At 38.9% G+C, this 71,669-nt stretch overlaps 2 protein-coding genes across 5 annotated transcripts; one reads left to right on the top strand and one right to left on the bottom strand.

Moving 5' to 3' along the window:
• Nucleotides 1-7,079: 7,079 nt before the first annotated feature.
• TIMM21 (translocase of inner mitochondrial membrane 21) lies at nucleotides 7,080-12,647 on the bottom strand. 2 transcript variants are annotated; one of them, XM_021530899.3, is made up of 6 exons: nucleotides 12,227-12,639; nucleotides 10,972-11,034; nucleotides 10,775-10,872; nucleotides 9,431-9,504; nucleotides 7,548-7,653; nucleotides 7,080-7,455 (listed from the first exon to the last, which is right to left on the bottom strand). In XM_021530899.3, exons 1-6 carry the CDS (start codon nucleotides 12,501-12,503, stop codon nucleotides 7,363-7,365), a joined length of 711 nt encoding a protein of 236 aa, XP_021386574.3. In that variant the 5' UTR covers nucleotides 12,504-12,639; the 3' UTR covers nucleotides 7,080-7,362. The 2 variants fall into 2 exon arrangements, with proteins under 2 accessions (XP_021386574.3, XP_085427989.1); XM_085571863.1 differs by lacking the exon at nucleotides 7,548-7,653 and having other exon boundaries at nucleotides 12,227-12,647.
• A 192-nt stretch (nucleotides 12,648-12,839) lies between these two features.
• FBXO15 (F-box protein 15) lies at nucleotides 12,840-47,275 on the top strand. Of its 3 annotated transcripts, none has more exons than XM_085571861.1 (10): nucleotides 12,840-13,087; nucleotides 25,642-25,755; nucleotides 27,654-27,758; nucleotides 31,252-31,494; nucleotides 31,753-31,962; nucleotides 33,776-33,905; nucleotides 36,153-36,235; nucleotides 37,390-37,535; nucleotides 42,954-43,078; nucleotides 46,228-47,275. In XM_085571861.1, exons 1-10 carry the CDS (start codon nucleotides 13,008-13,010, stop codon nucleotides 46,495-46,497), a joined length of 1,506 nt encoding a protein of 501 aa, XP_085427987.1. In that variant the 5' UTR covers nucleotides 12,840-13,007; the 3' UTR covers nucleotides 46,498-47,275. The 3 variants fall into 3 exon arrangements, with proteins under 3 accessions (XP_085427987.1, XP_021386576.2, XP_085427988.1); XM_021530901.3 differs by lacking the exon at nucleotides 12,840-13,087 and adding an exon at nucleotides 22,085-22,240; XM_085571862.1 differs by lacking the exon at nucleotides 12,840-13,087 and adding an exon at nucleotides 22,289-22,536.
• Nucleotides 47,276-71,669: the final 24,394 nt, after the last annotated feature.

The following is a 71,669-nucleotide window of genomic DNA, read 5'->3' on the forward strand; positions in this document are numbered from 1 at the left end:
GATTGCTCACTGGTTACAGCTTTGCCTGGTAATGTTCATAGAAGTCTGCTAAATCTAAAAACATTGATTTCAGTCCACTTCAATTTTCACAGAAGTCTGCTAAATCTAAAAACATTGATTTCAGTCCACAGAATACATATAGTTTTCTTGATGTTTCATTTTTTAGAGTGTTAGTTTTCCCTTGATTTTAGGTATGCATTGATATTTATGTTGTGGTGGATAGTTATTTTGGAGACATTATGCAGGAGCACTGTGTTTAGGAATTATGGAGCTTGGCCTCCATGAAAAGGAAGTCCCTATGTCACATCCGTTGTGTGAGTAGTACAGCATGATAGCTATAGCCTGTAGGTAGATGGGGCTGACTGTGACATTGATGGTTGCTTTAGGACTAATACTTCCTACATGAAAAATGCATGTTTTCACAAAAGTACAAAAGCCATGTTCACATATTTTCACTTCCAATTCCATCCCAAATGCTGGCAACCACCAGCAAAGCAGGACTATTTTACTGGCCTTTACCATTATAATGCAGGATAGCTTATCAAGAAGGAGCTGCCATCGTGATTCACTCAGTACAGACGAGATTATAATTGACTGGTTCTAATCTTGGCACAAGTCACATCCTTTTGCTTATCTGATTTCTTCATAATTCACCTTGAAGTATCTGCCACTGAGAGATGTCTGGAGCTTCTTACCTGTCAGTCATGGAAGGTTTGGATGGAGTGGTGGGTATCAGTTAAAAATGAAGGTGTCAATCAGACTCATCACCCAGAATTCAAGACTTGTTTGTTCCATGTGGCTTACGAGGATCACAGTGCTCTCAGGAACATCCCTGGAGACCAGCTCTGCAACATGACTTGGACAGTAATGGGAGGTGTCTGTTTTGGAATGGCCCTAGAAGCCAGTTTATTTTGATGTTACCTGAAAAGCTTTCAAGATGAAGACAAGAACACGAATATATACATATATGTAGATAGGCATTATTTTGTCTACATAATATATATTCCATAAAATATATGCTACACATTATATATTTATAATGGTTTTTAGGTCTATATATGTATAAGGACAATGAAGCTGGTGAAGGGTCTAGAAAACGTCTTATGATGAGAAGCTGAGAGAGATTATCTTTTATTCTGCTAAATTAACCACAGGTAAAGACATACATACAGAGAAGTTAAGCACAGTATTTTGAAGGAAAAGAGAAATATATGTGAAGGCTGGCAGGACTCTCCACAAAAAAGGTGTTAAAAGAGAAATTCAAGGAAAATAAGATGAAAAATACAAAAAAAAAATTAGCACAGCAGGACATTTTTCATTGATGTTTTCAGGGAAAACCAGTTGTGGCTTATGAGGCTTTTACGCTCAAGGCAGTTGATAGAAAGCTGCTGTTTTAAATCTTGAGATGTCTCAGTTACTTAGTTTCCACCACCATTATCCCTACACCAGTGTCAGACCCCTGAATTTGGTGGCTTTGCAACCACACAGAGGAGGGGAGGGTATTTGTACCTCACCAGGTGTCACACCAAAAATCAACTGGTGACATTTTGCAAACCTGCACTCCAACAGTGGGATTTGTCTCCATTTTATTAAAACAGGGATAATGCATGGCTCCAGACAGTGTACAAAGTACCAATTCACTTCCAGCTCCTTTACAGCGGTTGTAGCGCTAATGAAGCAAATCACATCTCAGGGAATATAGCCATGATTTAGCATGTGTATAACTATAATAAAATGCTGTTATGGCAGAGATTATGTTTTTAATGGAAAAAAAGAAGAATTAGGATTGAAATTGAAAAACAACCCAGTTCCCATAAAAGGTAAAAACGTGCTTGGATAAAAAGTTAATAGAGTTAATTGTGGGGAGTAATACAAGACAGCAACTCATGCTAGAGATGATAATTGTGATTCTGATAAAGGGGAATTGTAATTAAATAGAGGTTGGACAAACATGAGTATCCTGAAAAGGTTTCCCAGCACAGTACAGGGAGGTTTTCAGATGTGGAGGCAGATGCCTGTATGTGATCTGGAATTAGAGACACCACTGTTCCCAGCCTTGCTGGGTGCTCACCGCTGTGGCACACTGCCCATGCTGCTGCTCTGGCCAGCAAAAGGCAGTAAATTGAGCTCATTTTGAAGTTTAGTTCACCTGCAACACTAACTGGCAAGTGATCTTCCTGGCTTGCTCGCAACCCCCAAGATTTCTAATTTCTGCTGGTGCTCATTTCCTCCCCCATCCTGCTGTGGGGGGAGCAGCTCTGAGTGCTGGCCAAGGTTGATCTGCTGCAGGATGGCTGTGGGCTGGAGCAGGTGAGGGCATCCCTCCCATACTATGCTTTTTCCAGAACTGATAGAATTTGCTTACATGGATATTAAAATGAAATGCAGTAGCTTGATACTGAGCCCTGAGAGGCAAACAGAGGCTTTCCACACTGAACTGTTTTACTGAAATGGGTATCTGTGCTTAATATTTTTATTTGCTGAGTTACAAATGTTCCACAATAACCTATATGAGATGAAAGGAATCAAATATTCCTCCCAGGACAACCAGAAGAATTCCAAAAAGCTTTTTTTTTTTTGTTTCTGTCATGGTTTGACACTGGCACAATGCCAGCGCCCCCATGAAAATGCAACCTATCAATTTAATGCTGTGAAATGCAATTGAGAACAGAGCAAAGCAGGCCAAACTTAATAACAAGGGGGAAACTTTATTACACCACTACTACTACTACTGCTACTATAAAAGAAAAAAGAAAGGAAAAAAAACGCACATACAAAATTCAAAATTAAAACCTTTCAAAACATTCCTCCTTCCACCACCCAACTCTAATAAATCACAGCGAGACACATTTGGAGCCTTAATCAAGTCTTCACCCTCCACATAATCAATACTGAGTCCATCATGGGAGAGAGGAGTCTCCCTTGCACCACAGACCCCCAGGAAGCACAGCTGCCACCTCCTGTGTTTCCATGTCACACATGGCACTGCCCAGACACACCGGCCAGCGCGACACTCTCCTGTCCATGTCACAGTGCTCTCACCACCGTGCATGGACAGAGACTGCTTATAGGGCACCTTTAAGGATGCTTTGCCAAGGACCAACAGGAACAACAGTCCACTGTCTCATTCTGGGACTACAATTCCCCCCATTTTCCCCTGGGGCCGAGGGTCCAAGAACAGAGATCACCTTCTCTTCTTCTCTGAAGACAGAGGGCATCATCACACCCTCAGCTTTCCTCTGTTCATTTCCTCTGGTAGTTGCTGAAGGAGTCTCTTGGCTCACCATTGCATCCCCCTAAAATGCAGTCTCTCTTGGAGGAAGGATTGGTTCAGTCTATGGCTGACAAGAAGAGTCCAGCCAACAGCCACTCCATCACCTCCCCCCAACCTTCTTTCCCTAACATCTGAGGTCCCAGGCTGTCTCTCTTTCCTTCAAATTGAGGAGGAGCAATATTTCACAAAGCCTTCATTTTTCAGGAAAGGGTTAAAAGTCCCAGACTCCCCAGACAGCTGAAATCTTGGCCCAGGACTCTGCTGGGCATCTTCCCCCTGCCTCCTTCTCCTCTGCCGGCAAACTCCCAGACGTCTGCAGGCTCTCTATCTCTTTCCCTCTAGGTTGGGGGCAGGGGGGGAACAAAGACATCCCAGATGTTCTCCACCCTTCCGTCTGCAGGAACTGGCCCAGCTCGGCTCCCATTCCTTCACCCCCTGGCCTACCTTCCCAGGCCATATGGCTTTTCCCCTCCTCCACCCAGCTCATGGCTGGGCAGGGGAGGTCTGCACTCTCCACTGACCGGAACCAAAGGAACCAAAGAGAGTGACGTCTGGGAATTCTGCTTTAACCCCTCTGTGTTCTCAGAGGCGTGTCCGCCCTCAATTGCTCACTCCAAGTGTCAGTATCCAAACCTGACCCCTGACTGGATTGATCTCTTCCTTCCGAAAAAATTCTTTCTGTGTCAAACCACGACAGTTTCCTTTAAATTGTGAAATATTTTTGCTATATTTTAAACTTTTATATATAATTAAAAATATAAATATACTGAATTTAAATACAGGATGGTATTAATTCACATTTTTCTATAATTACTATAGATAATTTTACATAACATATACAGAATAAAAAACCCTGAGAGTTTGCTACGAAAAAATATCAAATACTTCTGCTATTCAATTACTTATACCACTGTTTGGAATCACTGTGTATCATGATATACATTCCCAGATGCCTAAGGAAAATTTCTACCAGAGTTCTATTATTCCCTATTAAGAGCAAGTGAACATCTCTCTAGGGACTACACAGTTTTTCCCCTCTGAAAAAAAAAGAGGGAAGATCTTTTTATTTTCAAATTTTTGTTTTTCCAGTGCCAACTGTATTCCAGATCTTCAAGCAGACTTCACAACCCCAACAGAGACCCGTTATGAGCCCTTACTGTCGCCTTTGAGCTTGCTACTTCAAACTTTTTTCCCTGTAGATTTTCTCCCCAGTCTCTGCACCTGCCTTATGTACTTCTATCAGTTTAAAAGCTGCAGTGAATCCTAAAAACAGGCTTGGACACAAAATGTGTCCTCAGTGCTTTTTGGGCATATCTACAGCACTTTGCTGACTATATACATGTTGGAATAATGCCACAAATATTAGTGTGAATAGCATCCATTATGATAATGAATGAGACTGAGAGCAAAGTGAATTGAAATCACTTGCAGAAACCCCCAGCACATTTTCTTTGGCTTTTTATCTCTGCAGCTGGCATGTGATACAATAATTGTCTTGCTCACATTACTGTCTTCTTTGCTTGTCAATTGAGTTTGTTAAAGTTTCTTGTACCAGACATTTATTTGCAACCATTTCTAAGATCATGACTCTACTGCCTAAATCAGTTGTTGAAATTTGAATTCCATGCAGAAAATATTTAGGTATCAAGGTTATTTTTAAACTCAGTCATGTACAACACCTTTGCTTCCCTGCATACAACTAGTTCTTTGCAAGAGCTTGTTTATTGAAGCTTATTGAAAGAGTAGTAATTTCTCTTTTTTGCATTTTGAAGTTTCCACTGAGTTAATTTCCTGGAGGGATATTTCTGTCACTGTACAGCAAGTATACAAAGGACCTAGAATCAAACACAGGTCAGAGGTGACACAGTAGCATTATTCCCACAAAGCACCTCTACGGATACTGGCTGCTTATGGTGCATAAACAGGTTTTGGCATCCATAACAATTAATATAGATATGGGAAAATTAAGACCAAGTTGTACACCTATCTAAAACACATTTGGAATGGTTTGCCACACAGCGTTCCTGGAAAAACAACCTTTCACTGGTGACATATTTTCATTTCCTAAAGGAGAGAGGGGTTTTGAGAACATGTATTTTTATTAATTCTGCAACAACCAAAACTGAACTCTGGAAAATGTGTTTGATTTCTACGAAAATGTCATCCCTTTGGCTCTGACTTGCTAGCAGTGTTTTTTTTCCCAATGTTTTATTAACATGACACTTTTACTTGAGAAAGTAACTGGCACATGCTGTATATTTTGTGTTCTCCCAAGAGAAAATGAAGCAAGAGCTTTAGAACGAACAGTGAAATGGTTCCTGCTTGTGTTTACTGACAACAGAAAGTGAACCTTTCAGTTATTTTGCTGTCTCTCCAGCCTAACATCCTCCAATGAGAGGATGGAATGCTGAGCTCCCTGCCACGGAGACGGATCTCTGCATGACTTACTGGTAGTGCAATGATCCAGTGAAACAGTGGCAACTTCATAAGGAAAATTGAGGATAACACACTTCAGAATTACAAAAAGGGTGGTCTAAAACATTATGTTTAAACTCAGTGAATGCAGCTGTTCCCCTCCAGTGCAAACTACCACCAGGAAAGGTGATATTATACAAGAGATCAAAGTTCTTGATTCCAGATGTCTTATTCAGCTAATCCTCACCTAATTTTGTTTAATGTGTCTCCATATATGTTTGCATAAAACAGAATTTAAGAAAATTTTGTAAGCATGGGTGCCAGCCCAGTCCACGAAGACCAAGAGAACTTCAGGCTCAGGAGAAATACGAAAAGAAGTTATCAGTTCCCAGAGCTTTAATACTGAAGTTTCAAGGGGATTAAATAACCTTGCTGGTGATAGGTATCTAGCTAGTACAAAGTTGATAATTCAAGCTATGAAGTTTTTTTTTTTTTTCCTCACTGATGAGGCATTCCTAGAAAAAGAATTCCAAAAAGCTTTCCTCCAGTGAGATTGGAAAGCATTTGAGCCTTGTATTTGTCATTTATTCAAATTAAATACCCTAATACATCTAAGGTCAGATAAAGGTGGATTTCTTCTGTTACTTTCTGTCTTAATTTTATCAACCATATTCTCAGCTTTTTCACAACAGAGGAGAAGTGATGTCCTTCGCAGCTGTGTCTCCCATTCATGAAATATACAGAAGTAACCTGGTAATTCTGCTTAGCTAGCAAGGTGATGCAGGCAGTAAAAGAAAACAATGTGGAACATTTTACAGACCAAAGACATGCCCTGATAAACACCATGTGTGTGTTTATAACATGTAGATGCAGACAAGGTGGGAAAGAGAGAAGTTTAAATGGAATATTGTGGTTTTCAAAATATTTTAAAGGTAATGTCCAATCCAAACCCCCCCTGATACAGCCTGTGGCCATGTCCTCTTCTCCTGTCACTAGCTGCCTGGGAGAAAAGGCCAACTCCTACTTTGCTACAACCATGTGGAGCAGAATGGCAAACACTGGAAAGAGCAGATGGTAGCGATCTAAATAAATTACCAGCAAGCGATGGTTCTGCTTGCTGGTAATTTATTTAGAAGATACCAATACTGAAGTCTTTATCTTCAGTCATTTGTCACAGGTATATGCCTCTACCATTCCTACCCTTACGTGCCCAGATCTCTTTTGCATCACTAACATTTTACCTTCTTACCTACAAAGGTATCCAAAATGAAAACAGTAGAGTTCTGTCTACAGTTAAACTACCCCTCTCTTTATTGCAGTCGAAGTGGGAAATCCAAGCCAAGGAAGACAAAAAAAAAACTCCCCATCCAAAGCTGAAACTTTGGAAAACTCGGGTTTTGGGTGTGCAGAAGCATTACCCAGCATTAAACTGTTTATTAGGAGGCATTATTTTCCTATGTCAAGAATATCTGCCATGATACTTGTGCTATATTTGATTTGTTTCACTTTAAATCACATATCTGTTATTATCAAAAGTCTTTAGTGGAGGCTCTGAGAGGCTATTTCCCTTAACACAGCTGTGAGACACAATTGGCAGCACCACACAATCCAGATGTAGACTGGCTACAACGACATTTTCCAATGTGAGATAAGGCAGCAGCTTTGATCGTTGGCTATCTGTTGTCCTCTATGACAATGGTTCTTCTTGGATAGGTCTCAACATCCACAAATATGTAGCGGACCTCGAATCTTCCTGTTTCAAGATTCTGGAAAGAAAAAAATTTCAGAATGTCTTTTTCTCTTTGGTAGTTTAAATTCAAGATTAAGCTTGTCAGGTATATCACGCAATTGTACATACCTCTTTGACTTCCACATGGACTGTTCCCTGTTTCCCTGATTCAGTGCCCTCAATATAGAACTTCAAACGCATATGTTTCAGTCCGTCCTTTACGTATTCAATGTGACTAAAAACAGCAACACACAAAAAAAACCCCAACCACCCAGCAAGAATACAGATTATATGCTAGTTAAGTCTTCAAATTTAAACTTACTTAGAGGAGTTGCTTACTTATTTTGTAAGAAAGTGTATTCCGGTGGTGTCCTTATGCTACCTTGGCTTCCTTCTCTACTGCTCCTCTCAAGCTTTACTGTGAGTGCCTAAGGACTAGTGGAGTTAGAAGAGCTAATTAGCTGCTGAGGATTAAGAGATCAAATGCTTAAATGTCCTCACCCCAGTCCTCCCCTCAAAACTGAAAAGCAATCCACTGCTGAAGACTATGGAAATTCCCTGTATTTATTCTTAAAAAAACCCCAGATTTGGAGCCCGATATCTAGAAAGGGACCCCACATCACCAAGACTTCTGGAATTTTTTTAGGCACTTAAACTAAGTTATCAAGCCAAAACACACACACAGCATGTTTTTTCAAATTAATTATCAGGTTGGTTAAACCACATCAAAACAAACAGTTTACTATGTGCTTTACTTACTTTGGCAATAATTTTGTTCTGCTGAAACTGTGTAACTTTGTCACTGATATGAGATCTCCAACCTAAATGCTGGTATTTAGACTGGAGTTGAGTTATGCTCAAGTATTAAATAAATAGCACATCACTTTCAAAGTGACCATTTTGGGAAACTAAAGATCCCATGAGATTTCTGGTGCCAGTTTATGTTTCCTACTGAAATTATTAACTGCTGTTTAGCACCAATCTCTGATTTTCATCAGTCATGCCCAGGTACACACTGTGAAATAAACTTCCAATACAGTTTAAAGTGACATGATGGGGTAGAGAGAACAAATACGAACAAAGAGCCTTACTCCAGTAAATTTACATTCAAGGTGTTCATACACAAAAAAACCCTGTAGATTTTTGAGATAAATATTTAAGATAATTTTTATACTGCAGATGCAAACTCTACAATCTTATACAGTTCTCAGCTCAAAAAATTATTTAAAACACAAAGCATCAAAATTACGGAAATTAAATATTAGGAAAGCTGATTCATAGTACATTTGCTTATTTACAGACGTGCTCAGAATGTTTGTCAATTTCATTTAGAAATTTCACTTTAAACATTATTTCACTGAGTCTGTTAAAGAGATAAAGCTTCAAGCAGTAAAAGTCACTTTCCTCAGACAATATAAAAAAATCTCAATTTCATGGTTCAACCTGTGTCTGGGCTTATGTATCATATCCTATGTTACCTCACCGAATACATTTCTGCCAAATAACCCAATTAAGCAGGGACAACTTATGTTTTGTAAGAAATAATTTTGTTGGTTCTTTCAAAAGGAAAGTAACAGACACACTCATTAAAGGTTTAGGTGATAGAAGTTCTGTTAAATACACAGTAGAGGTATTGCCTCAAGTACCAAAAAGCATTTTGCATATCAGCTCAGTATAGTTTCAGACTGTAAACTTCTGTCAGATTACTGCTCCCCCTATGCAAGCCTACGCCTCTGTACTACTCTTTTCAGAGTCATCCGATTTTTTGGAGAGCTATGTCTACCATGATGACCATTGCTTGTTTTGAGGCACTCAGAATTGGAATTTTAAATTGTATGTACACAGTACTCAGTGGTATACGGCACTAAGTATACTGCAAAAAATGTCTATGCTAAATCAAAAGTGACAGGATTCGTCACATACAGTTCATCACTCTAGAACTAACTTCTGATCCAAAGATATCTTTGCTGTGCAAAAACTGATGTCTTTATGGGGCAAACACCAAGGGGTACCTGACATGCTGTCGTCTTCCTCTTCTTGTTGCCTCTCCGTAGCCTTTAATAGAGTCACCAAAAACACCAATTATCTACAAGAGAAAAGAGGTTTGAGCTGTCAGAAGGGATCACATACAAAAAGCGATTGCAGTATCAGCTCATGCCTCTCCTGTGAATGCATCTTCTTTTAACAAAATGCCCCTGGAGAATTTAATGCGTCAAGAATACAAGTGTTTATGAAAAAAAAAAAAAACAGTTTAAGGAAAACTCCTCTGTATTCCAGTCCTTTTTATTATTTACAGTCCTGTATTCAATGTCTAAAATAAATCCTATTGATATCTTCCATTTGTACTGTTCTTTGAGATGAAGACATGTAAACTGACATTTTGTATAAAATGAAAAAATGAAAAAAAAAAAAACCCACAAAATATTTGTTAATGTCTCCTCCAAGAGAATATATTTCAAAGTTTAAGATGCAAATGCATTCTCCTTCATATTATCTAAAAAACACTACGGAATTAGAAATTCAGTAACTTTTTTTTTCAGATCTATAAAGTCAGAGTAGATCACCTTAGTCTTAAACCTACTTTAAATTTGGTTAGAAGGGGAGGTTAAGTTTTACTGTGCAAGTACTGGGGAGGAGTTTTAATTCTACAAACTTGTTCCAAAGCAGTTTCATTTCTATTCGAGCAACTTCATTTCTAGGTTATCCTCAAAGACCTGTGGCAATCCTGTGTGAAGGGTTCTTTGTCTGAAGTATTTTCAAAATCTAGTTTCACATTGATTTTTGGTTATTTCTAGCTATGATGACTGTGTGATCCCATGACTGTTCTCCACCTGTTTTCCAGTTAGCCAAATGAAGAATTTAGATTCCTGGGTATCAGTGCAGTGCCTCACAGAATGACAGAACAATAGTGAAGTGCCACAATAGAGTAAGTGTGCTGAGAAAAGGCATCAGATAAGATCAACAGAGCTTAGTGGGACGAGTTGCCTCTCTGACCCACAGAATTCAAGTGCTACATTTAACAGGCACTCAAAAAAGTCCCAAAAACTTTCTGTATGGTGACACAAGCACATGCTCTGAAGGGCAGACTGTATTTCCATCAGTTTTTGTGCTGTGGCATGCTCATTTGCCTTCTAGCAGGCTAGTTCACACAATCTCAATGTTTGCACTGTTTTGGACTAATGGAGGCTCTGCTCTGGAGCTGACACACCCCATGCCAACTAAAAGCACTGGCAGAACTGCTAAAGCACCAAGTGGGTCTTCACATAGCTTGTGAGATTCCTTACGCAAAGTTTTGACTTAAGAGAGACAGTAACTACTGAGAGACACAAACTTATGTCTAAAGCTCAAAAACCAACCTCAGGATGAGATCTGCACTTCTCCAAGGCATCTCCATAGATCTTATTTGGACTAGAAGAAGAGAATAGCTCTTTAAAAATCACATAGAACAAACCACCTGTAACAGAAACAACATCAGATGGAATGAAAACTTATCAAACCAAATGGAATTAATGAAAAGTGTCTTCTGATAAAAAATGTAATTTTAAAAAATAACCTGTAACACCAATTCCAACAAGCACCACAATAAAATAGGTAAAGTCTCTTCCAGCTTCTTTCACTGAAATGAAACAGAAAACAACATGTAAGTTACAACCTTGGGTAATAACACTTCTATGACTTTCTTACATAAATGCTATTCTGTTAGTCTGTAGCTCAAACAACATTTTAGCAGAAGAAAAAGTTCCAGTAAGTTTCCATAATGCTTCATTGCTGTAAAAGATACCATGGAACATCTCTTATATTTTACAGGGCATGTTTGCATTTCTGTGTCAAGACTTATTATTTCTGTTTGCCAGATGTTTTCAAGATCCAAAGTAGCAATTACTGCTGCTTTTTGGGTGTGTGAGAGCTAGACTTTTTAGGAACTAATGAGGTATTTAGCACTGCAGTATTCACACTACTACCTAAACCTATAATCACTGCAATCCTTGTGTGAAGAAAAGAAGTAAAAAAAAAAAAGTGAAAGCTTTTAAGCTACACACAATGAAAATAACTGATTTTATGAATTAGCAATCAATACAACAATAAAAACAATTAGACCAAAATAATTTTTAAAAAACTTAATTAACTGCTGTTTGATTAGTTTTTATCTTTCAATTTTGATCTAAAGTACAAGTATCAGTATGTGCTGCAAAATAAGTCATACAAGATTCTCTGTTTCAATATATTTGAATACTTGGAAAGAGACCACCACTATCTTTTAGTGTGCATTTCAGTGGAGTACAAGTTATGGAGGAAATGTTAATAACTATCTCTACTGCAGCCTTCTAATCAGTTGAAGTTAGTTATGAAGTTTTTCATAAGTAATTTCAAAGTTATGAAGTTTTTCACAAGTCATTTCAAAGTACTGAAAGTGAGTGAGACCAACTAAAGTGAAGGCAATCCATAAAGAAACTACCATCACATGTAGAACTTTGACAATTTTGTTGGAGATGAACTTATTTCAACAGCCGTACAGACAGGCTACATGTGATAGGTATTTCTTCTGAAAGGGAAAATGAGAGGCTATTACATCTTGTGCCTGATAATTCTTAGATGAACAGGCTGTTTAGAAGTCACATAATTCTGACTGTGCAATGCATACACAGAAATATAACATCTGCTCCAAACAATACGATGGGAAAAGAAACCCGCTTGGTGTGCTGATATTTTTTTTTCCTAGATACTTGGTATTTGGAACTACAAAACGTTAGCTGCAGAAGGAACAGCCTCCAGCCCTTCTGAGCAGCACACAGCATCCTCCTCCTTACCTTTCTGAGCCGCCGACACCAGCGTTTCCTCGTTCAGCGCCCTTTGCACGGACACATCTTTGCTCTCCCGGCCAGGTTTTGCAGCTTTCAGCCCTCCCGCCTGCGTCCCGAAGCTCCGAGCTCTGAGCAGCAGCGGGGGCCGGGGCCGCCACCGCGGGCAGCAGCGGGGCGCGGCGGCGGCGCCCAGGAGCGCCCACCCGCGAGTGGCGAGCAGCCAGCGGCCCGGGCAGCCCCGCCCGAGGGAGGCGGGCAGCGCCCGGGGCAGCACGCCGGGCATGGCTCCGCCGGCCCCGCAGCGGCTCGCCCGGGGCGGGTGAGCCGAACGGAGCTGGTGCCTCTCGCCACCGCACCAGGGACGCGCCCGGGCAGCCTCCGCGCCGAGCGGCCGCTGCTCCAGCTCAGGAGCCCACCTGCACCTTTACGGCTGCCCCGGCGGAAACGTTTGGGACGGCGGAGCAGCGAGCGGCGACGGCGGGTCCTGGGAGCGGTAGTTCGAGCGGGCTCCCTCTCCCGCCCGCCGCCGGAGCGGCTCCCAGCGCGGTCACTACAGCGCCCGCCGTGCCCAGCGCCGCCGCCGCCCTCCGCGGGCCGGGACCCCGCTCGTTCCAGGGCAGGGCGGGCGGCGCTGCCGCCGCGCCTGCGCTGCCGGTCGCCCTTTGGGAGCTGTGCTCTCATACGTGTTTTTCTTGGTCTTGCACACATTAAAGCGATGCAGTTGACGTTTCCACGGATGGAGACGGCTAGCGGGATCTGGGCAGGCTAAATCGATGGGCCGAGATCGATGGCACGAGGTTCAACAAGGCCAAGTGTCGGGTTCTGCTCACAACCCCAGGCAGCGCTGGGGACAGACTGGCTGGAAAGGTGCTGGAAAAGGAGCTGGGGGGTGGTGACAGCTGCTGAACGTGAGCCCGTGTGTGCCCAGGCGGCCAAAGCCAAAGGCTTCCTTGTGGGAACTCAAAATGTCTCTCAGACATTTTTAGAGGTTCCAGGCCTTGGTCAGAAGCATTCTAGACCCTGGCAGACAGCTGAAAAACAACTGTGATTTTGAGTTTGAGCCATGGAATGAATTACCAACTTTGGAGGTGGAACAAGCAATCACAAAAGGTTAGATAGTATAGTATAAGTAGTTACGAAGTAGAGGGGAAATTGTTTTAGTATTGTACAGGGGGGTTTTAGCACATGTACAGGGGGGTTTTCACTTTGTACATGAGGGTCAGAAGTTCTAAGATGGAGGAAAGTGGGCTGATCCCATCCTTCTTCCTTCTTCTTCCTTGCCTCCATGTTCTTGGTGATGTTGGCACTCACAGATTGGTTTAGAGTAGAAAAACACTTGGCAACGTAGGTAGTAGGTATTGGGGAATAATTGTAAACATGTTATACGTAATATATCTTATAAAAGATAGCAGCAACCCTGGGCGGGGGGAGAGACGAAGAAGACAGCAGATAGAGAGGATGTCAGTGTGTGTGTGTGCCTCTACCCAGGCCACTGATCAAATAGCTGCAGTCCAAGAACATAATCTGTTAGATAACTAGCAATAAACTGCCTTGAGACCGAACAGCTAAGCCTGCGGAGTTTTTCTTTGGAAGCACGGGTTGGAGGAGGAATTTCACCACCACATGTGGCCCCAAAACAAGGCTGGGGTTCCCACATCTGGCGTCCCTGGTCGGGCATCAACAAAAAGAAGAAAAAGAAACATCAAACAACCTCCAACCTTCATCGGCAGAAAAAGAAAGAAAAAAAAAAAAAAAAGAAGAGCAGTACACACTCTCCGCATTTTCAAGAAGAGAGGGAGCGGAAAGCTCAAGATAAGAACTTGACCTTCACCAAGGCATTTCGTCTGTAGGACAGCCAGGAGGAGAGAAACCAGAAGCGCGCCTGGGATTCCTCGCCTGTGACCTGCTGGACGATGGACAGTGCCATCTCCGGACTGACTTCATGCTGACTCAGCTTTTGGTGAGAATGGTTGAAATTAAGAACATGGGGAGGGAAGGAATTTTTCCCAAGGACACACCAAAGACTTTTTTTTAGCCCTATAGGGCGAAACTTCTACCCATCAGATAGAGACAGCCCAAATGAAATGAAAGCTTTGTTATCATAGGTGCGGTGTAGTCACTCGCGCACAGATATATATTTTTTCTTGGGATTGAATTTTTGGCAAAAGATCAATAAGTAACTTTATTACTGAGCCACAAAAGGACAAAAAGATAAGACTGCTGCAAAACTTTTGTTTTTAACAAGGACAATATTATAGCCAGCTCTACAGCACGGCACGTCCAGCCGGACAGCTGGGGTTTCTATGGGAGCACAAAGGGGAAAGATCGCCCAGCCAGCAGCTCGGGGCAGTTTTCCTCACCACAGATCCAGGGAAAGCAGGACTGCCTTCCATGGACAATCAGGGGATGGTCTGTCATCATGCCCTGTGTGTCCGGGTTCCCACTGTTCCTCAGTTTCCCTCGAACCTCAATCCCTGAGCTCCTCCAATGCAAATCCCCCAGACAGAGAGATAAGCCAAGCACAGCCGCAGCCCCCGGTGGGGGAAGGGACCAAGCGCTGCTTGAGTCCAAACCCGCGGCGGGAGGGGCAGCGGCGGCGGCGTCTCTGTGGGGGAGGGTGCAGAGGGAGTGCAGAGCAGAGAGGGAAGAGGAGGGGAGAGGAGAAATCTCTCGTGGCTGCTCGGGCTGGGAGTTCAAAACAGCCCGCGGTGCAGGCGAGAGGGGACAGCGGAAACAGCGCAGACACGGGGCGGCGGGGGCGCGGGTGCAGCGGCCAGGCGTCCCGAGCGTCCCGTGGCGCGTTCGGTGTCGAGAATCCGTGAAGTCGCAAGAGCGGCCACCCAAGAGGCGGGGGGCAGCTCCCGGATCGCGGCAGCCAGTCCCGCTGAGGAAATAGCAGAGGGACAGCGAGAGGCGTCCCTTGCTGCAGCTCAGGCGGCGGGCACACGCGTGAAGGTTGAGCAAAGCCCGAGAGCCACGGGTGCAGGGAATTCTCGCATCTGGAACGCGTGGGGCGGGCGCAGGCGGGGCGGAGCCGGTGCGCGCGGGCTGTGGGTGCTGGGACAGTCAGGAGAGGGGCAAAGCGAGATGGGAAACATCGGGACCGGAATGGGAACAGAGAATGTGATTGCGTCAGCCTGGGGGGGATGGCAGTGGCTCTGAACCGGGCGGTGCGAGCCGGAGTTAGGCGAAAGCACGGCCGGGACCAGAGCAGGAGCATCCTCACCCCCGGGGTGACACAGGCAGGGACGGAGCGTGGCCAGGATGACTCAGGGCACGGGTCCATCGCGGTTCCCATGGCAACAGCCAGCACAAACCCACAGCCACCCCTGTGAGTTTCAGACGGCCAGAACAGAATAGTTATTGCATCAAAAATGAGTTACACATAGATCGGTTGTTAGAAGAAATGTTAGACTGAAAGTTTATCAGGAATTAGTACGGGGTTTGCGAATGTAAATCAATTGTCGGAAGTACATATTGGAGAGTGGAGTGCATGGAACCATGGCGCGGGGTCTCTCGCATCTCGAGCGCGGCACAGGCACTGACAGCGCCAGCGGCGGTGGCCGCCAGCCAGCCGAGTGCCCACAGGCTGCGCGGTGACCGCGCGGGGGGGGAATCCCGAGCGCGGGACGCGGCGCGGGGCGCGGCGGCGGCGGGGAGCGGCGGTCGCGCGCTGATGACGTCAGCAGAGCGCCGAACCACGCTGAGCAGGGACAGACACCGGGGCCGGACGGGACGACCCGGGCGGGACCGGAGCGGTGCCGGGTTCAGTCGGGCGTGAGAGGGGACATTCCCGAGCCCACGGCCGTGGCCGGGGTCGGCGCGGCGGGGTGCAGTCGGGGCTGGTGTTCCTTCTCTCGTTCCCATGGCGACACAGACAGAGACGGGTGAATCCAGGATGCACTCTGCGTTTGCAGAAGTTAAAGCGAACGCAGAAGTGTCAGAGAGGGACAGATTGCAGGCACGGGTCCAGCGCAGCCGACGCTGGGCGTGAGCGGGGACTGGGCAGAGCCAAGGCAGGGATCTCCTTGGTCGCTGCCTCTCCACAGCAGAGCTGCGGTGTGACAGATGCTGAGGCTTTTTCCACTGCAGTGCACATCAAAACATTAACAACAAATACACGGCACAGCCCAGAAACCACAGCAGTCAAAGTAAATAACTTTTTGCAATCACATCTATTACACCAAATGTCCCACAGCAATGATGAGATGAAATTCCAACATTCACCCAAAAAATAAGATACAGCTAAGTCGCCACTTGAAATCAAGGGTCTCCTTCTTCAAACTTCTCCAATGTTTCTAAATGCTAACCCCAGATTTTTTAGTTAGGTGACAGAATTGATCAGCACATGCACCCATCCGGTGTGGTAAAGTGATATTGTTTATAGAACATAATGTGAAAAAGAGATAGTATAATGAGAATTGAGATAGAGAATTGAATAGCATGAAACTTTAGTAATTTATTATGTTAAGGTTTAAGTTAAGTTGTATTTTAGCATTTTATTAATAATAGAATTGAATTTTATATATAGTTTAATTTAAGTTTAAGTATTGTTTAATTAGAGTATATCACTTTAAGTTTATCTTAGTTTGGGCCCTGAAAAGTTAAGTTTATAAGCATTTAATTGATAATGAATTTATATATTGTTAATTTGATATATATATATATAGGTTTCATAAAGTTAATATAATTTAGGGATTTTTTACCAATATTTTATATGTTAAGTTTAAGTAGTGTTTAATTCAAAAAATTATTTTAAGTTTTTCAAAGGTTAAGTTTGTTCAATTAACAAAGTTTAGTTGTTTTTCTTTAAGAATAACAAGGTTTTGACTGAAAGAGTTTATGAGATGATAATGAATATTAAGTTAAAGGGAAAACAGTCTATCGGATTTTTGGTTTTATTTTAGTCTTTTCTGTTTTATTGTAAGTTTATCAGTGTATAAGAGTCTTGGAGAAATTTATTCTGAGTTTTTCTGAGATCGATTTCATTGTTTAATGATCACTTGTTTATTTTGTTATTTCTTTGTGTAATGATACAAAGAGTGTTTGTTTCCAAATTCTTTCTTTTGCGTTTAACTATTTAAGTATTTTATAAATGTTATTGTTAAGAAATTTTATCATGTTATCAGGTGAAGCTCTGTGCTTTGTTCTTTCATAGCGAATTTTCGTATGTTTTATTGTTGTTTTTGTAATCTCATCCAGGTTACATGTCATTCTGAAGTTTCATTTTGGATTTTAACTATGTTGTGCATTTTTCTAGGTGAACTCTCTGGTTTGTTTTTATATTTCTTGTGAGTGGAATCATTGCATTTCTATTTTTTAACATTCTTGAATGTTTTTCAGAAAGTCTCAGAGACAAATGCCTGAAGCATTCTGACAATGTTTTGTTAATGTTTATTTTATGGTTTCTTTCAATTGAAAACACATCTGTTTCCTTCAAAGGAGTTTCAAGAAGAATGAATCCTCGTGTCATTTGATCAATTTATCAGTTTGAACTTTGAGTGTTTATTTCATATGAAAATGTTATAATAAGTTGTTATGTTTTAGGTATCATATATGTAATGTTAGTATAAGCTTTGTTCAAGATAGTATGATAAAGAGCATCACTCCAATTTAAAGTTTGGGTTTTGGCCAGGCCCTGATTTTAACTTGGACGGATGAGTTTGCCAGCAAAATTCAGAGGTTTTTGCACAAAAATGAATGTTGTATAGATCATTTTGATCCATCAATTCGATCCTACAAATTTGACAGCTGACACAGCTTTGTGGTGAAACTTGTCAGCCCTGCCCGGGAAGGGAATGCCAATTTTCACTGGAAACAAGTGTTTCAGCTGTTTGCAGACTCTGAACCACTGGCACAATGTTTCTGATAATTATGCTTTGTTCAATTTTATATATGTTATTTAGAATCTTTCTTTTGAACTCTTTTGAATTGTTATTGATTTTGATAAGTTTTCTGCATTTTATTATTACGATATTTTGTCTTGTTCTATATTATGTTTTATATTTTAACCTTCTTGTTTCAAAAGAGAAAGAGAGAAAAAAGAAAAAAAAGGTGTAAAGAGAGAAAAGAAGAGAAGTGAAGAAGTGCCTGAAATAAGGCTGGAATAAGTAATGAAAATTTTGTATATTTTAATCTTTTGAGATTGTTCTTTTGTAGATTTGATTTCACTGATTGTCGAGGAAAATATGAGGAGAGTGCCAGACACTGGACGGATCAAATTGAAAAAATCAGTCAAGTTAATAACTTTGAGCAAGGATCGTGGTAATGTTTTCATGAAGTTTAAAATAGATCTTTGTTTTTATCTTACAGGCCCTAAAAAAGTGTTCTTATAGAGATAATGGCTCAGATCATTGTTAAGGCAAACACTGGATTGCTGATAATGTCAGGCAGAGATTTCCTAATCATTCATTTACATTTAAAGAAAGAAAAAATATTTTGAGTGGACAATCCAAAGTCACAAGATTTTTCAATCACGTTGTTAGAATACCCAGAAGTTTGCACAGTTCATTTTTTAGCTCACAATACGTTAAATGCAAAAATAAGTTTTAGAGAAAAATCAAAAATAAGTTAAGAATTAATAGAAAAGATGACAGTGTTTACTGATAGTTCAAGGAAAACTCACAAATCACATGGAAAATTCCAAAAATAGAGAAATGGGAATCAGATGTAAAAAATGGTAAAAGACTCACCACAAATTGTAAAATTAGTAGTAATAGTCAGGGTTTTTCAGTTATTTCAGAAGCCATCAATCTGATCACAGATTCAGTGTATATTGCAAATGTGGCCAAACAATTAGAGGAATCACTTTTAAAACATACGGACAATGAAGTTTTATATTCGTATCTATTATGTATGAAAATAATCCTGATAGACAGAAAACATAAATATTTTGTTATGCACATCAGAATGCATTCTTCATTTCTGAGGTTTTTAGTAAAAGTAAATGTTCATGTAGACAGATTCACAGTGTCCATCTCACAAACACTGCCAGACATTTTTGAGCAAGAAAAATTGAGCCATGCATTTTTTCACAAAAGTATACAAACATTGATGGAATCCTTTCGCTTTCTAAAGGTCAGGCAAAGGAAATCATCAACGCTTGTCAGAGTGTCAGTTTGTACAGCGTCCTGTATTTACAGGAGTGACCAATTTGAGAGTTTTGAAAAAAGTCTTCAGCTGTGGCAAACTGATGTCACAAGATATGCATTTTTTGAGAAGCTTGAAAACATTTGTGTTTCAGTTGATATGTTTTCACACTTATGTTTCAGTTCACACATTTTCAGGAGCAATTTTTGGATCATGACATACAGGAGAAACCACAGAATATATCATACCTTGAAATCCATTTGGATAAACAGAAAAGGAGGAGACAGGAGCAACATCTCACATGCAGTTGAACAAAGTTTTGTATGTGAATTGTCAGACATTTTACAAACAGTGCACGAGCAGTGCTAAGGGAAAATTCTTCAGTTTTGGTCAAAAACCCAGAGTCAGGACAAATTGAAAGTTCATTTACATTAATAACTTGGGGCAAGGGTTTTGTTTGTGTTTCTATAGAACGAGGATCGAAGTAGGTGTCGGCAAGGCATGTGAAACCTCATCGGGTACAGATGCCAGTGAACATGGACCAGAGAAGCAGAGAAGCAAGCACGCAGACAAAGATGGACAGCAACGCTGCAGACGTCTCGTCAGACAGCGATTGGGAACTCAGAGACTTGGGGTTTTTCTGGGGAATCAAGTGTTGTTTGGATGTTGCTGCATTGCGGGGTTTCTCACAGAGGTTGGGGACATGGACATGGGGTTCAGACAGATAGTGTTCATGTGCTTCATTCCCTTGCTTGTTGCCTTGGGCAATGGGACAGGCTTTCCCATGAGACAACCAAGGGAAAAGGTGTGGGAGACTTTGGCAAAGGCAGCGGGTCTGGACAGCATTTGCCTAACCCATTCAGAACTGGGGAAACAATTTTTGAACCTCCAAAGTTGGCAAATTTTTGGATCGACAAAAATGGGATTTGGTACCGAATTCAATCCATTGAGAGTGGCAAAGATAGATAATCAGATAGTAGATATCATTCCAAATCAGTTCTTTCATAGAAATGCCTGGTGCAATCACACCAAAGTGATGAGCAAACTATCCCTTCAACACCCAGCCACTTTACCGAAGGGAGTGTTTTTTCATTTGCGGGGACAGAATTTGGCCTGCTATCCCTGCAAAAGTCAAAAGCAGTCCATGCAGCATTGAGGAGTTCTCATTGATAACACCTGATTTGAAAACTTTAAAGGAGCACACACACAGGAAAGAGAAAAGGTCCTTTGAACAATATAGCCAAATTGTGATAATGATGTCTGTATTTGGGACAAGGCTCGGAGAATTGCAGTTGCAATTTTCTCACCCCAAAAACAGCGTTGGGGGTGACCTTGACACAATTGGACCACATAGCATGCTGGATTGAGTAAACATAATCGTGCCATTTCATCTGCACTGAGTGACATGTTAACAAATATCAGCAGTGCAAGACAAGCGGTGCTTCAGAACAAGGCAGCAATTGGTTATTTGCTGCTGTCACATGGGCACAGATGTAAAAAATTTGAGGGGACATGCTGCATGAACTTGCTTGATCATTCAAAATCTATTCATGAAAATATGAAACATGCAAAGTAGTATCAGCAAATTGAGAAAAAGAAACTTACAAGATTCTGGTGAAATGATTTCATTGGCTTTTTTAATCTTTCACCATTGTGGAAAAACTTTTTTAAATAGTGTTATATATTCTTATAGGGTTTGTAGTTCTACTTGTTCTGCCATGCATTTTCATGTGCATTCAAAGAGCCTTGAACAACATGGCAAAGCAAGTGTTTCTGGTTCAAACAGGGAGGGGAGATGTGGGAACTCAAAATGTCTCTCAGACATTTTTAGAGGTTCCAGGCCTTGGTCAGAAGCATTCTAGACCCTGGCAGACAGCTGAAAAACAACTGTGATTTTGAGTTTGAGCCATGGAATGAATTACCAACTTTGGAGGTGGAACAAGCAATCACAAAAGGTTAGATAGTATAGTATAAGTAGTTACGAAGTAGAGGGGAAATTGTTTTAGTATTGTACAGGGGGGTTTTAGCACATGTACAGGGGGGTTTTCACTTTGTACATGAGGGTCAGAAGTTCTAAGATGGAGGAAAGTGGGCTGATCCCATCCTTCTTCCTTCTTCTTCCTTGCCTCCATGTTCTTGGTGATGTTGGCACTCACAGATTGGTTTAGAGTAGAAAAACACTTGGCAACGTAGGTAGTAGGTATTGGGGAATAATTGTAAACATGTTATACGTAATATATCTTATAAAAGATAGCAGCAACCCTGGGCGGGGGGAGAGACGAAGAAGACAGCAGATAGAGAGGATGTCAGTGTGTGTGTGTGCCTCTACCCAGGCCACTGATCAAATAGCTGCAGTCCAAGAACATAATCTGTTAGATAACTAGCAATAAACTGCCTTGAGACCGAACAGCTAAGCCTGCGGAGTTTTTCTTTGGAAGCACGGGTTGGAGGAGGAATTTCACCACCACATGTGGCCCCAAAACAAGGCTGGGGTTCCCACACTTCCTGGCCTCTATCGAAACCAGTGCTGTGAGCAGGACTAGGGAGGCGACTGTCCCGCTGTACTCGGCGCTGCTGAGGCCACGCCTTGAGTACTGTGTTCAGTAATGAAGCCCTCCGTTTATACTGAGCTGCTGGAGCGAGTCCAGAGAAAGGCAACGGAGCTGGTGAAGGGTCCGGAGCACAAGTTTTAGGAGGACCGGCTGAGGGAGCTGGGGATGTTTAGCTTGGAGAAAAGGAGGCTCAAGGGGACAAGGCGCCGCCGTTAACGCTCCCGCCGTCCCCGCCCCGCGCCCCGGCACCGCCTCCTCGGGCTGCCGCCGCCCCGCCGCCGCGCGCACAGCGGGACGCGGCGGCTCCGGCTCCTCCCGCCCCTCCCCGCCGGCGGTGCGAGGCCGCCGCTGTCCCGCCCATGGCGACGGGCCGTGGCAGGTAATGGTGGGCGCGCCGAGCGGGCTCTGCCGGCCCGGGGCTGCCTGCTTGGCATTCAGCCAAGGGGAGGGTTGGTTCCTTCTCCTTCTCCTTCTCCTTCTCCTTCTCCTTCTCCTTCTCCTTCTCCCTCTCCTTCTCCCTCTCCCTCTCCCTCTCCCTCTCCCTCTTTCTCTTCCCTCTCCCTCTTCCCTCTCCCCCCCGGCACCTTGCAGTGGGAAAACACTGGTGTTGCCAGCTGCACGGAGGCCTGGGTTTGGCACTTTTTGTTCTGCCTGGAAAGGGGAGCTTAAACTTCGGTATGTCCTTCAGCTTGAAGGAGGTGCTATAATAAATATCCAGGAAGTTAGTTGAATGGCTGCTTTATGTGTATTCAGGGTGGTTAGGCCTTTGTAATAGTTGTGGAAGGTGTGGTTGTCTTATTTCTTACAGTACGTGTTCAGCCTTCAGAATCTTAAAGCATCAGCCTGAGAGGCAAAGTTGAGAAAGCATATTTTTCTGCTAACCCGTTTCTTCAGCCTTGGGTTTCAGCGCAGTTTCATTCCCCTTGCTGTATTACCCCCCCCCCCTTTTTTTTAAACCTGCAAATGGATTGGGGTAATACCCACCTATTAAAAAGACTGAAATTGTTAGCTGAGAGAACAAAACCCAACCAACCCATGTCAAAACGTTATTTTTGTTTATCCCCAGATGTGCTTTAACAGGTGGAGGAGACAGGTTTTATCATTGCTTAAAACTTTTTGTTCATTATTTGAAATTTACTTGAAAGACAATTGTTTGCTGACCATCAAAAAACCAAGGCACACTGCAAGTATTATAGGGTGTGAAAGTGAAAATACTGGTACAAAACAGCCCCACAGGTTGAAAGGTAATGAAAAAGCAACTGAATTTGTTGTGCCTCTTAAGTAAGATCATCTCAATGGTTCTAGAAGTCTCTAAAGAGGGGGTGTAACAGCTGTCATTGATTTTTATCTTAGGCTTATCTGCCCAAGCTGTGTCAATGCAATGTAAAAGCATTCTGTGAATGCTAATTTAAAATCTTAGCACACACAGTACTTGAAAAGTAATTTATGGATTGGGATTGCTGTTTGTTTCTTCACACCTTGAGAATATTTTTGTTTCGGAAAATGCAAAAGTTCTGCCTTTTTTTTTTTATTGAAGCTTACAAAAACAATAGCTGTTACATTAAAGTTTTCAAAGCATGTGTGGGCAAAATGTTCCTCTCCTCATATATTTCTCCCTGTAGTGAAGAAGAGGAGGGAGGGTGATTTAAATGAGCAAGAAGGACTGAATACAGGCTATGCAGGTTATGCTTGTCCAAGGTAGTGTGTTTTAAAATCCAGAATCCAGCTTCTTATCTGAATTGGTCCTGTGGCAGGAGTCTGTGAAGTTGTGTCCCTATAGAGTATGCTCAAACTCTGCTTTGTTCAGGAGAGAATAGCCCGGGATGTGCTGCCCTGGAACATACAGGGCACAGCTTGTGTCTCTAAATCCCCTTAATGGCAGTTTGTTAGTGCCTCAACATCTAAGAGTTCTTGGTAATGATACATGAGTAAAACCCTTGTTTGAAGTCCACGTTGTATTTATTATAAGACTACTCTTTTGTAGTTGTTAACTTAGTTGGTCTATCAGTGATTGACACCTAAGCTGAAATCTGCTTGTCTTTTTGTTAAGTTTATAGAAATTCTCAGTAAAATGTCTTGTGTCTTGTTTGGGTTTTTTTTTTTTTTTTTTTTTTTTTACATAGCACCATTGACAGTGTAGACCAGAGTTGTTAATTTCTTTTGATTTTATTTTTCTCTGAGCATAAATCAATCTGAAATCAAAACCAGAAGGCATTAAATGTATATGGTACCCATATAGTTTAAAATTAGCTATTTCCCCCCCCGCCCCGATATGGATTGGTTGCCTAGAAACCCAGAGCTGGTTTGGCCAGGTGTTGGAAATGTGCTGGCAATTTAAAGTCAGTAATGCAGTGAATGGGGAGCTCTGCCTGCTTGGTGGCATCAGTGGGTATGAAGTGTAAGGATTTGGTTTAAGATTGAAACTCTGTCTCCATATTTCTCTGTGGATTAATGATAGTATTTGTTTGCAATTGCAGCTTACAAAGTCCTTCCTATCAGAAAACTTGGAAAAATGTGTGAGTGGTTGGATTGTAAGAATTTGTGTTAGAAATATGCAAAATTCCTTTCCTTTCTATCTAAGTTGTGATGTGGAAATGTTGCCAAATAGGTTCTTTCACTGTGGTATGCAAGAGGCCAATCCAGGCACCGGGGTTAAGGTATTTGATAGCTTTACAGTACTGCACAGAAGGGGATGTTGGGTGGCAAATTCACAAAGCCAGCACACCAACTAATAAAACGTTTTACTATTTTATACATTTTAGCTAAGGAAGGAATTAGTTTTTATTGGATACAAGTAAGACAATTCTCTTATTAATTAGTTTTCTATCTTCTGTTGGATCATGATTCTCATCCTTCTCATGCTAATTACTTTGCATTTTCAGTCTTTGTCTTTTTTGAGGCAGTGAGTTTATTGGGTCAGTGATTGCAATCTCATACTTCTGGAAGCTGGTGCTGATTTCAGCACAATTGCTGAGTTGGCTTTAATAGTTTCTTCCTTGTCTTGGGAGTTGTTCCAGGTATCCTTGTGGCCTGTAAATTCTGCATTCTTTATGTCCACTAGCAGTGGCCATCCTTCTTCCCAAGCTTTGTTAACCTCCCACTAGGTCTGAAATCAGTGAAGCATGTCAAGCCCTAAACCTTAACAAAGTAATTCTACCAACAAGTAATTTGCCTGACTAACATCTGGACATCCCTTAGAGCTTGTTAGCTGCCTTCAGTTTCATGGATTAAATCTCCTTTGTTGCTGTTTATGCAAGTAAACAGCATAGTATAGTATAAAAGTATACAAATACTTTTTGAACAGCAACAGTTTTTGAGGAAGTTTCAAGGTATTCTTTCTATCTGGTGTCTCTTCATAGCTTAGCAGATTTGGATGGCTCAAAAATGTCTCTGGAGTAATGTTGTGAAACAGAAGATTAATCAGTTAGTTTGACTTGCTGCAGGGACCTCAGTGGAGCTTGGTGGTAGTGGCCAAGCAGTGGTGCTGCTGTCTAAGGGTAATAGAGCTCTTCTGGATTCAAACTGATTTGGGGGAAAACTATTCCCTTTGCCTGCTGTGAGAGATTGATCACAGGATTGACAGCTGTGAGTTTAAATCTGAATCTTCTTGATGCCAGGTATTTTAACTTAGGTGTAATTGTTCAAGTAATAATGATTGCCATGTGATGTATTCCCTGCATCCTGCATTGGTTGAAATGTTGTGTCTAGGTGTGCACAGTATGTGTATTTCTTCATTTTGTGAATATGTGATTCTTAACAGCTTTTCCTTCTTACAAGTAGGTTAAGGACCTTTGCTGCCAGGCCTAAGAAATATTCTGAAACTCTAAATGCTGGAATTAAAAGTCTGTACTTGACACCTCCCATAAAACCGAAACCAAATGTGTGCATTGAGAGGTGAGTATGTCTTTATGTTAGGAGTAAGAGTGGAATTCCCCCTGTAAGCTGTATTTTGGCTGCTTGCAGTAATTATATTCATATCTTGGGAAATTTCTATGTCAGATACTCTGAGTTGAAAAAATTTGCTTTCCTGGCCTACTTTAGGATCCTGTGTTCACTTTCTAATGTTTTTTGGCATGGTTCTCCTTTGTGTTCTTTCCTAAGTTCACAAGGAATATGTGCATTTTCTGAGCCATGTGAAGCCTTCAGCAGCTCCTGTGCAAGTCATGGGCAATGTTGTTCCTTGAGAATAAAAAATGTTATTTTATTCCTGCAATGAAAGCCAGTTTGGAATTAAACTTCTGTTTCTCTTGGTTATTGGTTGTCATCAAATGGATCTTAGTGTATAGAGAGGCTGAGAATGGTGGGATGGGGGGGAGGAATAAGTGGCTGCTGTGTATTTGCTACAAGAAAATGTTTCTCTTCCTGTTTGACAGTGAAAATGCATTTTCATTATAATGGTGAGTTGTTTTCATTTTGAAAATTAGTTACATTTTCACATTAAAAAATATAAGAATATGTTACCTCAAGAAGTAATTAGTTTTCTTTGTTTTATACATTTGATAGCTTCCTGTGTAGTGATTTCTCTGTTTTGCATTGGATGACTAGTTTAGTAGCTCAGTGCTGTCAGACTGATGTAATGGTGAAAGAAGAAAGAAAAAAATATCCTCTCAGCTTTCTTCAAAGGAAAAAGAATACAGTTGAAAATTCTGGATCAAGCGTATTATTTTAGTTAATATCCAGCTTTATAATGTATCACTTCTAGATTTTCTCTGGAATGAGTGCATTAACTTTGCTTTGGGTTTACAGTGTATGAATTACTTCACATAGTAACAGTGCCAGTTTTGGCATGTTGCTTCTATGTCAATGCAACTAAGATTCTGAGTTTAATACAAACATTGAGGTATTGGCATTATCATGCTACTCTTTAAAGCTCTCTGCTTCTGAAATAGTGTTATAAATCAACAAGTGTTACAAATAACCCAGTAGTAAAAGGACAAGAGGCACAGCTGGGGTGTTGACTTTCAAAGCACCTTTTATTTGCAGCATTGATTTTGTTGTGACCATACTCAATGCTCAAGAAAATTAGAGTATAAAGTGCATGTATCTTAAACTCTGTGAAGTTATGAGGTACTGCTCAAATGGTACAAGGTTCCTGACTGTTAATGCAGAAATCACATTGGCTCATCTCCAGTTTCTGCTTGCCATGCATAGACTGGCACCTGATTTCAGGCAGCCTTCCAGATGCACGAGACATTGACATTTTCAAGATATCACTTTACTCTTACTTTGAAGTTCACATCTTTCTGTTGACATAAATGAAAACTGCACAAGACCTCTGAGCATGTACAGTTTGAAGATTATGATGAGGTAGAGCGTGATCTTGCTGTTAGACTAGGACATTTCTGTCCTGGTGCATCCTGAGACCTGACACTGCAGTCAAAAGGGAGAGTGAATATATCTGCAGTTTTGCAAATGCTGGTGGTTATGGTTAAAATCATGGTACGAGCAGTAAGAAACTGAAGCAAAACAAGGTAGTTTCATGTCAAACATAGTTAAAGTTAACAAAGTTTAATGAAAATGCAAACCTGTAAGTTTTCATGTAATTGTGCTGTGCCACGTGAATAAGTTGTGATTAATTATTTTAGGCAAATACCACATACCAGAGAGTGAAATTAGAACCCAAACTCCACAGTTTAACTCTTCAGGTGATTTTTGATTCATCTGTTTACAACTTGCTGGTTTCCACCTCTCTGTTTTTTTTTGGTTTGAAATTAAAATTCTCTGCCATTGTCATTGTCATTTCTGAGTTTGCAGGCAAGTCTAACAGTATTAATTTTTCTTTTCTTTTCCAGCATGCCACCAGAAGTGCTGCTGAAGATATTTTCCTGTTTGGATGCTGTGTCCCTGTTGGCTGTAGGTTGTGTGAATAAGCGCTTCTATGAGCTGGCCAATGACAAGTAAGGAAGCGGGAAGGTCTCAGTTGTGCTGTAATTGTGTTTGCCTGAATTATGAGTCCTTCTAGTTTAGTTTCTCTGATGCCAGAGCACTGATGTATGCACCTATGGGCAGTTACTCTGTGAAATTGCCCTGCATAGCCCACAGTAGGTATTACATGGAATTCTAGCTGTGCAGGGCGCGTTGCTTAATGGGAGTTCTGAGGCAAAAACTAAATCCAGTGCTTTGAAATGTTGCTGTTTGACCTTTTTTTTTGTTTTAAAATTTGCAAACATTTGTTTATATTCACACGGACCTGCACAAACTTTTCAGTTCACGTGATCCTTAATGGTGTGTCTCCAGTAGCCTTATGGAATTGTCATAACTTTCACAATTTTGAAGTCCTCCTTACTTAATTATTTAATCAGATTTTTTCAGAGGGATTGAGTCAATCAAATGATCCACTAGTGTTTTTTAACTGTTGCTCTGTTTGTTAAGTTTTGGTGATTTCTAAATGAGAACAAAAGGGACAAAGATAAATACTGACACTTTTTTTTATAAGGATTGCTTATACGGAGTTCATAAATTGCTCCTACCAAGAGGAGAGACCCAGGTTGGTATGCAATAACCTGGGCATCCTTTTCTTTCTAGGATTCTACTGCATTATTGTTGTTTGAATGAGAAAATCTCTTCCTCCATAGGAAGTTGCTGTACCTCATATGAATCTATTTCTCCCTTATTTACTGAAACTTGTATGGTGAATTAATTGGTTTACCTTGGCATTGATATCTTAAGAACTGACAAATTTAAAGGGAAGATCTGTAATCCAGATTTAGGTTTTGAGGCTGTCAGCAGGTAAGGGTAGATAAAAATTGCATAGTTGGCACAAATTACCAATCTTGGCATGTGTTTTCCACTTCAAGGTGGTAAGGTAGGATAAAATCACTGTGGCTGTCGAGGGGAAGATGATTCATCTGTATCCATCTCAACAATCTGTTTCCATTTTCTAATCTCAACAGAGATTAGTGTATGTGCACAAATGGGATTTGGGGAAGAGTTACTTTCCCTTATCTAGGAGCCTGACTGGTTCAGTGGGACCAGGTAATTTCTTCCTGATGGATTTTAATGGACCTTCTCAAGACCCTGAGTCTTGCAGTATATGAACAGAAGTTTTAATTGAAGTCTCTGCATATTTCTATGACAAATCTGACCTTGGTTTTTAGACTGAGTATTTTTTTAGGGTATTTCTGCAGTCCATAATGTGCAGGGTGCTGTCCTTGATGCAACAGGACTATCAGTCTTTCATTGTGGTGGTATGTGTGTGCTGCCTAATGCAGTGATTTGTCTTCTGGCTGTTCACACAATGCCTGCACTTGAGCAGTTCTTGGCACTGATGTCTCCAATATAACTGTTAAAGACAAGGAAATGTTTATGACCCCCCCCCCCCCCCCACTTCCTGCACCCTCCGTGCCCCAGCATGGGGTTTTCCAGCCTTCCTATCATGCAGTGTGGGAAGTTCACAGATATGGTCTGCCTGTGAAAACTTGAGGGTTCTGATCACCAGCAGAACATGCTTGTGTGAGAGGAAGGTGAGAGCACATGGTCTTTTTGGCATTGTGGTCAAGTGATGGCTGATGATGATGTGCCTGATTCTGACACTTGAGTTAGCAGTAAAAGGTTTGTTTGGCTTGTTGTAGTAACGTCTGGTAAGAGGCCTTGAGTATTAACAATTTGAGGACAAAAGGGCACATATTCTGTTGTGAAAGCAGCAAACTTGTGCTTCTCTGTTGGATACCTTTTTGATTTATCTGTCCTGAATTCTTCAGAAGTTGAGGATGAAGGGGCAGTGATACCTTCCTAAACACTTGTGATTCCAAGTCCTCTTTCATCTTCCCTGCCCTAGCTGTATTTTTGAGTTTCTTCAGCTAATTTCTTTGCTTTCACAACACTGTTCTGGGAAAGGAAGAAGAAATATATTACTGACAGTGAGGATGAGAATGGTAGGTATTTGTCATTAGTCTGTCTTCAGCCAACTAAATTGCTTTAATCTGCAACTTCAAAATGCAGGAAATGCCTACTACTAATGTCTTTTCAGCATCATACAGTAAGATGCAGAGTGTCTCTCTTGGGCAGGGGTTTCTAGTCAACAGGAGAGATTTTAGGAAGTTATTTTACCGGACTTTTTTGGCTGATGAAGACCAATTGGATGATACACAGTTCAAATTCCCTGGTGATGTTAAGGACATCTTTCCTTTTTTTCCTCACTGGACAGTTCTAAACTGCTTTGGAGTTAAAAAAGAATTTCCCTTCTCCATCAGAAATGCTTTATACTATCTGGTTACTTGACTGCCTTTTATGGTCTTAAAATAGAAGTATCTTTGTTTCAGTTATGAGATTGTTCTTTCTGTTACCCTTTCACACCCGGCTTTTAGTGAAAGGAAGGTTGAAAACTCATGTTGACTGTGAACCCACCATTACCAATCACAGTAGCTTATTGGTCTGTGTTTTAGACACTTTTGTTTCAAAAAAATGGCAGTGGGGAATTCTGTATCTATCTGCAGAGCAGTGAGCGGGAAGGTTTTTGCAAAACTCCTGAGTAGGTTTGCATCAATAACCAGAGCCTGGCTCTCAGCATGTGGGGGCTTATTCTCAGCAGCTGATGAATTGAGAATGGTTTGGATGGGTAGGAGGCAGTGTGGGATGGATCTAGTCCTTGAATGCTTTGAGGGGAGGGGAAGATGCCATACAATACTCAATAGTGTAAGTTTGCCTGAGGATAAGTGAGAATTGGTAAAGGTAATCTTGCTAATAAGTGGTAGAAAATGTCTCTTAAGAATTGTTGCCCTTGCTATTAATTTTCCTTAGTGCAGTTATGTGCACTATATGTTTAGCACTTCAGAATCAGAAAACTTAATGACAACCTGTGTTCACAGATTATTGTTTGAATTCTTGTAGGTTCCTGTACTCTGTATTCTGTGAACTGTCCTAGAGATACTGGGGTATGAGGGGCTGAAATCTGATTTTACAGTTTTCCTGGCATGAAAGAGATGAATTCATCATTACAGTCACATACTTCTTTGACTTCAGAAAGTCATATCTTCTCTGGGCTTTTCCAAAGAGAGTGCAGAAGGGATTGGCATGACATTGGTAGCACCAAAGGTGATTCTAAATTGTCCTCCTCCACCCCACTTTCAGCTGGATCTGAGAAACTTGAAGTGTACAGATAATCTTTGTTGAATAGGAGGTATTAAACCACTTTTTCCGCTAGCTGATTTTCTATGAGGAGGATGCATGATTGTTTTGGGGTGGAATTTTCAAAATTTTCTGCTTAACCTTTATCAGTTTTCACTTTGCTGACGGTGACTGTGATATCACAGAGCTTCATCCTGGCTCTCATATCTTTGGGAAGACAGACTAGACTGTTTTTGTGCTAGCACTGGTAGCTGAGATGTGCATATAAAAAATGAAGTGACTATTCTTGAAATTTATTCCTTTGTATTCTGTTTTTATTTTCAGTGGAATTTGGCTGAAACTCTATTCCAGCTCTTTGCACCCAAAATGGACAATTTGGAAAATGAAGTCTAAACAAACAGAAACTCTTTCTTTGGGCTGTGCTGCTGTAAATGATAAAAAGCCTGGGTACTGGAAGAAAGAATACATCTCCAAACAAACATCTGACTTCAGAACTAGAGTAATGCGGCTTGTTAAATTTCTAGATCCTTATACAGGTCTTCCTTGTAAAAACAAAGAAGCTATGAAGTAAGCAATACCTTGTCACAAAGATTTACTTTAGAACAATGTACAAAATATTAATGGCTTGGGGGGTATAGGATTAGTACTATAAAATCTATATCATAATGGGAAGATAAAATGATAATCTATAAATTACCGAAACTAAGGAATATAAATAGCAGCTAGTAGAAATTTAAAAATTCTGTTGAAAGCATAGTTTAAGTTTTATCACTTTGGGAATTTGTTTTTAAACACCCCTCTCCCCTCTCAATTCCTAAATAACAGAGTTTCTGGGTTGAGTTGGATAATTGTTCTAAAGGACAAAAATGGAAAAGAACATGTAATAGAGAAGCCAAACCTATCATTTAAGGACACATCTGTTACTGTACTTTGGCATGGTACAGACTGGCCTTGCTTAGACATCCTGTCAACCCTGAAAGTGTTTGGAGTTACACCATTGCTTCCTGACCAAAGCATACGTCCCAACAAGAATGGGTGAGTTTTAACATAAGAATTCTGAGGATTTTTTGGGTGCAACTGGTTGATAATGTGTCTGTACAACCTATCTGACATTTGTTTGACTTGATAAGTTAACTCTTCATTAGAAACCCTCCCTGCAGTATTTCTTTCTATGTTATTCTCTTCTTTGGAAGAGCTTTTTAGCAGGAAATAGTATAATCCAGCAAGCTATGACATTAATTCATAGGTTAATGTAGCTATTGGTGTGTGATATGCAGACTGATAGGTCCTGACTTGGAAAGCTGAATCTAAGGTATAGACACAAATGAGCTTGAAAGAAAAATGTAAATCTAGGAGAATTTATTGTGAGAAATTTAGCTTGGAAAAGTTCATCAGTATTTATGTGGCTACAATCAGGTAATCTGTGTTGTTAAAATTTATTTTCTGTCTGGTAGCTGTGTCTGTGAATTTAGAGAACTTGGTGTTTAACTATGTGTGCACTCTTCAGTATATGCATATAGAGTCACACAGTCCATAGCATGTCCCTTGTTTTTTAACTTAAACGTGTACAGTGGTTTTTGTCATTATATTCTAAAAATATATTTAAATAAGAAGTGTCTATTTGAGGTATTTGTTGGCTGTCAAGGAGTTTAGCACACATCTGGGCCTGTGTGTATAGTAGATGCAATGTCAGCTACACATTTCTTAAACAAAGCCCCTAGCCATAGAGCTCTGAAAAGAGAGAATTGTTCACATACAAAACACCGTGTTCCTCAACCAGAAGAAAAGTGTTTATTTAAAAAAGAAATAAATCAAGATAAGCTTTTGTATAAAGTTAGCTGAACAAGTCTTGCAGTCAGATTATGTAAGAAATGTAGTTGTTTTGCCAAGATGATGATTTATATGTAGAAAATAAAAAAGAAAGTTTGCAGACAGTTGATGTACTTATTTCACAGAGGTTTTTACAAATTGTGAATATAGATGAAGTCAACGGTTTCACCAGTTTCAGTATGTCATTGTTAAGACTGTAAGTGCAGGGACAGGCATGATTGGCTTAAAGATGGAAAGGGTTGATGTTGATTAGGATGAAATTTTTTATTGTGAGGGTGGTGGGACACTGGAAGAGATTGTCCAGGGAGGTTGTGGATGCCCCATCCCAGGCAGTGTTCAGTGTGTAGTTGTAGGTGATACTACAGTGATACTGTGTGGAAATCTAGGAACTGTTTTGAGTATAATAAGAGCCTGAGTCTGAAAAGGATTCTAGAAAGACTTCTTTCTTCATTCTGAATAGGTAATGCAAGCTCTGTCTGCTCTTTTTTTTAATGTGTCATTAGTTAATAAGAGTGTCCATGAACTTATATTTAAGAGTGTTTTGGACCTAAATGGCTTTAATGATGGGTAAAATACAGAAAAAAAATTTGAAAAAAGGAAAGTTTCCTGTAACACAAAGTTTCAATTCATTATATGTACAATTTGGACTTTTCCTTTGAATTTTGCTTCATAGTGATAAATGTTCAGTGATTCCATTTAGTATCAATAAAGTATCAAAAACAAATTGTAAAGTAACTCTGTATTTTGAAAAATTGGGCAAGCACACAAGTTCTTAATTTTTAAAGAGTGTTTTAGAAGATCACATAGTGTTTTTTGTTTATTTTGTTAGGAGTTGAGATCCTGCTAGTACACTGTAGTTGTTCAAAGGTATAGTTTATGACTCTGCATGCCAAATGCTTTCAAAACCATTTTTATCATGTGCTGTTAGACTTCAGAGTTAAAAATGTAATTAGGCTGAACTTTTACATGAATAAGGAGACATAACTTTTGTGCTACATTCTGTATGTTCTTTTCAAAGACCTCGTCGATTTTCCTTGATTGCTGAGTACCACCTTGCTAACCTGACTGAAAAAAGTGTAGTGTTTGGTTCTGATGAGCTTGTCCAGCTGTTCAGTCTGAGTCCAGGACTGTTAGTAGGAATTTGGAAGGTAACATAACATTTTGTTTCAGTATTTTATTATTATTTGTAGGAAAAGATTTTTTTTGACTTTTAGTTTGGGTTTGGGGAGGGTTTTTTTTTAATCTTCCCTTTTTTTCCCCTTTGAATTTTGAAATATCTTGTCTAAACTAGTAGCACAAAAGACATGTAGGGACGGTAAGTGGATGATTTATTGTATCCTTAGGAGCAGTCACAGGTGTATATATACATAAAAAATCCACTTTTAATTAAAAGATCAGTTATGTATAATTCTGTGTTAGATACTGTTCTGTTTTACTTATTTTCCAGCCTTCACATGCTCAATTTTGATATCCTAGAGTAATTTTCAATAGAATGGTTTGAGAAGTGCTTCTTCCTGTGATTCATGCCGTTACCTGTCCCTATCACTCAAAGTGATGTGTTCCTCCATAGCAACTTGGCTTTAATCTACATCACCATGTAGCCATATCCTACTCCAGCAGAAGGAATGCTGTAAATCATGCCCTTTTGGGGGTACTGAGTCTAAGTCAAGCAGTTAGCCTCTGTAAGGTGAGTGTAGAGGGTAATGTCTTTAGAGGGCAGTGCAGAACATCTGAAGTAGACTTCTACGCAAAAGGAATCTGCATCTTTGTACGGAATGCACTGGGACCTCTCTGCCTGCCTGCAGCTATGCAGGGCTGGGTGCTGTGGAAGCCTTAGGTGTTCTGCTCTTGATCTGAATTCAGAGGTGTCAGCACTTTTTTCCTCCCCTCAGCCATGCTATTGACATTGACTTAGGTTATTTGGCACTGGCAAGGAACTTTCCTCAAGGAGGCTGTGAGCAGTTGCTTGAAGTTGTGTCTAATTTCCAGCTGCAAACATGCTGCCTCAAATGTGCACAATCACCAGAGGCAATGTTTAAAACTGCAGGACTATTTCTTTCACTCTTACTTAAAGGTAAGAAAGTTAGTTTCCTAGAAAACTTAAGACTGCCTGACCGGCATAAACCTGCTACAGGTTGTTTCAGTCTGTGAAAAGCTCTGCTAAATGAACAACCATTTCTCTTGCATCTTCAGGAGTTTTGTAGACTGATGTCCCTGTATTGTTGCCTCTGTGGTCTTGCATATTGGCCCCATCCATGCTTGGAAAGACAACTCCTTTGGCACCTGGAAATGGTTCAGTCATAACCAAGTTCCACATTGTTGTGAAGAATTGAGTACGTCACTCTAGTATAGTTTCCCTGTTTGCTTTTCTGAACAGCAATTCTTATTCTCTGTGTAGGCAGAGTAATGCAAGGTAGTTAAGTGTTAGTGGGTGTAATAATGGTAAATGCCATACATCTTGTGTTTTTGCATGTAGCTGTGTAACAGAAACCAAGGGCAGGTTAGGTGGGCCTCCTGGTATTTGGATAGAGAAAGTCTGAGAAATTATGTGATTGATAGATCTCCCTAGTTAAATCCTTTATAGCAGTAATTTTGCACTATGAAAATAGAGGAGTAGTTAAAAAGCCAAAAGGTTGAATAGACAATGCCATTTTCTGGTAACCCAGAATGAAAACAGTAGTTGCCCATATTTCAGGAGAGTAATAGACTTATGGCAGTGAATAATTTTCCTATTGGGTTAGGTGTTTGTACGATTTAAAAAATGCACTTAAAGAAGAAAACCCTGACATCCTAGCATTCTGTGTTCTTGAAGTAAATATGTACCTCTGTCTCTGTTTAGTTTTCACATTGATGTTTTCTTTGAGTATAGAAGGTTATGTTCTTAATGTTTTTCCAGGAGAAAATAATCTGGTGAAGACATAATTTTTACTTTGAAATTCACAATTTCTATTGAATAATTCTGTATTCCTCACTGATGTTAGCCCTCTTTGGAAATGTTCCCAACATGTGAAAATCAACTTGATTCTTCAGTAGTTGGGAATGAGTGCTGTTTGATTCTGTTTAGGTTTCTTTTTTAAAATAGTAAGTGGAAGCTAGGGAAGTACAATCCTTGGATTGCTCTCATAATTTTTGCCTTGGCAAAAATTCCCTCTCTTCCCTCTCTTTCCCCATAATACAAAATTGCTGCAACCTTTTATATATATTCTGTACTCTTGTGAAAAGCAAGTAAAGGTTTTAGGAGTCCAAGTGTTAAAAGCAAGTCATTACTAACATTATTACAGTAATTGGTAGAGTAAAAAGCAGCAGCATTTATCTATGAATTTTAATGCTCAGAAAGACCTTATGCAAAAAAGAATTTCCAGATGAAAATACATCTACTTTAATTAACTTTTCAGGAGAAAAATGAAATTGCTTTTGTTATGGCGAATCTTCATTATAATCAACTTCTTGAGAGAAGCATTTTGGGTTCTGCTACAGTGTAAGTTTGGTTTTCCTTTGTGGGTAATAAAGATAACCTTTTGAATAAAGCCTTGAGTTTTGCAGTTAAAATTGGCTGCTGGCAAGAGGTTTATATTTAGGCAGTAATTAACAATTCTTGTTTAAAATGAGCAACAGGCAACAGTTACAGTAACTAAATACAAAACTGCAGAAGCATTTTCATACTAAAATATTGCCATTGTTATACTCTTAAGGAGATGATTTAGTTATACAAGTGTACTAGTAGTTGCTGTATTGAGAAAATCAGAAATACATTGCACACACTTTCTCCCTTTCCACAAGCAGTCTTGTTTCCTCTTTCTATCTGAAACAGAAAGAAAAGAGAGAGATATTTCAGGAAGTAGGAAAGTAATCTTTGGCTGTGTTAAGAGGGAGGGAAACTGGTAAACTGGTGCCTGCAATAATCTTTTAGTCCTATTGAGAAAGTAGCTGGGTTCCTGTGAAGTGTCTGTATATGTGTATATTGCAGTATATAGTATAATACCTGTTTATACCTTGTAAACTGTTTAAAAATATGAAATTTTTTAGCTTTAGAATAGTATTTGGGGAATTTATTTCCCACTCAGCTTTCTGGTCAGATATTGTTATATCTACCAGTAGTCTTAAAGTATTGTTGTATCCATCAGTAGTCTTTAATGCCCAATATAACTTAGTGTGGCTCTTCTCACACAGAATGTAAGATATAACATCATCTCCCTTAATACCAAATTGAATTCTATATAGAAGTTGCTCAGTTGCCTCTGGCGTGTGGTCTCTTTAGGTCACTTGTGTACAGTAGTTACTTAGGCACAGACAAAATTTTTTCAATTATTTGCTATTTCAGAGAAGTCTCTAGAGCTAGGAGACTTTTAGATTTGTAGTTAGGCTGATGCTTTTTTCTTTTTCATAGACAAGTCCATGTTTTGAAGTTTAACAGATGTACCTTTTAAAATTGACTGCTATATTTTGTGCCTTTTGCTAGGCTGAGCAGCTGATCATCAGTAATAGACACTGTATTATCTTAAAAGAAGCATGATGAACTAGATATGTTTGATTTTGAAACTGTCTTAAGATGACAGTCTCAATATAGGCCTATGTGTTATATCTTTACTAAGTCATCCCCCCTTGCTAAATTCTGTCTTTTTTTATTTCAAGTCAATATGCTCCTCCACCTAATAAACCTTTATTGGATGATATTGACTCGGAATATGGACTGCATGACTACAGCCTGCATCTTGATCTGCATGGCAGAAACTGCATGTACCTGTGTGGATCATTCAAGTGTCTCTTCTGCAGAAAACGTAATGTTGATGGAACAATAATGTCTGTTTTAAAAATGATCTCTGCTTTTACATCTTTCCTTCTTATATCCATTTTCTCTGTTTTAAGGGGTGAAACTTTTTCTGTTTGTGGTGCGGTTTCTTTATATCTGCATGGTGCTTTGTGTGGCATCCTAAGCCTGCTCTGTAAGAAGTCTTCCCGCTGTTACATTGACACTGTGTCAGGCCTGGGACACAAATTCTGCAGATTTTCAGGGACTTTTCTCTTAGTTCTGTGCTACATGAACTAAAATAATGCACCAGCACGGTTCTTGGTGCAGGTTGGTGTTTCTTTCACTTGTATTTTTTAAAGGAGAGACAGTTTGTCCTCATACATTTTGGAATCTTGTTTCTGTAGAATTCTTTATTATACTTTGGGTGTACAGACAGATTAAATATATAGATTCATTTGTAGAAGTTACTGCGAACTTTAAGATTTATAATTTTTATTTCGGTGAGCTTAAGGTTTCCTGTTTTGAAATCTTTCATTGTGTAGAAAACAACTTCAGTCATTGTTTTAAACTGCTGCTTCATTCTGTTCTCAGCACTTCTTTCCATGAGACATGGTTGAACATCCCTGTTCTCATACAGCACAAATTCATAATTGTACTGGAGTTTTGAAAAATACATGGGTGATCTCTCTTTTGACATAACTTCAGCATAATTTCCTAAGCTACACAGCTATCTTTCTGTAAGCAGAGACATAATAAAATATTAAAATTAAACATTGTCATTAATTTAATTTAGAATTGAGTAGTGTAAATTAATTATTGCTCCTCAGTATTTTTTTTAATACCGGTGTTCCTGAGCAGTGTGGCTTTCAGAATTGTGTTTCTGTCAGTAGAGGGTGCTATTGTCAGGCGTGAGTTCTTTTACAGGGCTGCAGAATTTCCCCGTGATTTGGTTTGGTTTTTCTTATTTTTATTTGGTGATTCCGAGAGCTGTCATTTAGACTACAGCCTTGTGCAGTGTGGAACGTTGTAGTCCTTGAACCTGAAATATACGTGTTTTCAGATTCTAGAAAAGCACCAAGCTTGAATTAAAGGAATACTTCTAAGGATAAATCTTCAGTGAAAGTCTATGCATATAGCAAGAAATCTTATCTGAAATGTTCCATAGTACAAGAGTCCTTTTTATGTTCTCAAAATAAATCTTCTCAAAAATTGGCCAGAGGGTTGGATTTTTAGAATTGTGTTGGGTTTTCTTGTTTAGCTGAATAGCAAGTTTTGTTTTCTAAAATGAAAATGTTATGGTCCTAGCATTACAGTTGCACAAGAAAAAGTATTATGTGGCATACTTCCTTTCTTGGTATTGCTTTCTTGCTGCTTAGAAGCTACTTCCACAAAAGATTAGACTGATGTTTATGCACATTGAAGCAAATGTCCATGAGCTACAGTTGTGATGCCATCTCACTTTGCATGTTACAGAGTCTGTTTTATGTTCACAAGTGTTTTTTGAATTGCTTTGGTTTTGTGACCTTCAGTAGTGTGACAGCCACCAGATTTTGGTCTCAAAGGGCATCAGACAGGTGAAGCCGTGGTTCTGCAGACAATAAGCTCATTTGTCATCTAGTCCCTTCCATGTGCTTGCACAATAATTCCTTTTGGAAAATGCGTGACTTCCTCCAAAAATGGTGTAGTGTGGCAGCATATGACTGTCTGCTGTCACATTTTTCATTGTGATTTGCTATTCATTTTTCTCATTCTGGTGAGCATGGTGTTGCTGAATGTGGCCAGGTTTATCCAAACTGGTTTTGTTTGATGGTTAGAGTTTTTTTTTTTAGGGTCCATTCTAATAATACATTTTGTCCTATCCTCTGTGAGGACTCTGAAGCATGGAAGTCCTGCAACATACTGGGAAGTCTTGCTATTTCTGAAAATTCTCTACCCAGTCTAGTTTTATTTTAAATTATAGATGTGACATTCCCATGGCAGTTTCCGCAACTTGAGGCACATACATGAGGCACATGTCAGCTAGTACTGTTTTACTTATTGTTTTCACTAGGAAGCTTTAGGCATTCCTAGGTTACCAGAGAATGCCCGTTTGTGTTTTTCAGAATAACTGGTTTATTTGTCCAAGATTAATTTTTGTCTGCTTTTTGTTAGTATCTGTTAATATTGTGCTTCATTTTGCTACTCCATTTTCAATTAGTTTTGCAGAATTCTTAAATTAGAAAAGGTCATGTCACACTTAAACCCGGCAGACAAAATGTATATGGCTACAGATTTTTTTTTTTTTCCTGTTATTATACTTGCATTGCAGTAACTAGCTGTTTTGCCACTGTTTTGGTTGGGGTTTAGCATTTTATTTTATGCTGCCTTTAATGTAAACAGGATTAATAATATGGTCTCATAGACAGGTATTGTAGGGTGAATATGTTAAATATTTTGTAACTGAATTGAAAATGTTTTGAAAACTTTCCTTGTTTTCAGGAAGCTATGACAGGCTTTTCTTATGACTCCCAGAAGCCATGAATCCAGCTTCTTAATAAATATTTTTGAAATGTATTTACCTAGGTTTTCAGCTTTTTAAGCACAGCTTTGTAGCCACATGGTAGTTTAAGCTTTTTAGTGTCATTTCTTGTAGATGTAAACTAATGTGTTGTGCTTGCAAAATGTAAAGGTTAATTTTTGTGTATTTAGAGAACTTTCAAGATTTGTTTGTAAAATTTCATATCAGGCATTTGAAAGGTTTTGCTTGACCTTGAAGATTGATTTGCAAGTTTAAATAACGATTTCAGTGTGGTAAGGCTGGTTGTTGGCATCAGAATTAGTGTTAAGCACAGCTTTTCCTCTGAAAATACCAATCAAATGACAACTTCCAAACTTCCTTATTTTTTTGGCTTTTACCTAAAGTAAGTGTTTTGGAACTATTGGTCTGTTTGTTTCTTTCCCCTGAGGTTTGTCTACATGGTGTATGTTCTCTTTGTTGGTATTACCTTTATTTGGAAATACTTGTTCACTATAACTTATTCTGCTGCTTTGCTGCTGTGCGTGCCTTGGGTAAATCAAGTACTAGAGATATTAAAGGGTACAACAAAACAAAGTCTGGCTCAGGCTGAAGAAAGTCCTGTCCACTTTGTTTCCTCTATGTTTCTCTTCATGTGTTTAACATGGCTTGTCCTGCCCTTTAATTTCATTTTCTCTTGTGACTGGGGTGAGGAAGGGAAGATTTCACTACTTACCCTTCAGTTTTTTGCTTGTTCCTAGGCAGGCTTTTCCTTGCTCCTGAATGTGAGGACTGCAATGGAGCTTTTATATTAAAAAAACCATATATAAAGTCTGGATTAACCAACCCATGAATAATTAACCTTCAGAGTCCTGATCTGTTGCCTATTTCCATTCTGGCTAAAGTTAAGAAGTAACTGCAACACATCATAGCCAGGTGATCTATCTAGCAATGGTGTATTAATGCCATGCAATTGTAGTGATGTCCTGGGCTTTATTAATTTATTAGCAGAATGCTTTTTTAAATCTATTTTTATTCCATTCAAACTTAATTTGATTTGAATGAGTAAGGGAAATAGCCACTTCCATTCAGATTGGAATTGTGGATAACCAAGTAGTCCTTTTGGAAAAAATGCTTGTTGACTGATGTTTTCAAGCCTTTTGTGTGAAAGCTCAACTTAAATGTAGACTTTCAGTGGTTAGTCAGTAAACTATTTAAATAAGATATTTTTACCTTGAATGAAATTTTGTCATTGAATTTGATTTACTGAAGTTTTGGTACTGAACCATTTGGACAGGTGACAGTTTATGACCTTTTTCTACTTGGAGCTGGATCCTGGAAATGAATTCTGCTTACATTTTCCTCACTGATCTTTTGCATTTCACTGCAAGGAGAGTGGGTATCATGGTCTGGAGGATTGCATTTTCCTTCAACCATACAAAGTATTTCCTACAAAATATTTCCTGGGCATATTCATGTTGTTTTCACTGTATTCACACTCCTATTCCAGTGTCTTTACTGAAAAACCTGCAGCTGTTGTTCTCTGTCATGTGCTGGGCTGCTTCCTTTCCAGAATAAGTATTCTTTGGACTCCCCACTGGTACGTGCTGCCTTTCCAGCATTGATTTGTGGCCAGCTGTATCTTGAGAGTTGCTTGGCTCTGTAGTACCAATTCAGAGAAGTTTTTGGCCTCTGTGTGTGGACTTTCTTTCTCCAACTATCTGCTTCAAGTAACCACCAAGAAAGGTTTTGCTGCCACTGCATGCTGGATGCAGCCATTTAACTCACAGCCAGCCTTTCTGCTGCTGCTTCTGTCTGTAACCTCATGCTGCCATTTGGGCTTGATTGAAGGAGAATTACAGGCAAAACACTTCTGCCTTGTATCTTAAATCTCTGCAAGTCCCTTCACTTGTTACCATCCAGGACCTGCTACTGGATCTTGATAAGCACTATGTTCCTGGGAATCCTCTCTCCTTTTGTATCTGCAAGTGTTAGATAATTTTTTTTTTTTGTACTGAGGTCTCTAGTGCTTTTGGTTTGCTCTTTTGAGAGAGTAGCTCTTGTTCAAGGAAACTTGTTTAAGGGATGTCCTACCAAGAAATCTGCTTGTGTCATGATGTGATGCTTTTTATTTTCACTTTTCTTTGGAGTCATGTTCACTATGATGTACCCAAGTTATATTAGACTGTTGGATTCCTTGGCTAACTCTCCTTTTCTGATAGTAAAGGGAAAAAATAAAAAAAAATGTCAATCTCTTTTGAGAGGAGAGGAAGAGATTCCAAAGAAATATGGTTATATGTAGTAATAAAAAAATCACAAATCATAGTAATTCTGCCAAAAAAAAAATGGGGCCTTGGAGAAAGCTATTTAAAAAATGAAAATAATCCATCATTTAACAACTTGATTTAAATCAAATCATACTGCATGTCAATTTAAATCATGCATTATCCTTTCTAAGGAGGAATAGTTATCTGTATACCCTTTGTATTGGGTTAGTTGAGTTTCCAGTCAGAGCTGAGAAATTTAAAAAACTTAAAAAAAAAGGTTGGGGAGGTATCTCACAGTTTTATTTTGTGCATTAGTGTTGAGCTTGACTTTTGGGGAATGGGAAGTGATGGAGGCACTGGTAGCATAAAATTGAAATGTTGAATGTGAAATTTACTCCTTGCATCCTTGTGTGAGTTCTTTAGGTGGCATTCCTGTTTTTATACTAAAAAAATTGAAAGATTTTTTTATCTGAAGTTTCTACTGTGGATCACAGAATCAAAGGTCCAAACTGCAACTTAATTCCTCTCTAAAGTGGTTGATATTTTGCTGTTGGTGTATGCAAGGGTATTTTATTGGTGTGTGGGAAGAAAAAGACATGGAAAGAAGATAAGAGAACATTTACAGTGTACTTGGGCTGAATTTGATTTATACTGCTGTAATGTTGTATATTGTTTATATTTTCAGGTGACATTGAAAATGGATACCTGAGGCTCAGAGTTGTAAACTTAAAGGATAATAGGAAGCACTTGCCTATTATTGGGACACTTGGCATATGCTGGGAAACAGATGTGTTTAAAGGCAATGTAAAGGTCAGAAATATTTTTTGTTTCTGGAAGTGCTTACCTCAAAACAGAATTGTTTGTGCTTCCTAAATGTGCTATTTTTTAAACAGTTTTTTTATTTGTAGAAGCTGTAACTGGACAAAACCTCTATTCCAATATTAAAAAAAAAGTGAATTTTGAGGAAAAGTTTTCTCCTTTCTGTCATAGAGTCTGGATTGCATGATAGTCCCATTATCTGTGTTTAATTACTCCAGTGCTTTCCACTCAGCAGAGATGCTGTGACTGACCAGCCAGCTTGGAAATGCTGGACAAAAAAATGTACTACAGATGTACATTTTTTGAGGATTTTTTTTTTTTTTTGATGTGCGAGTGTTATTTTTTGTTTTGTGTTTCTTTTGGTTTGATTTTTTTGGTTGGTTGGGGTTTTTTGTGAGCAATAAGCCTTGAACCTCTGGGGAAATACTCTGCAATTCTGTGCTGAATATGCAGTGAAAGTTAGGAACTGCTAGGGAATGTTAAAATGCCAGTGGACACAGGAAACTGCAGTCCACATCCACACAGTCAGCACCTAGATGTAGTCAGGTGCATCAGTCAGCTATATGAAGTCTTTATTTTTAGAGGAATGCTCATGAATTTTCTTGGATAAAAATCCAAAAATAATTATTTCAAACTAAGTTTCAGAGTAGTTCTGTAGCTTTTGCAATAGTGGTGTCGGCACATATTTTTAAATGCACTTTATCAGCATGAATGTTTCAGAAGTTGTGAAAATTCTGATGACTATAATTTAAGCACTACTGAAAAATCATCTAGTTCAACATTTGATTTAAATTTTGCTACTTCTTTTGAAAAAAAAAATTAATAAAACTGTTGTTTCTGCCAATTCTGTATAAATGTGGAATGGAATACTGTTTGATGAGACTTTTTTTACCAAGGCATGTAGTGAGAAAACAAGGGACAATGTTTTTAAACTGAAAGAGGGTAGATTTAAACTGGACATTGGGAAAAAAAAAAAAAAAGCTAAAAATTCTTTCTCCATACTGAGCATGGTGAGGCAGGGGAGTTGGAATTAGATGACTTATAAAAGTTCCTTCTAACCCAAATCATTCTAGGATTCTATAGGATTAACAGCTGCTTGGCAGAATCTTTTTTTTTTCATGAAAAAAATTCTGAGTAGTACATAAGAATTTAGGAAGTTACCTGTCAGAGGAAACAGCTATGGCTGTAGTCTTTAGATTTTTCAGTTGTAGTCTTTAGATTTTTCAGTTTTAGTCTTTCTCTTATGTGATTACAGCATATATTACATTGAATATTTGTTTCTAGGACAAAATAAAGAATACAGTATTTTTTTTAAGCTCCTCATTTTGTGATGACAGATGGAACATGTCAACATATAGCTGTGGGTTGAATTCAGTGTGGTTTTTACCATAAGTCTCTAAAATTCTTGAAGCTTGTAAAGGCCAGATAACATCAGTCACAGAAGTAGGACATTCCATTACTTTAAATTTATTTGAATTTTGTTTAATACTTTAAGAAAAACCAAAAACCCCAAAAACTTTCTTGGCATTTCTGTTTTTTTTTTAATATAAAATTAATTGCTGAAGTACAGATAGTTGGAAATTATCATGGCTTTGGAATGGTATTCTCCAGTTTAGTATTCTCATTGTATCCACTCCAAATCACACTCCACTGGCTTGTTTTCCCTTTCTTCTTCCCTGTGTTGGGCTGGAAAGGAGAACTGGAGGCACAAAAGGTAAAGATCAAAGTTGAGATAAGAGCAGTTTACTGGAAGCAGCAATGAGATAAGAAAATGGAGAATAGTAGCAACAATATTAATAACAAGAATGTACAAGAGAGTGGGGTCATTCACATGCAAGTGTTCACCATGGAGTGCAACCTGACCATGGCACAATACCCCTAAGGAGAAGAAAGCCTTTTCCTTGCCCCTGGAAATGAGATGAGGTGGTATAGAGCAACCTCCCTGTCTTAGCCATGCTCCCTCCCGGCTACTGTAAAAATTAACCTGATCCTGACCACAACCAGGACAGAAATGCATGGGGAGACCCCACCACCCAACAATACCCCACTTTACTTTTCATAATTGGCCTTCTATATGGAAGTTGTCAGACCAGAAAATAGTAATTCTTTCGTGTTTCCAGTGATTCTGTAGCTCATGTAAGTTTATTATACCATCATTTGGTTTGGTTTGAGTTTTGTATTTTCAGCATAGTCTACAGTAAAAAGCTTAGGGAAACTGCCTCATGTTTGTGCCATCTGCCCTTTTGTTGTTTGATTGAAGTTAAGTAATAGTGAAAATAATGCTAGGGCAACAGAAGCACAACTATGTAGTACAGAGAAATAAAGCATTCCAAATGAAATTTTTTTGCATGGAATATGTCGTGGTGGCTTGTTTATGCTTTTGGAGCACAGATACAACATAATTAAGATAATTTGACTCATTTAGTGATTTGGAACTCATGAGAATAAGGAACAGCTGATACTAACAATGACACATGGCTCCTATGCTTCCAAGGGATATGTGAAACCATCAGTTTGCAAAGACCAAGGAATTGGCATTAACATTTTAAAATTATCTAGTTGTGTAATCTTGTAATGAAATATTTTCAAGAATTAGTAAGAGGAGTAATTACATCAATATTATTGATATTGCATTTTTGGGAACTGAAGCTGTGAGCCTTTCAAAAAGTACTAAAAAGTACTGTATACAGCTGCTTGGAAGGGTAATTGTGTGTGCACTGCCTTGGGTGGTCCCTGAGTATCTCTGCAAACATTGCTGCATTCTCACAAGTTTATTAGCCGACTTTAAACCTAGGTTGTGTTCTCATATTGAAGGGACTATAATTATTTGAATGGTAAAGTAACTAATAATTGAGAAAAACAGATATTAAGGGCTTAAAAAGATTCAAGAAGTAATGTGATTTGGTTTGGCAGTGGTACCTTTCGTAGCACAGCATTTGATGTGTGTAGGTTGCAATTTGATTTCTCTAGGAAACCTCTAAGTAAGTATTTGTTGCAGTAGGTCAAGGAAGCACTATCAATTTTATTTTGAGGTTTTAGCCTTCACACAAAACTCTGAACCCTTGATAAGTCTTCTAAAATCAGGGACAGATGTACTTAGTGTGCTATGAGGAAATAATCTCTTCTGTTTGAGTTTATAGGACTGCTTTGTGATGGATCTGACTCTCTTGGATGAAACTGGAAAGCCCTTCTGGTGTTTCAGTGCTCCAGTCCACATGGAATTGTCTACCAAGTCATCCGGCCTTTATGACTACATGGGTCATATGTATACTGCAGACTATGCAGATTCAGAGGGTAAAGTCCATGTTCAATTTGTATGGTTGGAAGAAACCAAGGAATATATTATAGTCAGTTTGGTGCTTTATGTAAGCGCCAAAAAGGTAAATAGCTGGTATGGAACAAACTACTGACCTAATTAGGTCACTAATTTCCTTGCTTTAAGAACCAAACAATCCTGCTACAACAAAAACCACGATAAACTGTTGATGCTTAAGATTGACACCAGCAAGCAAGACTCTTCCTGTGAGCTTTCCAGTAACAAAATTGCCTAAGTTTTTTTAATAGGCAATTGAGGAATGAAAACATATTGATATTAGTGAGAGGTTTTCTTCTCTTTTGAACATTACATGGTTAATCTGTTTCTCACTGACTATACTGAAATTATTTTTAGGATTTTTCTTTATAGACGCTTGTTACTATGGTTAAGGAATTGCTTCTTTTGAGAGCCAAGCTGTGAAAACCTTACATAAGCTACACTGGTTTTGAGAACATTGACTTTTATGCTTAGTAATAAAACTGCATGTGTGCTGTTCTCTCCAGGTTTGTTGGAGTGTAATTGGTAAATGGCAAGTTTTGTTAAACACATTTTGTTAAATGCTTTTTTGCAAAAAAACTTCGGAAGTCTGATATGAAAAATGTGTCAGTCAAGGCATTTGTTAAGAAAGTAGTGTAAAATCTGTTTATGACATTTCTTTAAATTCCTGTTTGTTCGGTTTTCGCATGTTCTAACATTATCTGATTGAGACTAGATACTTGCCTTACATATTGGCCTATGAATAAGTGTCCAAATTATCAGCCAACCTGAGCTGATGTCTGTTCTTACTGAATGCATGTAATATTCAGTTGTTTTGGAAACAATGCATATCTGATACTGTTTATCTAATAAAATGAATCTGTATAAAAATTGAATATATGTGCCCTGATCTTTCCAGTTCCTTGGAGTAATTTTAGAATGAAATTTTCTACTTCCTGTAAAAAAAAAAGAAAAATTTAAAATTCCATGATATTGTGAGTTCAATGTCATTACCTAGCAAGGACAGTTGTATTATTGACTGCTCTGATTTTATTATGGTAGTAATTTCCTTAAAAAGAAATACTCTTTGTTTGTTTACATACATTAATTGGTTTGTGCAAACGATGTTCATAAGTAAGCACTTGTCTTCTGTGCTACAGAGGTAGATGGATATTAGAGCCAGAGAATTGCTTCTTAATTTAACTTTCAAAGACCATAAGCTGAAGCTGATACAGTTTAACCTTACCTAAAGACACAGCAGAAATGTTTCTGCATTTGGTCATTAGCCAGACTAACAAGATCAGCTGCATTTTGTCCTTTTTGCTGGCTGCTGATAGGGACAGGGATCCCTTGAAGTGATATAAAGGTTTTAACATGTGGACTGGTTGTGATGAATGCCAGAAGGACAGACACTAAAAGTGATCTGCACAGACAAATGGCCAGTCTAGATCTTTGTTTTTGCCCAAATTTAGTCTTTGAGATATCAGCTTTAGCAAGGAAATAGCTCAGTCCCAAAGTTTTCTTAGTCATTTGCCTTACTGCTTAACTTGTAAACAAAAATGAAGAATTATTCTGGATACATTATTTCTTTGAAATGTGCAAGAATGTTCTCTGCTGCTATGAAGCTACCAGAGACAACGGCCACCTAGCAGCCATCAAATGGTAAAAGGTCTGTCACTGTTCATTCTAGCTGAAGTTTTATTGTATTTCCAGTGTTTCTGGGTTAAGAGTTTTTAAATAAAAGTAAATTACTTCCTTTAATAAGCAGTTTCAATTTCTAATTAATTTGATTGTTTAATACATTTATTTGATTAATTTGATTATTTTATACAATTGAATGTTTTATAGAAAATTCTGGCATCACTGTTGGAAGTAGAACAAGAGAGTATTCTGTCCCTACCTCTGACAAGCTGATCTAGTAGCTGAATTGATTCGGATGAGAGTAAGTCTTTAGCAGCACTGTCAACCTAAAAGGTGACACAAGGCAGAGCAGTTTTGTCAGGTTATTGCTGGCTTACTTCTGCTGTGCATAAACATGTGTATTCAGCAAACCCAAGCAAACTCTTCCAAGATCTCAAAAAATGGACCCAACTGTTGCAGAGCTCTTCTCCTGTACCTTCACTGGCTGTAATTGTGTTCTTTCTGAAGATGGGAAGGATGTGTCCTGAGACAGGCCTCAGATGGACCTAAACTTGATTTTGTATTTTTGCCACTCCTTTGATTTCAGCTGACAGTGCTTTTAACTTGCACAACAAAAGTAAATTCAGTAGCTACCACCTATATGATCAAACCTGGTAAAGTTACATATGCCTTAATTCAAGCTTCCATTTCTTCAATTCACAACTTCTTTTCTGTATATAAGTAAGGACATAGACCGAATTTCCAAGAAGGAAAGTGTTTGCATTAGGTAAACTGCACTGGCCCATTTCTTGAAAGAATGCATCTGTTCCAAAAACTGGTGCTTTGATAAAATCATCTTCTAGTCTTCTAAGTACCCTTTTATATACCTGATGCAAAAGGTGGTAGAGTTGTAGGGCTACTCTACAGTAAAAGACTCTTGTTGTATAAAAGACAATTACTAGAACAAACAGGAAAGATGGAGGCACCAGTTGTCACAACCAGTTGTGACAATAAGCCTTACAGCACATTTTTCCCTTTAATGCTGCAAGATTTTTCATGCAGCTGCTTTTAATAATTTTGTGTTACATACTGAAAACAGAACAATATGTGTGTTGTAATTTTATGCTTTATACAAATATTAAGACAATTTTTGTGAGGGGAAGTATAAACACTTGTAAGTTAAAGAGTTTACTTGTATTTGTGCACTTCAGGTACCAACTCATCCAATTAAAAATAGAGCAGCCCCTACCAACTTCTAAGTGTGTAGGTTTAAGTACTCTGTAACAGACAGAAGTGTGATGTTTTTAGATGGTGATTTACATGGTAGGCAAGCATAAAAACAGTACTTATGTTTATTTTAGTGCAGATATAATAGTGCTCATTTAGCATAATGAGTTTAAATTGCATTGAAAAGGAATCAGTGTGAGAGTGATTTAGTGAAAGGCCTTTCATGAGATTATTGTAACAGTAGAGGAGTTGTCATCTAATAGAACTACATCTAAATGTTAATCTTGCCATTTATCCTTGTTTTGCTAGATGTCTGCTGTGTACCTAAATGTTTCTGTATTCTGTGTTCTTTATTTTTTAAAAATCATTTTAGGGAGTATTTCTAAAGAGAAAATGCCTTCAATGAGCAATTAATATTTTTTGGCATTTAATGTGATTTTCTATTGATACAAGCTGGAACTGTTGGTTTATATTGTCTGAACAATTGTCTTTAATTTTAACAGTACCACTGTGGAATCACTGCTCTTTACTGCAGTTGACTTACTATAGTGGGAAGCTAATAGCAGCTATAGATTCTGCAGTCTTTGTAGCATTGGCAAGAAATTGCAGTATTTTTCTTTCATCTGGCCTCTCGGTTGCTTTGGTTTTTCTTCTCTTTTTTTTGCAATTGCTTTTATAATACATTTCAGTACCAATGTGCTTTTTGGCATCTCTGATTTAATATAGAAAGCAATTGTATCCTTTCCATATATATGTGAATGACTCATTGACTTTGGTCTTCTCGGTTTGGCCTCTTTCCCTGTTTAGCAAGTATGTTTTAATTTGTATTCGTCCACTAGGTGTTTTGGTATGGTCTTGATTTTGTTGAAACTGTTCTCATTGTCATGTGCTTGCTTTTTGAGACAAGGACTGTCTTCCTTTTTATTTTTTCCCGCAGGTACATGGCTACCTGATGCTAGGGATTCAGTGCTTAGCAGAAGTATATGAATAGGATACCGTCAGATGAAATGGATAAATCCTGTTTCAGATTAAGAATCTAGGCAAGTGGTCAAGTTTTATATGTTAAATATATCTAAATGATTTACTGCCTGGCAGCAGTTATATAATAGCCTAAATTGTATTTACCAGACTGTTTGATGTATTCAAACAATTAGAAGGAGATTTAGGTAAAAGTATTTGCTCTTCTGCCTTTTTTGCATGTTACTACGGCTCAGCTGATCTGCTGTGTCTAACTAAGTTGTGGTAACTGAACTTGAGCTCAAACATAATTGCATTAGAAACGGCACAGAAAAAAATGTGTTTCAAGAGGTTCAAATGAGAACAAGTGATGGGTTTTAATCTGTGTATAGTGAGTTGGAAGGACATCAGTGTGAAAAGTTAGTCTCTTGCAAGCATCATAAATCAGAGGGGGAAATGATGGCAACAAGGATAACTAGAAAGTTGAGTGTGGTGAGGATTTATTCTGAATGTTAAAGCAGTGCTTATTGTATTCTTTCTCAGACTCTTAAATGGCTTAAAATTTTTTTCTCATGCTGTGTCTCTAAAAATGTTAGTGAAATGCAGTAATGATACTTTGTGTTAATGCCGCTTCAGTTGTAGAAGGGTTTATAATTAAGTTGAAAACTGTAAGGCTTTTAAATGTATTGAAAAAAAACCACCTAAAATGGGAGTTATTCTTTCTGGGTTTAAGTTATTGATCTCCTTTTGAAGAGAGATGAACCTTTTGAAGGAAATGCACTTCTGAGTCAGACACTGATCATCTGTTGGTAGGTAGAATTACTTCTGTTTTGCATATAGGCAACTTAGAATATTGAACAATTATTTCCATCCTGAATCAATCATAAAGTTAAATTCAGCTGTCTTGATGAAATGTTACTCAAAAAATGCAAGGTAGAGAAAAATGTGTAATAGCTCTGTTTGCCCTGTTTATTCACTGAAATACTATAAAGCAGTTTAATCTGCAGGGGTTAGAAAATATTTAACCACTGAACAAAAAATACCACCACCAAACCCCTCAAGCTAATGCAAATGTTTAGCATATCAGAGCTCAGAATCATCAATATCTCTTCTGTACCAAACAAACAATATACTTAGAAATAGGGCAGAAACCCCCTTGTTTAGAAAAATAGGAAAATAAAGATTATAGATTAAAAAACCCAAACAAAACCCTAGAACTGTAGAAAGTATACTGAAAACTCTTTTGTGTTTGGAAAAATCTGGAAATAATGAATAAAGTTATTCTTACTTGTGATTATTAGTGGTTCTTTGTTAATTGTTTTCTCATTTGTTTTTAACACCTTGATTTGCAACTCTGTCTTTTCTGATAGAAATCTGCAAAGACAAGTACTCTTGTTTACCTAGTGAAAACATTTAGCAAAAATCTTGAAAGAGAAGTAAAGTACTATATAACAAAATTTTATTCCAGATTTGCTACTTGGATGACATAGTAAATAAAAAAATATTTTTCAGAAAAAAACCTTATCATAATAACTACACCACATGTCCACCATATTTTGTTGTAATGGCACATGTATATAAGGATCTTAAAATTTCAGTTTTAATTCTACTGTAGAGTAATTAATGGATATTTGTGTGTGAGAAAAGACAGAACTTTCTAAGACTTGTGTTCATCCATCCTGAAAAAGCATGCAACGAACAAGTAATGGTGTAATAGAATTACTTAGCAATTTTTTATTTTTGTGTTTTGCACCTGCTTTCACATATTGTAGGACACATTTTAAAGACTGAATTGGAAATAACACTGTTGTTAGGAAGTAGTAGAAGTAATTGATATCATGCTCTTTTTTAGAAACTCAGCATTTCATGTTTATGACTTATATATTCAAACATGAGCAGAAGGCTGTTACTTTGGCCTTCAATTTTCACTGTTTTTTGTAACTGTGTAGGAATTTGTGGAGCACAAGTATTCTTGCCCATATTCTTCAGTATTTCTGAAGGATCATAACTGGAGTCCCAATCATAAGGATTGGGACTCCAGTGTCATGCAGCTAGAGACCTCTGTATATGGGTTGGTTTAGAGTATTCTTTTGGATTGAAGTGGTAGTTAAACTCTTGAGTGTTGAACCGTATATGAAAAAGTTTGCATTGTTTTATGGAGCTCTATTCTGTTAAGAGCCAGCCTTCAGTGAATTCATTCTAAAAACCAGGAATTTCGAATGTATCCATTACTGATTGTAATGCACGTTGCCTAATTCTCATTACCCAGCACGCAGAACTGGAAAAAAACTGCCACAAAGTTTATTACTTTCGAGAGACAGAGGCTTTTTTTGGCATCTCCCCACAATCACTGTTTGCAAGTACAGCATAATTGCTAATGTACATGGGGCCTTCCATTTCATCTACTCAGTGTGCTTATATGTGGAATTTAAATTTACTGTCACAGAACTCTCCTGTATTTCTTCTGCTATGCCTTGGTCCCTCATTTTGCACCTGCAGTAATTTTGTGGAAATTGTGTTCTGTAATATTACAGTGCAAAGAGGAGATGTCTGCAAATTTTGAAATCCAAAGAGAGCCCCATCTGCACATCAGACTGCACATCCATATTTGTGTTACATGGGACATTTAATCCAGGATTTATTAAAACTGGAGTTTTGGTTGGAGCTTTAGCTGAGCTCTTTATGTTTATTCCTACTAATCCAGCAGTAAGGATTTCCAGTGTAGATGTCCTTTATAATGGCCTATCTCTGTGAGAGCTCAAATAAATTGTCTTGTAGTAAAACTGGACAGAATTACATTTAGTAAAAAGAAGCAGCTCTAAATTTTTGATTTGTGTTGATAGTTTTGTCTTAACTGTTGAAAATTCTATTTAAGCAAATAGCTTGTTTCTGACTAATACTTGGATAGTCACATAAAAACAGTCTTGATTCTTGCTTTTCTTGGCCAAAATCTCTATAGAAACTTACCAGACTACCTCAAATTTATGACTTAGTCTACTGAAAGCATTGCATGCCATCCAAATGTTGTAGCAGCTACTATGGCTTTCTCTGAGATTTCCTCTTCAAAAGACTTAATTTATTCTGTTTTAAAGAAAAGAATAAAAGAAGTTGATTTACCCCTAATTAATAATTATAAAATACTTTTTATCAAGCACTTGTTAAACTTATATTCTCATAGTGTAGACATTCTTACCTAGGTAGAGCATGTGTGTATATCTGTTTGTGAAAATGGTTGAACAGGTAATGATAACATTTTCTATCTGTAAATAATTTTCTGCCTCCTTTAAATGTGCAACTCAAATCTTTTTCCAATGACTGAGTTTTTGGAAGTTGTTCTTTTTTCAAGACCCCAATGTGATTTTAAACTACAAGATGTCTATGTCTCCTAACTACCTCCCCACCCCCCTTTTTTTCTCTCTCTCTCTTTTTTTTTTAATGTTTTGTTGTTTTGTTTTTGTTTGTTTGTTATTTTTGGTTTTATTTTGTTCCACCTCTAGAGACCTATGTCACATCATTGTAGCAAATAATTATTGTTTTGTTCCTGTAATGATTTTTTCTTCTAGTCCTGTGGAAGCACCAAGCATGAGACATTCCCAGCATGTCTCATGTAGACCAGTCTAATCCTTTCTTTCCCTTTTTCTTGTTTCAATGTGATGTGTAACATACACTAATGTGCACACTAAGCCTTGCTCATAGAGAATGGCCCATGACATTCACTCTGTTTCGGTCACAGGCAGCAGCTGGCACCTCTGCAAGGTCACCTACAGTTTATGCATTCATTTTTTCTACTGTTAGGGTGCTTTGTAAGACTCCCAAATAAGTGGTCTAAGATAAGATGGTCTGGCCATCTTTGTAATCTCTTTCCATTGAATAACTTTGTCTTGCAGATGCTTGCCTTCTAATTTTATTTCCTGCTATTTCCTGTAAAGATTTTGGTATGAAAAAGCAAAGACCTTTGTTATTACTAAGGGGTTATAGTGTAGGCAAAACCTAATAACTTTTTATAGTTGCTACCAGTGTTTTCCATATGGCATGCTAAGACTTCATCTGAAGAGCTCAGGTTCCAAAGTTCTGCTTTGTTGGAGAAAAATGAATGCTTCCTTCTTCTTGGCTTCCTTCAGGTACCTCTTTCTTTCCCATGAGGGTAGCAAACAACTGTAGTAACAGAGAATTCACTAAGGTTCATGGAAGAAGGTGAGATAAATCTAAGGCCTTTGAGTCTTAGACATGAACTTTCTTGGACCAAGGTAAAGAGCTTGTCATGGGACAAGTCCCAAAAAAGTGATGGAGTTCCGGTGGAAGCAGAAAGTCATTTGGGATAGCCCATGGAACCCATTGGTCTGTTGTAATCCTTATGGAGATGTGAATTTCTTTATTTCCAGCATATCTCTCAGAATGCAAAGTTTGCCCATGAGCAGTTTACTGAGCAGTAATTTGCTGGAGTTTTTTGACAAACCTTCCTGTGATTTAATTGTGTTACTACCAACCTGTCTCCTTTGCTGTGGGCCACTGTTAAGGACTCAGGGAATGTGGTGTAGGACTGGTACAACAAACGTAGTCAACATTTGTTACTCTTTACATCAGGAATCTGCAAGATATGGGTCGCTGTGTGTAACAACATGCATAAGGGCTGCAGCTGAAAGTGGAAAAAAGTGTTGTACTTCAATCTTTACCTTTTTTATTTTGTTCTGATGCTTTTGCTTCTTTACCTGTTTCTTCCCACATGTCAATTTCTTCCTTGGTCATATCATAATCCTAGTGGTATTCATAGAGGGGATCATAGAGAGATTCATTTATCTGCTGAATTGTTTGGCAGGTTTGTTGCTGGGAGCTGCCTTATCTTTTTTAGCCTCATCAGTGTCAGGCAAATTGTCGTGCCACATAGTGACTACCATAAATCTTGTTTGATCTCTTCCCACTAGCATGGAACTATCTTAAGCAATCCTGGTGTCCTTGATGAAAACAATGGTAGCTGCCCAGTGGATTTTAGCAACTGAGAGATAGAAGATTTCAGTGTAATATAAACTTATAAAACAATAAAGTTTATACAGAGTATGTCACTTGGGTAGCATATTTTTACTGCTGGCAGAATTGGACAGGTTATAGAACAGATTTCAGCCATTTGTAAAGAATATGTGAACTGAAGCATTAATGTGTAGCTGCAATCTGTCAACAGGGACATAGTGAACTTTCTAGTCATCTATTCTCTAAAGGACATAAATCATAAATGAGAACTTCCACCCTGAAACTTTCACTAATGCTCATTTTCACATTGTACTCCTTAACTTTGAAAGGCAGCAAGAGAAGTCACACAGGCATGTGATATTTATCTCATCTAGAAGAACAGGTAATAAAATAGGGAGCGGAGAAAAGATGGGGTGCTTTTGTGAAGAAGTTAAATTTAACTTCTGTGGCAATGATTGCCATGGAGGTGCAAAAAACAACCACACTCTCCTCCTTCACCAAGCCCCTCTCGCTTGGGGGTGCCTGGGTTGACTTGCCTAAAGTGTCACTAAAGGATATCCAGTAGAAAAATCACTCCTACAAGAGAAGTGTTGAAGGCACTCAGTCCCAGGAAGTGTCCTTGCCTGAAATCCCTGTGCCAAGGGAAGGGCTTCCCCTCCCAGGTCCGCTACTCCCAGGAAAACCCCACTGTAGGAGGATTTCTGACAGTGTGTATAACCTGGTCAGGCTGGGGCTTGTGGTCATGCATGGTAACAGTTAAGAAACTTCTCTGAACCTCAGTGTATCTGTGTGTGTATGTTCCTATCACTAAAGAACGTGTGCATGAAGGGGAATTTAATGAGAGCGTAAATTAGTTTAATGACTTAGCTTAAAAGGAATTTTGTAATTGACACTGAAATTGGTTAATTTTATGCATTAGATTTAGAAAACTCCTGTTGATGTTATAGGTGATGCTTTTCCTAGTTTGCATTTTAAGAGAATGTAAGGCTGTGGAAAGTACTCCCTTTAGGCAGAGATACTAAGTGGGTCAAGAATGGTGCAGGGTGCATCAGCAACTTTACCCTGGGAATGTCACTTTCAGACACAGGCAAATAGCTTCCCATTCATGTCCTTTCAGCTTTGCTTCTTCTAGAGATAGTAAGGATGATGCAGCAAGTTGGCTTCATCATCATCCACAAATTCCACCAGTAGTAGAAACCTGCAGTTGAAAATTCATTCACATTTCTTCAGGTAACTGTGGGGGGAAATAGGTTTTGACATGCAAGCAGTTCATGCCTGTGTTGCCTATTTTTCAGTTATGTGGCCTGTCTTTTTCTGCTGCCTTGAAGTTTATAAGGTAGCATATCTTATCTGATAATGAAAGAAATCTGTATTGAATTTCTTTGACTGAATTTTAACCAGCGACTTGAAAGGTGCTTTATACAAAATATCTTTGAATACCTATGCATATGCCTCATTTAGATTTTTGTGAATAAATTCACCATCTGCTTTTCTCCAGGTCCCAGGGTTCTTTTCAGTGAGAATATTGACAGAAGAATATCTGTGGAAAAGGGTTTGATCCCAGCAGGACTTAAGTGATAAGCATAGTTAAACATGTGAGCATACATTTGAAATGTCTGAAGTTCAGTCAGTACATAATTTGCGTTCTGTGTTCACATTTCCCTCATTGACTTTTTGAGAAAGTGTATCCTTGTGTTCATTGAAAAATTTCTTTATCTCTGTAGCATTATGTAGAAAGCACTGCAGTTATGTAATATAATGAATGGTAAAATGCATCTCCTTCTAATGGTTCACAATCAGATTATTGTGAGAGGGTAATTTTGTGAGGTCTCTCTGAAAACCACTTTTTTGAGAAGTGAAGTTTAATGATTGGAAATGGATGCTGAGAGGAATTCTAAAAGTAGCTGAACTGCTGCTCCAATTTTGCTGGGTTAGCTGAGCAAAGCAAAGTGTTCATGTCCTTTTCCATTTTCCCTTTTCCAGTCAATGTATCCTGAAACTGCAGCAGTAAAGCCAGGGATAGTCAGGCAAAATGTCCTTTCTGGGTATATGCTCTCCCCATGTGGTTACATTACTGCTCTCCTCACAGGGTTGCACTGATGAACAGATTTTAGTTTGTAGGTCAGGATTATTTGGCGATATGTGCTTGGTTATCACTGCCCTAGAGTCACTCATTGAAGAGCCAGTTACTAAGTGTGCAGTTCTATTTCACAGTCATTGTTGACCCTGGGGATTCTGATTTTTTGTCTTGAATAATGTTTTCACAGATTTCATGGAATATTCTGAGTTAGAAGGGACTCACATGGATCATCAAGTCCAACTTTTAAGTTGTAAGCCGGTACAGGGGTTGAACCCGTGATCTTGGTGTTATTTAGCACCATGCTCTAAACAGCTTTTTCAACAGCAATCCATCTACCCTCTAGCAGCTCCTATCTCCTTAGTGAATTCTATTCCAGGCTCCTTGTACGTGAGTCAATCCCAGTGTTTCTACATCCTGCGGCATTAATTTTTTTTTAGGTTATATAAAGAAACTTTCTTTGGGTGGAAGAGTCACGGTGGTTCCACTGCAAAATGTTTAAGCGGGGTCAGAGTTGGACTTTGCTTCTAAGGATTGCACAGAAAGTTGTTTGTATTTCACTTCCTATTGTTTCCTTACTATGGCTGGAACAATTGCTCAGCTAATTTGAAGCAAGAGATTGCTTTGAAGTGTTTCTTTTGCCAGCAGGTCATCATCAGTGAACCAACAATTTGTATAGATTTTAAAACTCTTCATTGTTCCTGCTCTGCAAGTGACTTAGATATTTGATATCAAAACAATGCTTTTGTCTAGTTCTCCCTTAGAACTGCTCCCTTTTCTGTACCACATGAAGCTAGATAGATTCAGAAAATGTTCTGCTTCACTTAAAAACCTCAAAAAGGCAACGTTTTGGTGGAGTAATCCCAAATATCAATTTTATTATAGAGTTTAGAATATCTCATAATTTGTATTAAGCTTTTGGCAGTGCAACCTTTGGCAAAGTGGTTCCTTAGTGTAGATGTGTAGAACTGTGTGTAGGCTCAAGGAAAAGTATAGCTATGGCAACACAGAGCTATTGTGTTTGTATAGGACTGTGTTGATACAATTCGGGAACTGGAAGCAAAGTGTTAGCTTGGGTATGCTTCTAACTATTCTGCACAGCACACAATGAAATATTAAATAATTTGATTAAAAAATAGCCCCAAGGCTGAAAAATTAGTAAACATTGAGTTATTAGAAAGTTCTCCTCCAGAATTAAAAAAAAAAAAAAGGAATTAAATCTACAGGCTACACTGATTCTGAAATTGATGTGCTGCATCTGAAGGTAGCCAAGGGACAGTCTATTATGTATGTGATGAGGTTAAATGAGGCACAACTGTAATATGACAGAATTACACAGTATTTCTTATACGTGATGGACAATAAAAGTCCAGTTTCCGTTGAAGCCAAATAATTTGGCATAATGGATGTAACTTGCAGTAAGTAGATTAACCTTAAGTAGTATGCAATGCCAGTGATAGCTTAAAGATGATTCTAGCAGGTAGTAAGAAATAAATTATTTTCTGGAATAAAAAGCAAGATGTACACTTCAGCAGAAAATTTCTGATAAGATGAAAACATGATAAATCATTACGGTGCTAGAGAAGATGCTCCGAAGAATAGATTATAAATACTATCGTAAATATTATTATTATTAGTAGTAAAATTAAATTATAATAGTTGTTTGGCTGCATTGCTTCCAAAAAATGGAACATTCAGTGTTCTAGTGTTAGGGAGTCAATGCTTATTGTATACTTCACTCAATCAGGCATTTGCATGGCTTGATTTGTTTCAGATGTTCTCTGTTGTGTATATGAGAGTAATTTATTTTGGCAGCTGGAAAATACACTTAAATCTGTGGTATACACTGATTTGTAATTTTCTATTTTCTTGCATGCTGATGGCATTTAAAGACTTTGAATTGTTCACAGCAGTAGATGTTTATTCTAGGGGAGGTATAATAACATTCTTACACACTCAGTTTGATCTTGTTAGTGCACCCTACTGGTTTTGGTATATGTTTGAATAAATGGATAGATATGGGCAACACAGACTCGTGCAAACTCATAATTATCTTCACTACATGAAACGTTTTAAACAATATTGTCTCAAAACCCCATTGTCAGACACTGCAGGGAATAAAGATAAAACTGCAGCACAAAACAGACTGCGTTTGGCCAGCAGGGAAGAGGTGTATTTGTAGAGAACAAAAAGCTGCATCAGAGTTAGGGGGATGACTCAATGAGAATACAGTCATCTGTCAGCCAAAAATTACTGCTCTAAAGGAGATAATCTAATCATATAAGTCTCTTGTGCAGTCATCATGTTTTAGAATGTGACTGCATAGTACATCTTTCTCAGTGTACTTTGTAGTCTTTTCCCTACCTGGGAAAATCTAGAGAGGGAAGAAGAACTGTCTTCTCATTTTACACTAATAATATCCCATTACCACTTTCTGGAAAGCTTTATTTGCCTAGGTAGCTGTATTTAATAATGTTTACCTCTAAAAGCATAGTGAATATGTTTTTATCTCACCCATTGAATACAGATTGTTATTTTGCTACTTCCTGAGGTATATCTCTGTTCTGGGATCCATGGGAGGAAACCACCCCTTTAAGAGGAATGATAATGGTGGAGGTGACTGGATTTTAAATTTATATATATATATATATATTTTATAAAAGCTGATCTAAAGTTAACTCCTAAGAAAGCAAGTTATGCATGGCTGTAGAAGGCAACCGATTCAAGGCTGTGATAACTGCAGTGCTTACATCCAGTCAATCTATCAAGTGGCTAGGCTGTATTGTAAACTAACTTTTCCTGTGTCACTGCTTCTGATGCTGATGCCTTCAAGATGCCTTGGTGTCCTCACAGGAAATATTTGCATTATCCTAAATCTTTCAAATAGGTAGTTGTGTAAGGAGTAGTCGGGGGTGATGGTTGTAGCTTCTTAAAATGTGCCATTTTCTGAAATGTCAGGACAGAATTTTATATAACTGAGTTTCATTTATTTTCAACCTTGCATTTTTGTTTTTGCAAGGTACTGCTTTACAATAAAATGACTAACATAATTTCTCCTTTGCCCATCCAAAAATAAAAAGCCATTGTCATGCAAGTTCTTCTTGACATTTTAAAAATATTGTGGTCAGAATGAAAAAATACTTCAATGTAAGTAGATCAACTTAATTAAACCTGTTCAGCTATTAAAATCTACCTTGTTAAGATAAATAGATTCTAAGGAGTCTGACTTGGAGGAGAAAAATATATTGATGCATAATATAATGTTCCTGACATTAGTGCAACTGATCTTTTCTTAGTGCTTGTATTTGTGACCCTCTATTTGCATTGCCAACTGTTCTCTCCAATTAAAATTAGTATTTTAGCATGGACAGGGAATAAAATCTTTGTATTGTATCTCATAATCTCATAGATTCTTGTAATGCTTAATACCTTGTGATTTTAGAACCTAATTGCAGGAGTGGTGCGTTGACAGACAGGTGGCAGATGTATTCTTCTGTCTGTCATTCCTGTGTTATAATAGTTGAGGAAAAAGAGTGAACTTGTGGAAATCTCAGTGATAAGAGATATATATTTTAGTCCAGTATTTTGTGCGGAGCCTTTTAGAATGCAAATATATTAAAAGTAGTTGCAATGATTGGCTGTGCCAATCTTCCTCTTTATGGCAATTACTCACATTTTCAGAATGACTTCCCTGACTTTCAACTCAGCATTAATACTTCAGCTGGGTGATATTTTATACTACATTTCCCAGAACACTTATGTGGCTCACATCTGAATGTTCTCCAAATAAATCATAATCTCTCATTTTGATGCGAGATTGATGGCTTATGACTTTCTCATGTGGTGTCATGATCAATTCTTCTACAAAGTGCCTTATTGTACAGAGCTGCATAATAATGTATAAAACTGTGTATTATTTATTATTTCCATCCTGAGGCCCTATTATTTCATTAACTCTGACCTTTCCTGTCAGATCTTATTGTTTCAGCAGAATATTTCTGCAGAATTAGAATTTTGATCTCAATATTGATATGTGTTCCTGCATTGTCTTATTTATATGCATATGAAGTTTCTTTAGTGTTTTTAGAAGGAACTACTTTTTTTTTTTGCAGTTGTTTCAATTTCTCCTAGTATTCCCTTGCTCACACCACCAAGACTGACAGAAGCTTTGATGTTTAACAAACAAAAGTTCTTGCTAAGTATGAGCAAGAAGTGAAGGTCTGCTTAAAGTTTATCTTGATCAAGACAAGCAAAATAAATTTTTTTTTAGTTCAGGATTCAAAATCTTCCAGTGCAAACCAGTATTTTAGTCTCAAAAAATGCTGTGCTAATTCTAGAACTTTTGACTTCTGAGCAGGTTCATTTGTAGTCATTATGACCTTTTCCTTCAATAATTCTTAGTTTATAGTAAAAATACAGTAATTAGTGTATAAATACTTTAAAGTGGCGCTGATACATTAAAACTTTGAGTGTCAAAACCACTCCTGTTTTCCAATATTGCCTTCTTCCCTCCTCTCCTTCCCAATTAAAACACTGCAATAGAAAAGAAGATTGCTGCCCTTTCTAATTTGGTGTTTATTACTTCTAATCTGTGGTTATAGCACATTTCAAAGTGTCTCCTGTGGGGAGAGCTGCTGCTTCCATGTTCTTGATTTTTCACTTGGTTGTTAATACAACATATTTGATCTCACTTGAAGAATGATTTTGCAGTTTACAGAAGAGCTGATGTGAAATCTCACAAATAAGACTTACCCGGGATTTAACAAAAAAAGCTGTACTGCAATCAGGCTCTGCAGTGCCATAGTATTTGCAACTTCTACTGAATCAGGTTCTATAAACAACAGTCCAGTCACAGCTGATAATATAGAAGCTATAGTTGCTTACTTTGGCCTTATTAGATATGGTAAATGAACAAAGTTGGGGTGGGAAATAAACACCAAGTATCCTCAGGGAAATACTAAACTTTACTCTGAGGAAAGTGGAAAGAACTTTGATTTTTAAATGAGAATGTTAGCAGAGCTAGGCTTTCTTACAGACTTCCTGTTTTGTATAAAGTTTTGCTCAAAACAATATACTATAGCTGCCATTTAACTATATGTTACTTTGATTGTAATCTCTCATACTTTGTAATGAGAGCATGACAAGCTTTGTCTTTTCCTTGTCAATCACAGAATGAACTAGGTTGCAAGACCTTTGAGATAATCAAATCCAACCTATGACCTAACACCTCCTCATCAACTAAACCATGGCACTGAGTGCCATGTCCAGTCTTGTTCTAAACATGTCCAGGGATGGTGACTCCACCACCCTAGGTAGATGATTCCATTGCCCAATCACTCTTTCAGTTAGGAATTTTTTTCTGATGTCTAATCAAAACTTTCCCTGGCACAGCTTAAGACTGTGACCTCTCATTCTGTCAGTGGTTGCCTGGGAGAAGAGACCAATCCCCACCTGACTACATCCACCTTTCAGGCAGTTGTGGAGAGTGATGAGGTCACCTCTGAGTCTCCTTTTCTCCAGGCTAAACACCCCCAGCTCCCTCAGCTGTTCCTCACAGGGTTTGTGCTCCAAGCCCCTCACCAGCCTCGTTGCCTCCTCTGGATGTGCTCAAGCGTCTTAGTGTCCTTCCCAAACTGAGGGGCCAGAACTGGACACAGCACTCAAGGTGGGGCCTCACCAGTGCTGAGTACAGGGGAAGGATGACCTCCCTGCTCCTGCTGGCTCATGTTCAGCTGCTGTCACCAGCACCCCCAGGTCATTTCTGCCTGGGCACTGTCCAGCCACACCGTCCCACTGTTGTAGCACTGCAGGGGGTTGTTGTGGCCAAAGTGGAGGAATTGGTACTTGGACTTGTTAAACTTCATGGACTCTGCCTATCCATCCAACCTTTCCAGATCCCTTTGCAGAGTCCTTCCAACAGATCAACACATGCTCCCAGCTTGGTATCATCTGCAAATTTACTGATAGTGGACTCAGTCCTCTCTAGCCATGCTGGGTCTGATCCCCTGGTGTAAGAGACTGAAACAGTTCATGCCTTAAAGATTAATATAAATTTTTTCTCATTATAGCAAAAACTATATAAAGAAGCTACAACTGCAGAAACCTCCATGAAGAACTTTGGACTGTAAATCAAACTGCTGAGATTAGATAAAGAGAAACCCATTCATCAATGATTTCAGGCCTGGGGAGAAACAAACAAGCCTGAGGGAAAGGAATGCATCCACAAAAGAGTCAAACACTACAGAAACTCTCTCCTGTCTGGGTTTGGGGTAGGGGAGACCACAGCCCACAGAAGTCAGGTTTACACAGACTCCTCCCTGAAACACAGATCTGGGGAGGAGGTTTCAGCTGTAACATCTGTTAGGGACAGTGACCCATCCTCCCTTACACAAACTGGCCCAGCTCTAAAACCCCCAACCCCAGGAAGGCCACATCCATGGGACAGTCACATGAGAGGCAGCTGGGGGGGTGTCATGATCCATCAAAGGCCCCCCAAAATGCCCCTCAGAGTTGTTCCTGAAGCCTTGCACCACAGGTCTGCATGCGATGAAACAAACCCAGAGTATTTGTGAGTGACAATGGCAAACTCCCTCTGCTCAGGAAGTGCCTGAGCGTATATTAACCATTGGATTCCATGCTTTCTAGGGGGACCATCACCACCAAGAAGACCAGCTGGAGAGGATCAACAGAATATTGCTGGGATCCATGGAGTGGTGGTATTTTCCTTGTTCTGTCTGTCACCCTATTTCTATTCCCCCAGTCTCTTTTCTATTTCTTCCTCTTGCTTTTTGTCTCTTCTCTCTTTCTCTCATATTTACTATCAAATAAAAACCCATACTGTTGTCACTGGGATATGGTCTTATTTGCACCTTAATTCAGGCAGAGGCTTTTCTAATAACTTTAATAACTATGTCATGACACCCAGCCATCCTGTAGCTGTCGTGTGATGGCACTCAAGATGATGTGTTCCATAATCTTGCTGGGTAGTGAGGTCATGCTGACAGGTCTGTAGTTTCCTGAATTCTCCTTCTGGCCCTTCTTATAGATGGGTGTGACACTGTCCAGCTTCCAATCATCTGGGACCTCCCTGCTGAGCCAGGACTGCTGGTAAATAATGGAGAGTGACTTCGCAAACTCATCTGCCAGCTTTCTCATCATCCTGGGATAGATCCCATCTGGTCCCATAGATTGTGAGCATCTAAGTGGCTCAGCAGATCTCTGATTGCTTCCTCCTGGGTAACTGGTGGGCTAGCCTGCTCCCTGATACTACTGGCCCAGGAGGACAACCTGTCTTTCTGATGAAAATTGAGGCAAAGAAGGCGTTAAGTACCTCTGCCTATTCCTCATCTTTAGTTACTAAATTCTCCTCTGTATCTGATAGAGAATGGAGGTTGTCCTTGCCCTTTTGCCATTAATGTATTTATAAAAATATTTTTTATTGTCCTTCACAGAAGTGGCCAGATTGAGTTCTAACTGGGCTTTTGCCTCTCTAATTTTTTTCCTACATGCCCTAGCAACTCCGTTAAGCATTTCTTGATATACCTGACCCACCTTCCAAAGGTGATACATCTTCTTTCTTTTCCTTAGCTCCTTCAGAAGCACCGTCCCCATTCAGGCAAGTAATTTTCCTCATCACGTCATCTTTCAGCACATAGGGATAGTCTCTTGTGTGCTGAAAGACTTCTGTTTTGAAGCATGCTCATCCTTCCTGCACTCCTGTATTTGAGGGCTGCTTCCCAAGGCAGTCTCCAAATAAGTCTCCTGAATAGGCCAAATTCTGTCCTCTGGAAGTCCAGATAGCCTCCAACCACCACATTTCCCACCAGTCCAACTCTGTTTGCAAACAGCAGCTCTGGCATAGTGCCTCCTGTGGTGGGCTTGTTCACTAGCTGTGACAAGAAGCTCTCCTCCATATACTCTAAGAACTTCTTAGACTGTCTCTTCTTTGCAGGAGATATTTGGCAGGTTAAAGTCACCTACAAGAACAATGGCTGGTGATCCTGAAATATCCTCCAGCTCTTCTTCCTGGCTGGGTGGCCTATAGGAGACTCCAACCAGGATGTCAACCTTATTGGCCTTCTGCATGATTCTTACACATAGGCATTTGACTTTATCATCATTAATCTCAATTTCCATGGCATTGAGAGTCTCCTCTCCACCTTTTCTCCCTTGCTTGTCTCTTTTGAAGACCTTGTAGCCATGCATTTCTGCATTCCAGTTATGTGAGTCATCCCACAATGTTTTCATGATGGTGACTACATCATAGTTTCTTGGTATATCATGGCTTCCATCTCCTTTTCTTTGTTACCCATGCTGTGGCATTAGTGTACATGCACTTCAGCTGGGCTGTTGATTTCACCCCTGACTGGCTTATCACCCTTAGGCTGGTTTCTGGAGAGCTTAGTTGCATCCCCCTCCATCTTCAAACCTAGTTTAAAGCCCTCTCAATCAATCCCACCAATTTATGAGCTAGAATCCTTTTGCCCTTGATAGATAGATGGAGACCATCTGACTCTACCAGGCCAGGTGTTGTAAAAATTGCTCCATGATCAAAGGACCCAAAATTCTGCTAATGACACCAGCCCTTGAGCCACTTGTTGATGCAGGTTCTCTTGTTCCTTTCATCATTTGTCCCTGCCACTGAAGGGACTGAGCAGTACATCACCTGTGCTTCTGCCCCATCAACCACTCGACCCAGAGCCCTGAAGTCCCTTTTAATTGCCCTGGTGCACTTCTTTTCAATCGCATCAGTGCCAGCCTGGAGTATCAGCAGTGGGTAATAATCAGAGAGCAGAATCAGCTCAGGGAGTCTACTGGTGACATCCCATACCGAGGCCCTAGGGAGGCAGGAGACCTCCCTGTGGGATGGGTCTGGTTGACATACGGGTCCCTCTGTTTCCCTCAGAAGGGAGTCACCTACTGACTATCCTTCTTTTCATGCTAGAGGCAGTTATCCATCTGACAGACAAAGTCTAATTGGGAGGCTCTCTGGGCAGTTTATCTTCTATGTCTTTTGGCTGACACTTTGGATCCAGGGCCTCATACCTGTTCTGTAGTGGCACCTAGATAGGTGATTTGGGTCAGGAGGAATTTTTATTACCTCCCTCAGTAGGGATCCATTTCCACTCCCCTTCATCTACTGGGTATCCTCCTTCTGCCTGATGGTAGGAGGCATGGGAGTTCTCTGGCTCCTGGTAGACTTCTCTCAGGTATTGGAAGGGTGAAACATCACCAGTCTATTTCCCTTTAGCTTTCCCTAATACCCCTTAGTCTTTCTACTCCCTCCTTAAGCTCAGCCACCAGACAGAGATCATTCACCTGTTTGCACCACATGCAGGCATCCCTTGCACCATCCCACAGTACTACTGAAAGGCTCAAACACTCCTTTACAGGATGGGGTCTGAACAGATGTGTCCTTCTTGGGGGATTCTGTTTGGGTTGGTACATTTACTAGGTATGGCTTTTGATTGTTTGGGGACCACCTCTGTTAAAAAAAGAAACCTAAAAAGGTTACCTAAAACCAAACTCCAACACAAAATAAATACCCCAGTAGCAGGAGGATGACTGCCACCCTGCCTACTTGCCCTGCCTATGCAAACTGCTATGCCACGCCCCTGTTTGCCTGCTCCTGTTTCCCTGCTCTCTAGAGCCTTCTTTTAATTGCACCTCTGATGGCTGGAGGAAACCGCCCCCAGCACCTGAATGGCTAATGAGGGGAGAAGATACCAATTTTTCATCATTAGGACATGACAGAACTTTCAAAATCTCTCTCTGATAAAATTCCCTGTTTTAATTCCATTAATCATCTTTATTCTGTTATTTTCTATATTATCTGGAATCCCATGTTATACAAGTTCATTTGAAATTTCTAAAACTCAGAAATATTCTACATGCCCATCAATATGATGGCCATTTAGAAATGCATGTATTTTTCTTCTGTGAATTTGAGTTTCTGTTGGCTTGGCTTTCTTTGTGACAGAGTAAAATTAATTAGAAGTGAAGGCATTCTGAGTGACAAGTTGGGCATGCCAGGATGCTGCAGATGTAGAGGTGATGGAAATGTACTATTTATATCCACTGTTAATTCCAAAGTCACAACATGCAAATTTCTCACAGGCTTTCATGAGAGGTCAGTTGTGGAATGCTTTAGGGAGATATTTCTAAAATTTTCAAGATTGGATTAAAAAATTAAGGTCAAAATAACAGCTTCCAGCATGTAGAATTTTTTGGATGAACACTTGGTCTATATTGATCTACTAAGATTTTTATCATTGGAATGGAATATTACACTTTAGGTAAGTTAAAAGGACTTTTAAAAATCCTGGCCCACTGCAATAGGCCCTTACAGAGCTGCAAAGAGAGGGCTCTATTTCAACTTATATGCAAGGTGAAGTTTTTTTTTCTATAGCACAAAATACTTGTCTTGTGAATTTGGTTTAGTTATAGGAAACAGGAGAGCAGGTAGTAAGTTGGAAGGTACCTACAGAGAAGCTGGTAATAAATTTTCAAATAAGAATGAAAAGAATATATATGGGCTGGTTTATGTGCTATAGCTACCCTTGTGAATTTATAGTCCATGACACATCCTCACAGCTGGAAGTAGTTTTTGAAAGAAGAAACCACTTTTTCTTTTACGAGATTTTTAAAAATAGAGATTATTACTTTTGAAAGTGTAGGAATGTTAAAAAAGCACTTGCTTGGAGAGTAACTGCTGTGACTCAGCATGTAGCTACAATGGCCTACTGGAGCTAAAGGTAAAACAATCAATTGATGGTCTTGCAGATCCTAAATTTTTACCTCCTGCAGCCCTTGTAAAGTAGTCACTGTGATGGCAGCATTTCTACTGAGTTTGGAGTCCTCCAGTGCTGCTCAAATGCAGGAGAGCCATTGGAGTGAAAGGGGTATGTAAGCAGACACACAGGTAGTTCTGAAGTTTCTTTAACAGTATGGGTGAACTGCCTTCTGTGGTAGAAAAGGATTACAGAATTGCCACTTTTAAAGTTTTAGGTGAAACTCATCTGTTCTCACCAATAAAAGTACAAGTGCAGGGCCTGCCTGCAAGGCCTTGCTTTTGGCTGGATTTTAGTCGAAGCCTGATCATAGAGCCCACAAATTTCTATTTTAATATAAAATTTAATATAATACTTATTTTAATATAAAATTTAATATAATACTTAGAGCCTGTAAATACTTACTTTTTCCTCATTTCTCTCAGACTTTCATAAACTGCAATGCTGCTGCTTGATTTTATTCCTTTCCTGTTTGGTTTGTTTGGGTTTTTTTCCATTAGCTTCTGTAGACTTGAGCTAAAGAGTGTATCGTGTTTTTTTTTTATTTTATTAAACAGCTTAAGGCAAAACCCCTTTATCTGATATCTAGACTTCCTGATCGTATTAGTATCTTGTTTATATATCACAATATTTTATCATGCAGTACTAATGTACCCTGTACTAATGTTGCTTGTTTATTCAGCTTTTACTATAATATTTGTTAAATTGTAATGAACTCTTTGAGCTAAGTTACCATTTTAATAAAGCTGTGTCATGATAATTAGGTACAAGTCTATGCCTTAGAATGCATCAGCCAAAGGCAGAATTTGTATTCCTGCACAGCATTTATTCCAAAAGTAATAATTTCTGGTAATAAGAAAATGAAAATGAGATGATGTTGCTTAGACATTAGGGTCATGGTCATGGAATGAATTGTTTGACTATAGTCCAAGTCTTTTTCAGCAGGCTGTCTTTGAGAAGTCTTTTTTTCTTCTTTTTGTGTCCCTTGACAGTGGCTAAAAGAGTGAGCTTCAGGGAGAGCAGAAGGTTAGAGCAAGCCTGTAATGATTATTTGACAGAATATTCTCCCTCCTGCTAACCCATTTCACTGTAGGACTTCTAAAGCTGAATTTGGTTTCTATTCATTTAATAGTTTGTTTTGTTGTCAGGGAGCTGTCTGTGGAGGATCTACTGTCACTGTGCCTTCTGTTGCAGATTTATTTTTGAGTCTCCCAAGCAATACTTCTCAACACCTCTGAATTCAGGGCTGCTCTGAGGAGAAAGACACTGACCTGATTTCCTCTGATATTTAAAGCCTCCCCTGTAAGTCCTCTGATACCAATACATACAACACTGAATGGATGAAAAGAGACAAGAATAAACATCCTCAAAAGCATCATTACAGTGGATGAATGGTGAAACAATGTATTATTCAGTGTTTGCACATAGTAGAATATTGTGCTTGTGTTCTGTCATTCTCATTGTAGTAGATAATTGTGTGCCATATGCAAGTAGAGCAAGGTTGAAATACAAGTGTACCCAATGTCTGCAGTTTCAAGAACAATGAACACTATGTTGAGTTAGTGAATTTAATTCTGTTTCTGGAGGAAAAAAGAATTTCAAAAATATTTAATTTAGGAAAGTGAACAGGAACCTGAATTTCTTTGTAATTGAAGCCTTTCAAAGTTGTGTACTCTAAATACTAAGTACCATAAACATATCACTACTGCAGTGATTTTTTTTTCTTTGCACTGCAAGGATGCTTATACGCATATATAAAAAAGAATTTACTACTTTAAGTGATAGTAGTAAACTTTTGATCTGATTTTGCAGCATGTACCCACCATGTTTAAGCACACAAGCTATTTGTTAAAGGGTTAATGCACTGCTCATTTTCTGAAGTTACCTGCATGTTCTTCCCTGAAGGGCTGGCTGAGAACCTAAATCTTTGCTCTCAGTGGTTGTTGATTCAGTGTGGCATCTTTATAGTGCCAGATGCAGGCATGTAGGAATGTATCATATAGTACCAGATGTATCATTAGGAATAAACAATAAAATGGAAATCTTCCTTGAAAAAGGCAGGCACTTTACTTAGCATCTTTTGAAAGCAGTTGTAGATAGCCTCACTTACAGGTTAGCAATAATTTACAAGTTTTCTGTCTTCTCTGGGTGTAGGGTTTTCTTAGCCTTACAAAACAAGCTGTGAGAGATGGAGGAAGGAAGCATGAGAAGTACGGGTAGATGGTTTTAAAGCATTGTGCTTTTAAAGATTACTTAAACTCAGAATTTCAGGTTGTTCTGCTAGAAATAAGAGCAACTAACGTATGTTCCTCTTTATTGGGATTTTCTTTGTAAATTTTTTTGCATGAGCTCAAGAAAACTGTGTATTTGCTAGTTAAGAAATAAATGAAATACTTTTCATTTGAATTCATTATTCTGCAGATCATGGCACTTGATAGGGAAGGTACAAGGTAACAATGCGCTTTCTAACCACCCCAAACCCCTCTGAATCAATTTTTTAGACCATGTGTTTTGAATTTTCTTGTTATTAGTGTCATTCTAGGGTGCTATGTCTATTTATTTAAAGTAATATGTGAATTTTACCTCAAGTAGTTTGAATTAAAATATATCAGAGAACATCAGTTAAAGTGAATTCTGGCCACTCTTTGCTTAGGCTTATCTATAAAGAAACCTCATATTTCAGAGAAATTAATGGTTACTGAATCTTTTTGGTTTAAAATTAATAAAAACCTTACCATAAAGGCCACACGGTGGTTTACTTGCTTACTGATTTGGGGAAAGTAATGCCATTGGAAGGGGTATTAAAATGTGTGTTGAAATATTTACTGTAGTTTACAGAGGTTTTTTTAAAACTCTATATTTCTCTTTTGGACATGGTTTAAATGTTTCAAAAAATTATTTTAGTTCAGCCAGATCTGATATTTACCTTGTTTCTTCTCCCGATCACTACTAACAGAATCTTACAGACCTGTTTTTTCTTTGCAAATTAATTGCAAGTAAATACAAATTCAAATGACTTTTTGGCTTTTATCAGCCTGGATATACTCCTCATCAGGAAGTGAATTACTAACTTGTACCTACTATTTTTCTTGCCTTCTAAGGAAAAAGGATTTTGCTAAAGTATTTGAAACTAGTAAATAAAGCACAGGCATTGGTGGTGATGGCAGACATCTATTTCTCCACAATGACTGTTCTCTGCCTCTGGCCTTACCACTGTTTGGAGGAGAAGTTTTCTCTTTGGCCTTTCATGGCTTCTTTATCAGGTTTTCTAGCTGATTTGACAATTGTTTCCAAGTTTGAGATTTAATTGTAGGAAGTTCATCATTCTTGTTTCATATGAGTTTTCAAGCTCTCCTGCGATCTCATAGATGCCTGGCATGGGCTCAGTTTAAACTCTTCATTTATATATTCCCCCAGGGTTTGGAAGAAAATGCAGAACCAGCATACCCTGTGTGATTGTATTACAGTTTCTAGGATAGCTAGACACTGCCAACAAACAGCCCTTTCTACTGAGCACGCTGCTCCCTGTGACACGTATTAGAGAACCAAAGAGGCCATTTGCAATCAATGGAAACAAAGTAGGATGCTAAGCTTCAGTGAGCACTCGGATGATTGTGGATCAATTGTGCAAAGAATTTGAGGAAAGTTAAAACA

This window comes from Lonchura striata, chromosome 2 (assembly GCF_050655825.1).
Source record: "Lonchura striata isolate lonStrDom1 chromosome 2, ASM5065582v1, whole genome shotgun sequence".
NCBI classification, from domain to species: domain Eukaryota; kingdom Metazoa; phylum Chordata; class Aves; order Passeriformes; family Estrildidae; genus Lonchura; species Lonchura striata.

Excerpts from the sequence above, each read along its gene's own strand:
- TIMM21 (XM_021530899.3), bottom strand. The coding sequence starts at position 12,503 with ATGCCCGGCGTGCTGCCCCGGGCGCTGCCCGCCTCCCTCGGGCGGGGC. Across the intron at positions 11,035-12,226 it reads GGTGTCGGCGGCTCAGAAAG|TGAAAGAAGCTGGAAGAGAC; the intron begins GTAAGGAGGAGG and ends GTTTCATTTCAG. Across the intron at positions 7,654-9,430 it reads GGAAGACGACAGCATGTCAG|TCACATTGAATACGTAAAGG; the intron begins GTACCCCTTGGT and ends TGCTGTTTTTAG.
- FBXO15 (XM_085571861.1), top strand. The coding sequence starts at position 13,008 with ATGGCACGAGGTTCAACAAGGCCAAGTGTCGGGTTCTGCTCACAACCC. Across the intron at positions 13,088-25,641 it reads GGGACAGACTGGCTGGAAAG|GTTAAGGACCTTTGCTGCCA; the intron begins GTGCTGGAAAAG and ends TCTTACAAGTAG. Across the intron at positions 31,495-31,752 it reads AAAAACAAAGAAGCTATGAA|AGTTTCTGGGTTGAGTTGGA; the intron begins GTAAGCAATACC and ends CCTAAATAACAG.